The following is a 72089-nucleotide window of genomic DNA, read 5'->3' on the forward strand; positions in this document are numbered from 1 at the left end:
ATATTCATATCAAAATATGCAAGAAATATAACTATTACAGTTCTCATTTATGTAACTGGTCGCTTGGTCATAGCTTGTATTTATAACCACCTTCTTTCACCACTTGTTTCATATTCTCTTTGCCCTAGCAAAAAGCTAACACCTAACATAGTTCACTGTCTGATGGATGGGGTGAGGCAAACTTTTATTCCTGAAGGGTCTGGACTGTTAACGGCTCTGCCTCAATTGGGTTGTGGTAGTTTTCCATTTATTTTAATCACAGGACATAGAAAATCCTGCAGAGAATCTCCTGCATTCCAGACTTATTCCTCCTTATTTCCATTGTGTAGTAGCTACTCGATTTCCATTGATAGGATCAATTACTACAGCTGTTCACTGCCTTGCCTGTTGATTCACAAGCATGCAAGCTCAAACTGACTAGATGGCAGTCTCAGTTTCCTGTTCAATGGAGTCATTATTGTGTCCCCTGGTGGAAGCTGTCCTCTCTTTGAAAATAATTGGTCTCTATACCAGCAAAGCCCAAAACTGTAGAAACAGGAAGCCAAACTTTTGCTACAGGATCACTAGGGGCAATATCACTCTCATTTCCACCTCTTGATTCCTGAACTTGCAGATTTTGGCTATCACAGACACAGGACAATATATTAGACATTTCATCACATTGTAAAGGATGTTACCTCAGCTTCACAAGGTGTTGCCACCCAGCTGACACCATAACTGAGTCTTCAAAAGGCCATCACACCCTTCTATGAAGCCAGTAGCTTCAGGATAATGGGAATATGGTAAGACCATGAATAAATTCTGTGAGTATGACTGCATTGCTGCACATTTCATTTGCTGTGGTTACTTCCATGGGCAGAAGAGATGCTGTGTGGAATTGCATGATAGTAGATAAGGCCGTCTGGTAGTTTTACCTAAAAAATTGCAGTCAAGGTATGGAAGTCCATGTCTATTCTGTTAGGAACAAGTGCCACCAGCCCCATTATTGAAGTGGTTTAATGTGGCCAGGAAGTTGATTAATCCCTCCAGGAGGTGCCATATGAGGGTTTCTGTGTTGGTCTCTGCTATTGGTAGACTAGGCACCCAGGAATGGCTGTAGCTAAATCAGCCCTGGTGGGTGAAAGTCCATGTTGTTGAGCTTCTGCAAATCCTTTATCCTTGATGCTTTGTTCATGAACCCACTGGACATCGGCAGGAGTGACTGAAGAAGGAGGCTGATTGAAATCCACATTTTATGGTCAATGGTCATTTTATCTACCTGATTAATAAAATCTTATGGTACTGAGGCACCCTTTGGTGAACCTCCACATGGAATGTAAATATCTTTACACTCTGTTCCCATCTGGAAGGCTTTATTCATATATTTCTTCCATAGACATCATTCTCATCCATTTTCCAATCATGTTTCATCCAAGTCCCTGCTCATTCAGTCAAACCATTAGACAGAGCCCATGAGTTGGTGCATATCAATATCTCTGGGCATCTTTCTTTCTAGGAAAAATAAACAGCTAGGCACACTGCTCAGAGTTCTGTAAGTTAGAGTATTTCCCTTCACCACTGTCCTTCAGGATCATCCCCGAATGAAGCAGAGGCTGCAGTCGTTCACTTTTGGATGCTGTCTGAATATCATGCAGAATCACCTGTATATCAAGCTTAAGTATTTTCCTTCCTTGTAAACTAGTCAGGAGAACTCCACATGCACTCATTAGTGTGAGTTGAAGTACAGTCTAAGACAGAAGCTACAGTCTTTTATAACCTAATCTTGGAAGTGACACAACATCACTTCTGATATACTCACATGGACCAACCCTAGAATAATCTGGGAGAGGATTAATACATGGGTGTGAATACCAGTAGGCAGGAATTGTTAAAGGTTGTCTTGGAGGCTGACTGCTTAACAAGGAGAAAACAAAGTTAGGCAATATATGGCCTAGAGTCATTTGCCAGAATATCAGGTGTGACTAATGCCAAACTGTGGCTGAGTGCATTTAAAACAACAGAGACTGTAGGAATAATTTGATGAAACCATTTGAAATAAATGATTTTTTTGGCTTGGATTCAGGTACTATATAGTCCATACTGATTTTTAAATGTGAAGTCTGTTTATGTTCTCATCCCCTATGAAGGCCCAGGGCTCACTGTTGATCTCCATCGTTGTTTTTCCTTTGACAGTGATCACTAGTTCCTGATGAAGAGCTGTTTTAAAAGGTAAGCTCTAACTTGGAGTTAAAATATACTGTGTTGGTTTAAGTATAGCACACTTCCAAACACACTCACCTGCAAACTTAATTTTTGAATTGCTTAATGATATGAATTTTCAAATTCAAGTAAACTAATTTTGTTTTGGAAAGTTTTTGATCTCTTAAAATAGTTGAAAACACCCTATCACAAATTCAGTTTTGGAAACTAATGCACAATATCAGGGATTAGGTCTATTTTCAATTGACCCATCCATCCACCCATCCAACCATCCATCCTTTAACCTAAATACATAGTACTAATGCTTGAACCTTTTCTAATATTTCAGGGGATTTCATAGACTGATTTAGCTAAGTTTTGCTAAGAGACTGAACTAGAATGGTGGTAGTGGAGTGAAAAGAAAGAGACAGATGCTAGAGATATCTTAAAAGGTAAGCAGGAAAAAGACATTTAGCAGGCAACAAAGATAAAGAAGATGAAAAAGATAGGGTGACTCAACTGTATTGAGAAGTGGAGAGTAGTCTTACCAGTGACAGAAGTAAGGCGATTGAACAGCGGAACAAGGATGATATGGAGTCATATGTGGGATGTGGTAAGTTTGAGGTTATGGCAGGTTACCCACGTAGAAGTTAAAACACAGGCATGGAGCTGATGTGATAAATTGGAATTATGAAGATAATTTTTGTTCAATTTATTCTGCAAATATTTGCTATATATCTGTGGCAATAGCCCTATAAAACTATAAAGATAAATATGGAATAAAGGTAGAAAACTAACATTTATCAGGTACCTTGACACATGGCAGGCAACCTACTAGAGACATTATGTTTGGTTCTCCATTTTAAGAGTGCTTTAGATTTTTTAGAGTGTTTAAGTAAATTACTTTACCCATATCAAAGTTTGCACTCTTTCAACTGCACCAGTCTGTCTCACTCTGTTTTCAGCATGCTTGCATTCTAATAACGGAAAAGAATGCGTATGCTAAAATAACATTAATTTAAAGCTATATATTCACATACAGTGGCATAAAGCAAGGATCACCAGAATCCAGATGAAAAAGATAAACTCTACTGGCTCATTCAGGGTGTTCAGGGAAGCCTCAAAGGAAGTGGTGAGATTGGAGCTTAATCTACACTGATGGGAAATATTTTAATACAGAAATGGGAAGCTTTGTGACTGGTACAGTTTGGTTGAACATTGGAGTGTTTGGGAGAAATGGTTAGAGCTGCTAAAATATCCCTTGTTTATAATCTAGGGCCTTGAATGTCAACCAAAATCTGTAAGCTATTCAGAAAACCATGGGAAAACATTAACGGCTGCTGAGCAGGGAAATGATATGATTAATGCTGCTTTAGGAAGATTATTCTATCCACTGGCCACAACGGTTAGTTCAGGATGGTTGACTGAAGATGCTAGGAGCTCCTATTCATTCATTCATGCATTCATTCATTCATTCCATATTTATGAAGCATTTGCTCTGTGCCAGATACTTGTCTGAGTTCTGGAGACAAAGTAATGAACGAGATAGATATGGCTCTTACCTTTGTAGTGGTTATCTCCTAGTTGAAGAGAAAGATAATAAACTCAAAAGATAAAATGAAAATAAGTAAGATAATTTCAGATAATGAGTTCCACAAAGAAACTACAACAGGAAAGCAAAATAAAAAGTGAATGGGAATTTCTCAGGTTAATATTGGGAGGTTGGGTTGAGTACTATGTTAGAAAAAGGGTATCACTTGGTCACTTCGGGGAGGTAACAATTTAGTTAAAATTTAAATGATGAGAAGAAAGAAAAATTGTTATGAGCAGACAAAACAGCATGGGCAAGATTTCCAATATGGGTCAACACTTAGACTGTTTGAAGTGCAGAAAGCAGGTTAGTGGAACAGGAGCAGAATGAATGATGGCAAAAAATAAGAGAGGAGGTATTATCAATTCCTAGTTTTGTATTGGTTTTAAAATTTTATGACACTGTGATAGTTAATTTTATTTGTCAACTTGACTGGGCCAAGGGGTGCCCAAATATTTGGTCAAACATTATTCTGGGTGTGTCTCTAAGAGTTTTTGTATGAGATTAAGGTGTGAATTGGTAAATCGAGTAGAGCAGATGGCCCTCCCCAGTGTGGGTAGGCCTCACGCAATTAATTGAAGGAAGAAATACAATAGTCTCTCCTTATCTGGGGTGGATATCCTCAGTGGATGCCTCAAACCCTGGATCAGACCTAATCCCATAAACACTGTTTTTTTCCTATACAACAACAAGTGGGTTCCATATACAGCATGGTACACTGGACAAAGAGATGACTCACATCCCAGGTAAGACACAGAGAGTATATGTGAGATTTCATGTTGCTACTCAGAATGGTACACAATTTAAAATGTATAAATTGTTTATTTCTGGAATTTTTCATTTAATATTTTCAGATGATGGTTACTCCGAGTAACAGAAACTACCGATAAGGGGGGGACTACTACAGAACACAAAGACTAAGCAAGAGAGAATTCCCTCTCTCTGCCTGAGTGCCTTCAAGCTGGGATATTGGTCGTCCCCTGTCTTCTGTCTTGTACTTGCGCTGGAACTATACCATCAGCTCTCCTGGGCCTCCAAGCTTGCTGACAGCAGGTCTTGGCATTTCTCAGCCTCCAAAATTGTATGATCCAATTCCTAATAATAAATCATCCTATTGGTTTTGCTTCTCTGGAGAACCCTTACTAATACAGACCCTCATGAATTACTTCTGTACTTAGGAAAAAAATGTTATATTTTAAATGTAAGAAACAGACTTCATGCTAAAACTAAGGGGTACAGAAACTTTGAAAAGATATTGGGCATATTACCTGGGCAAGTAATTTGATTTCAGTTTCCTCGTTGCCAGATGACAGTAATAATAATCTCTACCTCATAGGATATTGTGAGGATTAAGCAAAAAAATTGTTTTCAGAACAATGATTAATATAACAGTGCTGGTTATCTATCGTGGTTGCCAAAGAAGAGAATTAATATTGAATCTTGCTTCCTGGGAGAAAGGAGAGCTGGCTAAAGAAACCAAGAAAGAGAGAAAGCACAAAATTTAGAAAATAATAGTATCTTGAAATCTAAAAAAGAGAGAATACCAAAGAGGGAGCAATTAGTCATTTTAAATGTTGCTGAGAAAGCCATACCCAGGTTCTTATTACAACTAACTTCTATGTACTCTCCTCCATTGGCATTCAAAAGTCCTTACTATACTGTCAGGCACTTAGGAGCTCATGTTACTGTGTTAGCTTCCACTTGTATGTGTTTTAAATTATCTTCATTTACATAACATCTGTGTGTCATTCTCTTCTATGTATGTTCTCTGCAACCAGACTGTAAACTCTTCCAAGCAATGCATTTTTTTCCAAAAATAAACTTTTAACTTTCTACTCTCCTACCTCTTTTTGAACATACACACATACACAAACACACATACATACACAAATGGACACAGGAGGCCACAAAGCTTTGACATTCAAATATTAATATAGACACAAGTGCAAATTTTTAAAAATTAATTTTAAACGTAATATGTTCTTTGAAAATTTTTTAAGAAAACATTCAAACTTAGATGCTTCTGTCAAGAACATTGTTTTCATAAATTTTAGATTATATATTTGTTGCTGAAAATAATAAAACAAACACCATCTCTTTTGGATACATTATGGGGTTTTCTCTTCATCTACCACTAGATATCTTGCTGGTACTACCTTAAAGGAAAATTTTGTTTAAATAATTTTCTTTGTTTCCTTCTATTAACTAATTTCGTATGTGAAATAAATTATTTTCCATTGTTTGTTTCTTATCTTTTCTGCTTCATTCAGTTGCTTGACAAATTTCTACCCAAATGAATAGAAATGAGTGAGGCTGTCTAATTTTGAAATAGATCACTTTTATGGTTGCAAAAATTATTAAAGTTTTATAAAAGTTTGGCTTATAGACCATCATATCTATAATGAGCATTTTCTTTTTTAAATCCCAAAAAGCACCATTTAAAGTTTATATAATAAAGTAAATCATCCCCATTACAATGTTTTTCTTATATCCTTAAGGAAACTCAGAAATACACTTTCATAGTGGAAAATTCCAGAGTCTTAAAAAATATTACAGTATAGACTTGTGTATGATGAGTATAGAAAACAAGTGATACATGATAAAGTAAGTCTTCATTATGCTATTATAAAGTGAGTAATTGTGCGTGCTGAAGTCTTCGTCTTGGCCTTAATTTGGAGGACTCCCTTTCAGTTAATGACACTGCTTCTTATGTCTTTGAAATAACGAACAATTCATATGCTTCCAGCAGCAAAACAGCAAATTTATGCACAACTCAATCCACATTGATATCCTTGCTTTCCTGTTGTTACTAGAAATAAACTGTAGATAGAAGTTATAGCTTCAAACTAAGGTCAGTGCCTCCCTAGATCCAGTTCCCTCATATTTACTAGACTGCATCTACAACTGCCTCCTCTGTCTCCTGTATCATTGTTTTTCCTTCTCTACTGGTCATCTAAAAAGTAACCCTTTGAATCCAACTTTCCCTCCAGCTTTTTTCTCTGCTTCCTTTCTTAGCAAATTTCACCCCATGAGATTCACCTGTGTGCAGTATGTCCAATTCTTCTCTATACATTCCCTTGTGAATCTACTGTAGTCAGGATTTTGTCCTACCACTCTTATCAACAGTTCTTGTCAAGATCACAAATGGCCTTCACATTGCCATATCCAATGGTTAATAGCATCCTCACTGTATTTGGTCTACCAGGATCTATTGTTCTTGAAAGACTTAAGACTCAGAATGATGCCTTTTTCTAAGTCACAGGCCAATATTTCTCAGTTTTCAATGCAAGTGCCTCTTTAGTTTTCCAATCTCCAAACTTTGATTCTACTAAAAGCCAAGTCACTAATTATTCTCAGTCTCTGTATGATCTTATACAGTCTCATGGCTTTTAATATAATTTGTCATTGATGACCCCCAAATTTATATTTCCTGTCTGAGCCACCCCTCTAGAGTCTATATTTGTATATCCAACTGCTTATTTGTCATCTCCATTTGTGTGTCCAACAGGCATCTTAAAATTGATCAAAACCTCAAATCTTAATTATTCCCTCAAAACTTTTACTTTTTAATTTTTACCACAGCAAATGGTGCCTTTATTGTTCCAGTGGCTTCGACAAAAAACTTGGAATAATCCTTGATAACATGTCATATCTATCCATGATTTCTGAAAAATGTATCTTAAAAAAAATATGCTCAATATCTCATCATGTCTCACGTTCCTTCAATACTACTGCAGTATCATCTCTATCCTCCTTGCTCTACTTTGTTTTCTTTGTAATATTTACCAATACCCAATGTTATAGATTAGGTTGTGTTCCGCCAAAAAAATACATGTTGAAATCCTAACCCTCAGGACTGGAGAATGTGACCTTATTTGGAGTCATTTAGTGTCATTCAGTGTCATTTCCAATGTAATTAGTTGAGATGAGGTCATACTGGAGTAGAGAGAGCTCCTAATCCAATATGACTGATGGCCTTCTAAGAAAATAGTCATGTGCAGGCACAGAGAGACACACAGAGGGAATGCCATAAGCAAATGGAAGCAGAGATTGGAATTAGGCTGCCACAAGCCAAGGAACACTTGGGGCTACCAGAAGCTAGAAGAGACCAGGAATGACCCTCCCCTAGAGGCTTCTGAGAAAGCATGGCCTGGCTGACACCTTGATTTCAGACTGTTAGCCTCTAGAACTGTGAAGGAATAAATTTCTGTTGTTGTTATCCACTCAATTTGCGGTTCTTTGTTGTGACAGCCCTGAGAAATGGATATGACTTACATGTTGCATATTCATTTTATATATTATTTAGGTACTTGTTCATTGTCTGTCTACTTTAACTAGAAAGTAAGCTCCAGCTCCCTGATTGACTGAGATTTTTCTGTTTTTTAAAAATTGCTATATTTTCTCACCTGAAAGTGTGAGTGATTTTTTGTAACTAGTAAAACATCAGAGAGTAGGTCTTAGATGATATTCTATCCAGTTAGGGACCAAACCTTTTACATTTTTTATATTTTTGAACTTTGTGTGTACTTTGAAAAAAAACAATATTCAAAATGAACATGTTAAGAAAAGTTTTAATGTAAAACCAGGACAGATTTCATTAGAATATGTTGAACAAAAAAATAAAAGGCACAGAAGTGGACTATCTACAAACAAAAAAATTAACAGATACAGAGCTGAGACTGTCATTGTAAAACGATCCTGCTAGCCTAGTAAAAATAAACCAAGCAAGGATAAATCAAATGTCAATTTAAAAAAATATTTATCTAGAAGAGAAGGGGGGAAATATGGTAGAGGAAACAGGAATGAAGGTAAGACTTTTCTGAATATTCCATGTTATGTAGGTTTGATTTTGGAAATACAAGTATTTTGCCTTCTCAAAATAAATAATTAAGAAATAAATTCTGGGCTGGGTGCAGTGGCTCATGCCTTTGATCCTAGCACTTTGAGAGGTTGAGGCCGGCAGATTGCTTGAGTCTCGGAGTTGGAGACCAGCCTGGGCAACATGGCGAAACTCTGTCTCTACAAAAAAAAAAAAAAAAATACAAGAATTAGCCTGGAGTGGTAGCATGCACCTGTAGGTCCAGCTACTCAGAAGGCTGAGGTGGGAGGATTGCTTGAGCCTGGGAGGCAGAGGCTGCAGTGAGCCAAGATCACGCTACCGCATTCTAGCCTGGGTGACAGAGGGAGATCTGTCTGGAAAAAAAAAAAACAAAAAAACCCTCAAAGAATAAACAAACAAAAGTGTTTAACCAAAGTACATACCAATTGATAACAAAACCACTCAGAGAAAATAGTTTATTTAAATTCACTTAAGAGAGACTGTATGCCCTTATTGAAATATATTCTAAGACAAATAGAGCTTCAAAGAAATGTTAATCTTATTTAGTAGTAGTAGTAATATTGGTATTATTATTTTGAAATTATTTTATGTATATGATAGAATGATGCAAATGAGTAATTGTTATAACTGTTAGGAACCAAGATTCTCAAAGTAAAGGAAAAAGAAACAAAAATAAAATCCAAAAAATTAGGTTAAAACCCTACCATTTTATTTACGTTTAAATTAGAAAAAACAACATGAATTTACATAACCAAGTTTTTTTCCCAAATAAATTCTTCTTAGCTTTGTCCACTAAAAAAGCCTAGAAGCAATAGCAATCTATAAAAAAATGAGTATTATGAATTAAATTGTGCCCCATTTTCCAAGTTCACATATAGAAGGCCTAACTCTCAATGTGACTACATTTAAATAGAGCTTTTAAGGAGGTAATTAAGTTTAATGAGGTCATAAGGGTGGGGCTCTAATTCAACAGGACTGTTGTCCTTATAGGAAGGCAAAATACGCCAGCGCTCTCTCTCTGTCAGTGTGCACGCAGAGGGAAAACCTTGTGAGGTCACAGCAGGAAGGTGGGCATCTGCAAGGCAGGAAGAGAGGCCTCATCAGAGACCTGCCTTGCTGGAACCTTAATCTTGGACTTCTAGCTTACAGAACTGTAAAAAAGTGAATTTCTGTTGTTTAAGCTATTCAGTCCAATATAAATGTTTCTACCTTTAAGGTAAATCAGTTACTTTTGTTTGATTTCTGTGAACCCGGAGCTTACTATTACTGTGAGTACATGCAGGGCCAGTTTGTAACATTTTAATGCCAATCCCCACTAAAAGGGATCAGGGTTTTGAAACCAGCCCAGTTGTCCCGTAGATGGTTTTTGGATAAACATAGAAACTGACCCTCTCAGTATTAATGCTTGAAACTCACATTTGTCTTATCTGAGTTCCTTCCTCAGGAAACTGACTGTCAGGATTCCCAGGTAGTAGTAAGCACAAAACTTGCCTTTCTTACCCCTTTCTAATTCCTGTTTCCCCAAACATAGCTACATTCTGTCCCTACTATATAATCCCCCAAATGTAGTCGATTGAGGAGATGGATTTGAGACTTATCTCCTATCTCCACAGCTGCTGCATCGAAATAAAGCCTTCTTCCGTGGCAATACTCGTTTTCTCAGTGATAGGCTTTTCGTGCAATGATCAACAGGACCTAGATCAACCCCCTGATATTTTGGTAACAGTTTCATGGAAAAAAATTCCACATCAGGGGGAAGAATTATACAATACGAGCCTGAAAAATCTTGATGGGTTGGAAGGCAAGGTCTCCATCAAAGGACTCAGTGGACAACATGGAAGACTTCCAAGTAGCCAAAGATGAAATAATTTCAGCATCAAAAATAATGATGCAATTGGTTAAAACCGTTAAGTACTGTCTTATGAATTCAAAACGATCCTTCACAACAGACAGAGGTGGAGAAAAATAGAGAATTCGAAAGTGAGAGGGTGGAGATGGTATCTCATTGGATACCATTTATATTAACTAAATACCAATGCCTTACTTTCAAGACTGTCAATTAAAAGGAAAGAGGTAAGCATTTATTCTGCCTTTCCTGTATAAACATTGCAGGCTAACCAAATAGCCCTATTGATGAAGAAGGAAAAGTACCTGTTTACAAATAAACTCCAGAAATTTGCAATGGATAATAGAATTAGAAATTCAGTTTTCAAACTCTAATGATGTAAAGTGATTTAGGCAAAACCCGACATGGATGAACCATTAGGTGAACAGTTGATGGAGAGATCAGGCTGTCAATACTTGCACCCATTGATCAATATTAGCAGCAGTAAAAATAGGACTTAAGACATTATGTGCCTGTTGATTTGATGTAGTCTGAAGCACATAGGATCACCTATAAATTATTTGCTATAAAATTCTAAGCTTGAATCTAAACAAGCATCTAGAGGTAACCTCTACATACAGCAAATACAACAGGAAAAGGAACAATCAAAATGATACCACAAGAAAGCAAACAGTCAAATCCAGACTGTGGGATATTCTTCAAATCAATTGACCCAGTTTCTTTAGCAAGTCAGAGGCAGAGAGAAGAAAAAGGAGGGAACAGAAGCTAGGGATAAATGCTTTTGATTATGACAGGCTTCAGAGACTTATCAAGAAATTGTCATGTGCGTACCTTGTTTAGATCCTGATTCAAACTAAGCAATTATAATTATTTTGAGACAATTAGGAGAAATTTGATTACAGTACTAGGTATCAGATTATATTAAGGAGTAATTGTTAATTTTATTATGGTTGATAATGACATTATAATTATAAAAGAAAATGTCCATATTTGTTTAGAAATAAAGTATCTAAATATGTAGCAGTGAAATGACATGATGTTTGGGGTTTGTTTTCTAGTAATTCAATAGAGGAAAGGAAAATGGAGCAAATGTGGCAAAGTCTTGGTAATTTTTGAATATAAATGATGGTAACACAAAGTTCATTATATTGCTATTTGCCTTTATATTTGAAATTTTTCACAGTAAAATTTTGTTTAGGCTACTCAATTTGAAAATTAGTAAATTATTCTTCAGCAAAATTTCAACTGTGTATGGGGGTTCGGGGCACAGAAGACAGACTGCAACGTGTTTAAGGAGCAAATTTGCAATGTTGAAGGGCAGGCCATGAATGTAGACTCATCTATACACAGAGCAGTTAAAGAAGGAGAGAAACAGAATGGCAAAAGAAGTGAAGAGCAAGGTTGAGAGAACATGTGTGTGTATGTATTATGTATTTGTGTATGTATCTGTGTGTGCATGTTTGTGTTTGTGTGTTTTAGGCTAACTGAGCCAAGCATTAAACATTTTGACAGGTTAAAAATATCTAGTAAAGAGTAAAAAGCCTATTATGTATTTTTATTTATATTATTATGCTTTTAAGATCTAGGGTACATGTGCACAACATATACATGGGTATACATGTGCCATGTTGGTTTGTTGCACCCATCAACTCGTCATTTACATTTAAAAACCTATTATTTTCTAACATATCTAGATTTTGAGTTTTTTGGTTTATTCAGAGTCTAATCATTTTCTCCTATGTTTACAGAAATCAAGCAAATATATTGACTTAAAGCTGGAAACATTTATGTTAGACCAGATTCAGATTTTTGGTCCAAATGCATATTCTCCAGAGCTAGTTCCTCTCCCTGCACTTCCATGTCCATGGCAGGGTTCTATAGGCTTGTAGGGTGATGGTCTCTGTGACTCCAGCTACTTCCAGCTCCCACCAGCCTGTTCAACTGTGCTTTCATCTTGTCATTTGCGCACAGAAAACCTCCCATGACTCCCCTTTGGAAGAGTAGGCAAATCACTGAGTCTTATTCCTTAAAGTTTTCTACTGCCTAACTCCAATTTTACTTTTAAATTTTTCCTCTATTTAATTTCTTATTATCTCCCAACACTTTGCTCTAGGTAGTTGTTCTACTCATTCTTTAGCTTATTTGTCCTACCTTTCTATACTTCACTCTTATTGCTGCAGACCCAGCTTAAAAACACCTCCTAAAAGAAGCATTCTAGGACAATGTCTAGTGATCTCTACACTTTTCCCTTTCTCTGAATTTCTATCAGACTTACTATGTAAAACACTCATGTAGCATTCCCTAACTTGTATTTTTATAATTCAAACAATTATTTGATGTAGCATATGATTATATATATAATAATATGAACAGAACAGTTAAAGATAAAAATCAAGTTAAAAATGATATAAAGAAATATATATTTGAGTCAAGAGCCAAGGGTGTCAGTAGCCCATAGTCATCTATTGCCTTGTATTATTTTTCAGTGGTTCACATGCCTATATGTTTGCCACTTTCACCAGGATATGTGATCCTTAAGGAGCAACGTGAATAAACATTATAATGGGATGTAAATTAAGCAGTTTAGTATTTCCTTAAGATCTTCAAAAAGAGAAAAGCCATCTGCCCTCATGATACATGTTCCTCTCCTGAAGGCAGGAAATCATGAAATGATCTTCAAGGTACCATCTAGTTATACTTTTTTAGTGATGGAACTACCTCTGCCAACAAAGTTCAATAGTGTACTGATCACTACTGAGCAAAGTGTGGTCTCTGGACCCGCAGCATTGGCATCACCCAGGAAGTTACTAGAAATGCAGAAGTTTAGGCCTCATCCAAGATCTACTGAATCAAAATCTTCATTTTATATGATTCTCCTGGATATATTATATTCTTGTGCACATTAAAGTTTGAGAAGCAGATAGTGTAGCTACCTCATATAAAATATATACTGCATAAAAATGTCAACATTTCAATATTGTTAACGAAAATATATTTTTGCTAAGAAAATTAAAGATTATAGTTTACCGCAGTATAAACTATTTAATTTCTGCTCTTCTAAAAATTAAGTGCATCCAAAATGTTCAGAATTTTCACTGGCAGTTGAAAAATGTAGCACCTAGGTATTTAATATATATCTTTCATCACCTTCATTGCCTTAAGAATATTTTAAGCATATATACTAGGTTTTTTTAATTAACAAAACCCCAACATTTTGCTCCATCTTTTTCTTAACAACTCTAATTTTACTCCTGGCAATCAAAAATGAAAGCAAGGTTTATTACTTGTTTTCTTGCCTTATTTACCTATTGATAGATCTAAATGCCAGCAGCTGTGCGCATTTCCTCACTTTGAGTTCATTAAGCTACAAAACAATAGCCATATTATTTTCTTAAAAAATTCCCTCTGGCATCAGAAAAAATAATTCTTGGTAATATCGTTTAAGATTTCCTTGAAATTTCAACCTCACTCTAAACATGTTTTAAATCAGCATTTTTAAAAACCCGGAGTAATAAGTTTTTATATAAAAAGTTGCTGATAGAAAAAGTATCACTGAAACATTAAAAAGATAGGAAATACTTTCTGAAACTTCAGTTCATCCATGGTCTAATCTGGTTTTAGAAATTCTACATAAGGTGGCCGGGCGCGGTGGCTCAAGCCTGTAATCCCAGCACTTTGGGAGGCCGAGACGGGCGGATCACGAGGTCAGGAGATCGAGACCATCCTGGCTAACACGATGAAACCCCGTCTCTACTAAAAAATACAAAAAACTAGCCGGGCGCGGTGGCGGGCGCCTGTAGTCCCAGCTACTCGGGAGGCTGAGGCAGGAGAATGGCGTAAACCCGGGAGGCGGAGCTTGCAGTGAGCTGAGATCCGGCCACTGCACTCCAGCCTGGGCGACAGAGCGAGACTCCGTCTCAAAAAAAAAAAAAAAAAAAAAAAAAAAAAAGAAATTCTACATAAGGTGAACCATCTAAAATTATACTCAGTATTCATTCTTTTTTTCTTTTTCTTTTTCTTTTTTTTTTTTTTTTTTTTTGAGATGGAGTTTTGCTCTTTTTGCCCACGCTAGGGTGCAATAGCGCGATCTCAGCTCACTGCAACCTCTGCCTCCTAGGTTCAAGCGATTCTCCTGCCTCAGCCTCCCAAGTAGCTGGGATTACAGGCATGCGCCACCACCCTGGGTAATTTTGTATTTTTTTAAAGTAGAGACCAGGTTTCTCCATGTTGATCAGGCTGGTCTTGAACTCCCGACCTCAGGTGATCCACCTGCCTCGGCCTCCCAAAGTGCTGGGATTACAGGCGTGAGCCACCATGCCCGGCTTTACTTCTGTGTACAAACTATTATTTACTAATGGTTGGCAGGCAAACTCTAGGCAGAAAATAGCCAGCGTAGGACAAAAATAGAACAAGATCTCTGACCACCTGAAGTTTAGATCCTGCTGAAAAAAACAAATAAAGATATAAATAAATATATAATTTAAACAGTACCTGCGGAGAAATCATGGTGACTAGTATTGGTGTTGTGGTAAGGAGGAAAAGTGAACACATGTATTTTGGAGACAGGTCTTGGAGCAGGATTGCATGTTGGAAGTGAGAGGCGGAGAGATAACAGAAATCACTCCTAGAAGTCTTGCTTAATCAATTAAGCTCATGGTAGAACCATTTACTGAGGTAGGGAAGATCAGGAAAGATATACATTTCTAGGGGGTGATCTAGAACTGGTTTTAAGATTACATTCACAAAATGTCTTTTAGGTGGCCAACTAGGTATGCCAATTATAGTCTTGTTTATAAAATTATTTTTATTTCTCAAAGTAGCCAAGTTCAGGGTTGTTCTCCCTAGAAAACTCTTGCCCTAAATTTTAGCTTGTTCCTTCTTATTACTCAGATCCAGGACTTAAATGTTCACATCCCTACAAAGACTAGCCCTATTTTGCATGCCCTTTAAACTCCTGATCCCATTCTAGTTTTACTGTCACACTACCCTGTTTCTTTTCCTCAGAGCATTTATCACTATCTCAAATTATCTTTTTTACTTTTTAACCGTTATATTTTACTGGCACATAAGAATTGAAATCATTTATTTTTGTTTACTGGGTTCCTGTTTGCTTTCCTTAACTAGAATGTAGTTCTGTAAGAAAGGATCCCGTATCAGTTTTGTTCAGTCTGTATCCATGGAAAGATTACCTGGTGCCACGGGCTAAATTGTATCGCCTCACCACTCACATGGTGAAACCCTACCTCCCACCATGATAGCATTTGAAGACGGAGTCTTTGGGAAGTAATTAAGTTTAAATGAGATCTGAGGGTGGGGTGCTCACGATGGATTAGTACCCTTGTAGGAAGAGAAACTAGAAAGCTTGCTTCCTCCATCTCTCTCCACCATGTGAAAACACATCAAGAAGGGCATCTGCCATCTGCAAGCCTGGAAGAGAGCCCTCACCAAGGAACTAAATCAGCTGGTATCTTGATCTGGGACTTCCCCAACTCCAGACTGTGAAAAATAAATTCCTGTTGTTTAAGCTACCCAGTCTGTGGTATTTTGTTATGACACCTGGAATAGAGAAGATGCACCATATATGTAAATATACATATATATGGAGTTATATGTATAAAAATAAATATGAAGTTATATATGTATAAATACATATATATAATATATAATAAATAATAATATAAATGAAGTTAGAGCTCGGAAGATTGAAGATTGGTCTGAGAAAGAAATATAATTTGGAGGGTTTTCAACATTTTGATACTATTTATTTTTTAAAAATACATTTAGTTGTATATATTTAAGGAATACAACATGATATTATAAAAGATAAATATATATGTATATATACTAAAATGTTGACTATGGTGTAACAAGTTAACATATTCATCATCTCACATAGTTACCCATTTTTGCCTTCCCAACTTCTCATGGCAAGAGCAGCTATAATCTACTCATTTAGCAAAAGTCCTGAATATAATACACCATTATTAACTATAGTTCTCGTTTCGTTAGATCTTTTGACTTGTTCATCCTACATATTTTCTACTTTGTATCTTTTACCCACATCTTCCATTTTCTACCCTCCCAAACCCTGTCATTTTATTCTCTATCTCTTTACATTAGGCCTTTAAAAAAAGGGTCCATATATAAGTGAGGCCATGCAAGATTTTTTTTTTTTTCTGTGTCAGGCTTATTTCACTTACTATAACATGCATGGCCCTAGAGGGCATTATCCTACATAGTATATAAAACTAAAGTAATGGATGAAATTAACTAAGAATGTTGAAATAGAAGAAAGACCAGAACAAATTGCTAAAGGAGTCTGAGAAGAAATAGCTAGAGGGTAGCAGAAAAATCAGGCAAGAGTACAGTTTATTTCAAGAAGGACATAGTGTCAATAGTGCCACAATCTATTAAGAGGGCAAGTAAACTGCTGTCAGCTGGGTCATTAATTCATTAGATACTTACTGAACAGAAAGCTGGATTCCTGATGTGTGGGGAGATGCACAAAGTATAACTACAGGTGTTTGATGGGTAAGTCACAGCAGTAAGGGTGAGCTCTAAAGAATACCTTAGATCCAGAGAGAAGGTAGAGAGAAGGACTTTCATTCATTCTCTCACTCATTTATTCACCCATTCATATAACAAACAGTGTTTGAGTACTATTTCAACAAAAAGAAACCATGTTAACACAGGTCCATGACTTTAGAATAGCCCAGGCTTTTCATTAGAACAAAGAGCAGCATACTGCCCCCAGAGTTTTTGATTGGCAAATCCTGTGCTTTAATTTCTACCATAATTTCTTTTCTATGCAGAAAACAATGTATTTTTCTGAGGATAAGGAAAGAAAATGATTTATTGACACTGAAGAACCCATTAATGCAGTGCCTTTGCAGAAAACCACAGAGGACTAAATTCATTCAGGTAGTTTTGGATTACCTAATACGTATTTTGCGTTAAACTTAACCTGATAGTGATATAAGTCATAGAAATTGTATGACAAGGTTGTAATTAGAGAACAGAGTGCTAAATAATGGCATATTGACCAGAAATATAATCCAATAAGTAATAATTAATTTAAACTCAAAATATAGTTTTCCTGAAAATGAAGATGTTATCCAACAATACATTGTGAATCATCAGAGCCTCTTCCATCCTTCACCTTACTTAACCTTTGCTAAAGATAGAGTGATTTCTGTTCCATTGTGTGGGATGAGAAAAATATGCCATGACTTTACTATATTTTTCACTACGGTTAGGAAAGAAAACATCTTGGAAAGGCTGTTATAGACTATCTGAGGCTGGAAGAGTTTTAACATTTACATAGAAAATGACTCCATTTTCCCTCGAAGGACAAAATCTGGCTATGAAAGGCCTCCTCTCTGAGCTTTGCCCAGGCCATGATCTTGGGACTATTGGCTATAATGAGCACTATGTGGCTAAGTCCCTATGCATTGTACTGAATACTTATCCTGACAAAGTGTCTGTAGACATAACGAATGTAACAGCCACATTAGAATTACAGGCTGTAAAAAACATTGCAGTATGAATTATTTGTCAAGAAATAAAAGATGCATTGTAATTTGCCAAGAAACAACTGTCTAATGTGTTTTCTTTTTTTTAAAAAAATGTGCTTGCTTGCAAAATATTTGGAAAGTAAATTATCTATTACTATTGCTTGCTTGCTAATTGTCAGTAATAATCCCTTTCAATTACTATGGTGAAGTAGGTCAGCCAATTTTTAGTGCTTATGAAACTTGCAATTTAGAACAAGGCGGCATATCAGCAAGTTAGGTTTTAAAATGATTGAGCAAATATGCTTTCTTTCAGTCCTCTTAACCCTAACCATGGATCCAGATCAGCTGTAATACCTAAAAGTAATTATGCTTACTTTTATTTATAATATTTTTTATAGCTATTTGTAACAATGACAGTTCATTCTCAATCATTTTTATTTTTTAATTAATAGATTTTATTTTATTTTTTGAGACGGAGTGTCACTCTGTCACCCAGGCTGGAGTGCAGTGACATGATCTTGCCTCACTGCAACCTCTACCTCCTGGGTTCAAGAAATTCTCATGCCTCAGCCTCCTGAGTAGCTGGGTTTACAGACACGCACCACCACACCTGGCTAATTTTTGTATTTTTAGTAAAGACAGGATTTCACCATGTTGGCCAGGCTGGACTTGAACTCCTGAACTCAAGTAATCCACCCACCTCGGCCTCCCATAATACTGGGATTACAGGTGTAAGCTAACATGCCCAGCCTAGATTTCATTTTTATAGAGCAGTTTTACATTAACAGAAAAACTGAGCAAGTCACTCAAAGTTGCCATATATACATTTTCTCCCTCTCACCAACCATTTTTATTTACCTGAACTCTTCTTTAAGTATGTAGTATTCTTGGGCAGCTTAGAAATTTGAGACCACCTTTGTATATTTTTAATAATACAACTACCCTTGTCAAATTTACTGCCGTAGTTCCCCCAATGTTTCCGGTATCTTGTCCATTAATACTTGGATTTCTTTTATAGTTCAGCTCTCACAGCACTGAAGAACTTTTTTTTTTTTTTTTTTTTTTTTTGAGACGGAGTCTCGCTGTGTCACCCAGGCTGGAGTGCAGTGGCGCGATCTCGGCTCACTGCAAGCTCCGCCTCCCGGGTTCACGCCATTCTCCTGCCTCAGCCTCCGAGTAGCTGGGACTACAGGCGCCCGCCACCACGCCCGGCTAGTTTTTTGTATTTTTAGTAGAGACGGGGTTTCACCATGTTAGCCAGGATGGTCTTGATCTCCTGACCTCGTGATCCACCCGCCTCGGCCTCCCAAAGTGCTGGGATTACAGGCTTGAGCCACCGTGCCCGGCCTAAGAACTTTAAATTGACCATTTTGAGAATGACCCTGGGGCAGTGTAGAGGATGAGTTGGAGCAAGGAAGGAACAGTGGGGAAGGAAAACCAACAGTTCAGGCGGGACTGATGAAGAACTGAGCAAAAGCAGCAGCAATTGGGATAGAAAGGAAGAGAGACATCTGAGAGAGTTTGGGGGTAAATGCAATGTGGTCTGGCAATGAGATAAATTCTTACATGGATGTAGGAGTGGTAAGAGGTCCCAGGCCATTAACAGAGATGGGGAAATTTGAGACAAGGAATGACTTTTGTGGGGGAGGACATACTGACTTACCATATTTAAAGAACCTCCAAGTGAAGATGTCCAATTTGCAGTTAAAATAGGACCACACAACTTAGGAAAGCTTTCAGGATGAGTTTAAAGTTTTGTGAATTGTCAGTTTTCTATGAAAAGCAGAGACATGGCTGGATATGGGATGGGCCTGGGAAGCTGTGGCACTTAGAGAAAGGAAAGACCCATTTGAAAGTCACCAAATCCCTGAGTCTTTCTGGAGCTGGGAGGCAGCACAGGTGCAAATGAATCTCAGGTGTTAGAATTAGGCATTCTCCTTCTCATCCAATCTTTACCACCCAGCTGAATGACGTTAGACAAGGCATTCCACATTTCTGGGTGTCTTTCTCTCTTGCCACTTACTGAAAAGAGATAATAAAGTTTGCCGAATTTACCTCATGGATCAGTGTATGATATGATAAATTAATGTGGAAAAATTCCCTTGGAAGTTTAATATAAAGACATTATCTGTATCCTGAGGTTGAAAGTGCTTTGGAAATTCTGACAGGGAAGGTGGAGGAGGGAAAAGAGAGGAGGGAAGAGCAGGGCATGCCAAGAGGAGTGTTAACACTCACTAAGTGGAGTGTCAAACAACCAGCAATTCCCTTAGTTTTAACCCTTTATCCTGCCAAGGACTGTTATTATTTGAATTTTGTCTCTCTCGAAAAGAGATGTTGATGTCCTAATTCCAATGACCTCAAATGTGCCTCTGTTTGGAAATAGGGTCGTGGCAGACATACTTAGTTAAGATGACGTCACACGGGATAACGGTGGGCCCCTAGTCCAACACAACTGGTATCCTTCCAGGAAGATGGGCATGCAAAGGCACAGAGACACAGGGAGAATGCCGTGTGAAGACAGGCACAGAGAGTAGGGTCATGCAGCTGCAAGCAAACGATGTCAAAGATTGCTGGAAAACTACCCGACGCTAGGAAAAGGCAAGCAAAGATATCTCCCCTGCAAGTTTTAGAGACAGCAAGTCCTTGATTTCAGACTTGCAGCCTCCAGAACTGCGAGACAATGAATGTGGTTGTTTTAAGCCTCCCTGTTTATGGTACTTTGTTATAGCAGCCCTAGGAAGCTAACACAGAACTAATCACTTTCTGTTCAGTAAAGTCTTTCATAGAGCCAGAGCCATGGTTGTTTTTGTTTGTTTGTTTTGTTTTTTTGTTTGTTTTTTTAAAAAGATGAATAAAACAAACATAGCAGTAGGGTGAGATATTTTAAAAATAATTATGTTTTTTTTTTTCCCTCAATTGTGTAGAGGGATTGCATACACAAATAAGTATGGTCACTCTTACCATCACAATGAGCCATTTATTTCAGGAATTAAGAAACAGAGTCAGCTGGTTGGGCATTCTGACCAGCTCCAATGTATTGGATCATTGGAGATTAAATGAGTGGCGCAAATACGTTTCTGAGACCCAGAGATAGGAGATGTATATCATTTTGGGCATCATTTCTATCTATTCAGGGCTTGGAGTTGGCATTGATTCATCATTGGGCAGACCAGCTTCCCACCACTATTAGAATGGGTCACAGAGAACATCACTAATTTATATAAGGTATATTAAAATGTACTGTCAAGGAAATAAATGTTTCAGTCCTGGCTCTGCCACTTTTGTAGGCTTTTAGGTAAACACTTGAGCAAGCATCTGTAAGTTTTTATCAATTCAGCATCTTTTCCTTTCAGGGATTCTCTCTCCTACTCCATGCTGAAATTAAATGGCCTCACTTCTCTTATCTCAAGGCTGTGCGTGTACAAGTTCTTGCAAGTTCTTGTCTCTAGCTCAGCCAGTTCAATAGTTTTTGCAAATATTGTATAAACAGCAAGGTAGAATGTTTGTCTTCTGTATTATTAGCCTTAAGGCCAGTACTACAGGCAGCTAAAGTCTGCTTCAGAACGAAACCAATGCAGAAGAAAGCAGAACCAAGAGATGGAGAGAGACAGAGACCCAAGAACATCATTTGAACGAATAAATTCAGCTGTGCCCTGAAGCCAGATCATCCATTTGGATTTTCCACCTACATAAACCAAGAACCATTCTCCTCTCCCCCTTTATTTTCTTCATTTACTTTGAAATCAGTGTTGTTATTATTTAACCTCTCTGGCTTTCAGTTTTCTCATCTATAAATTAAGAAGATTACCCTTAAACATCTACCATCACCATAAGAAGAACATGCCCTAGCTGAAATCTCTGGCATGAAAAGACAAGAAACATATGAATTAGGGTCACCCTAAAGTGCCCACAAACCAGTGGTTTAAAGTAGAGGTACCAGCCAAGCCCAGCCTAGATCAACCAAGTCTTAGCCAACCTGCCAACACAGGGGCAATAATAAAAATATTGTTAAGAGCAATAATGATGAATAAGGAGTAGAGGATGTTTAAAACAGTATCAACTTTACATATGCTCATGTCTAAGAATGGAACATTAATAGGAGGGTGCTTTCCCATTATATCCCTACGAACCCAACTTTCTCTTTAGCATCTCTGGTCTTAAGTCAAAAACTATTACTAATTTACTCCTAAGTCTCTCTCATTCTTTCAGATAAAACACAAACCTGCATTCATTAGGTACCAGTGGAAATTTAAAAGGTCTAAAAATATTAGGTTGAGCCCTTGAATTTTAGATCTGGAATATAACTCAGAGGTTATCTAGTTCAATTTCATCCTTTTACAGATGAGAATCCTGAGGTCCAGAAAGCTTTCATGACCTATCAAAGATCTCTTGGCCAGTTTATGTGAGATGAGACTGGAACCCTAAGTTTTTAATTCCTACTTCATCACGTCTTCTATTATGACAGATCTCTTCTGGTGTTTACCAAGTTTGGAAGGATTCAAAGCTAATACTCCCATCTGATCTCACTGTTTCTAATTTTTCTAAGTATATTCAGGGCTTTCGAAAGCTGTGAGTTTGAATATCAGTTTCTTCTCCAAAACAATGAAGAACAAATGGAAGCAGTCAGTAAGGCCTGATGCTTTTTGATTAGCCTGTTTTATGTTTCATGAATTTCCTATTCCATAAGATTAAGACGTTTCTGCCATTCAAAAAATATATATTTAAGTCACCACTTCATCTCTGTCTTTTATGACAGCAATTTTTTAAAGGTTGAGCGAAGTTACCCCCACACCTGTTTCTTTTAAACTGAAAGGGACCCAGTTGCACTCTGTAGGGAAATCACAAAGACAACTGGAGATCTTGTCAATTTACAGCCAAGCTTGGCTGGAGAAAAGTGGATAGCTGATTTGAGGAGATACGGAATAAGTACATTTACCTGAAGATGAGCATGGCCTAGCTGAAGAGACCGGAGATAATGAGGAAGGCTTCCTTTGGTTTGGTGGGGAAATCCATGATTCCGTAACATCAATCAAGGCAGTTTTATCTGATTGCTAAGTTTCAAGAAAACCAGTGAACATTTAAGATAGCTATATAGAAAAAGAAAAAAGAAGATAAAGGAAGGTACAATCATTCTCTGTTATGTAAAGTTGGAAACTAAAGCCCTAAGTGCTATAGAATTAATATTAAATTTTAATGCTATCACATTGAAGTCATGAATTTAGGTTAATTTTATAAGAACAAAGAATCTCCTTTTATATTTCCAAGCCTTGCCACAAGGGATTCTGACCCCAGTAAAGACACATAGAAGAGAAAGTGCATTGGCATGAGAGATCAGGGATAACAAAATGAATGTCTTTAAAATTGACTTTTAAAAAAGTCTCGTTGAGAATAATCACACATCATCTATTCTTTTAGATGTCTTATAAATGTGGATTAAAATCATTTATATCATATGTATTAGCTTGAGTCATTTTATCTTCTCATTTACCAGTAGATGATAGCTGTAAGCAGCTCATCAACGTATGCTGGGCAGCAGCCAGGGGACATAATCTGAGAATGTCGAGAGAATCTTTCCATTCTTTCCCCAAATACATACACACAGACACTTGCACATACACATATAATACTCACAAAAAGCCCAGATTAACTTGTCTTTAATAATTTGGCTCACTCATGGGGTGGTATTAATCTGCAGGTATGAATCTAATTTAATCATTTGACTCACTATGGGGAGGTATTAATCTAACTCATTCTTGTTGCATACTAGGAGGTAACGCAATCTTAGAGGTTGTGGGAGAAAGCGGAAACACAGAACCAGTTAGGATCAGGGTACAGGTAGCAAGATGCTTGGAACTGGGTCGGGGAAGGTCACAAAGAAAGGAGAGGAATGCCTGAATGTTAGGTTATATAAGTAACGAAGAGAAACCACCTCCTTCTCAGTTAATTTCACCTAAATATTTCTAAAATAGCAATTATCTATCAAGGATATGCTGAAGTATTAATCATCTCTATATTTAAGGTTCCTATTTTATGATTGAGAATATAAACCATGCACATCTAAAATATTAAAATATACAATGAGTGGCAATGACAAATGACGATCCTGGCACCAAGGACCATAAATGTTTGGAGATTAATGATATTATTTCAAGGTGGGTGTGGAGGGTGGAGTTCAAATAAGGATTCAGTAAGAGGTGAGGCTCCAGCCATAGCTTTAAGGATAATCAGATGCAGATAGGAAGGAGTGGAAAGTAATTTTAAGTGAGGGAAAGGTGTGAAGATGCAGAAATTCTGGAAGCATGTGTGAGGCAGAGAGGAGTTCACCACTGACACCAGGAGGAAGGTTCTTGAAAGGTTATATGGGAGAGAAAGGAGGGAAAAATAGGCATTTTTTTTTTCCATGAAGCATACAGGGAGCCTATTTTAAAGGAAAAATATCTGATTCATTTTAGTCATATTGGCAGGCTTCTAATGACCTAGCCAAGTCCTTTTGCTAAAGAAGGATATTTGGTGACATGTCTATACTTGGAGAATTACTCCAGTCGACGGTTGCATTTTCACGTGGATATTGAGAGGACCCCAGAGTGAGATGTGGAGTTGGGGGGACACATAAGCTCCTGCAAATAATACCACTTTATATGATTTCTTATAACCCATTTTCTTGTTTTAAATATATCCTGTGGCAATAGTTCACATTTCTAAACACAAAGAAAAGAAACTTGCCTATACCTTTCTGAGTCACCGGGCACTGAGTCCTTTACCTCCCATTTGCATCAGCAGGGAGACCTCCCTGCTCTTTTTGTTCTTGCCTGTTTTGTAATGTGATTAAAGAAGCAGTGGACCAATTCGAGATCCTCTCAGAAATGCTAGGGATTGTCCTCTTTAGGGGGCCTAATTCTGTAAGCACTTCCTATATTGGCGTTTATAGTACCTGTTTCTTTCTAATTTCATTCCTTATTGAATCTTCCAGGGAACAATAAGGTACTCTTCCTTAGCCCCTAACTTCCAGTTTTCCACTTACCCTCCTTCACATACACAAAAGGAAAAAAACAGTTCTTTTTTTTCTCTTCTAATCACTTCCTATGTGCTAAATTTTGTGGAATTTATATACTTTTGAGGGGTATGAGAATGTTCTAAATACTGAAGCTTCTTTTGAAAATGCTGAATGACCAGAAATTCTCACAGTGAATGCTTGGTGAAGGGATAGTGGCATCTTAAGCAAATAATCTGCTAAATTAATAAACCTCATAAATTACAAAATCCCTGAATACCAACTGCTGAAATACAATCACTCTCTGACCTGAACCTATTAAATGAAGAAGTCTGCTGTGCATAATTTACAACAGTGCTATGAATGAAAAATAGCTCCTTAAAAGGAAGATAAAATACAAAAATGGCCTAGCTGTGGAAACAAAATTACTAGTTATTTCAGTGCTTATTTATTTTAATATTGGTTTATGGGTCACCTAATAATTTTATCTTTATTGTTGTTTTGCTCTCAATTGCTCAATAATCCATGATCGAGACAATATTACATTTTGTTGGTTGGATGGCAAGAGTAATGTGAAAAAGGCAGTATTAATCATTTTTATATTGTACATATGTGTAGTGTTTCTTTAAAGGTAGAAAATATAATACTGCATATAGATAGCTAACTATTGGTAATATTGTTACAAATCTCATTAGTCACCTTGTCTAGAGAATCAAAGTATTTTAAACGTGTTAAATCAGTGGTTCTCAGGCAGCAGAAATGAGAAGTCATTTGGTGGGTGTAAAGCTTGTTATGCTAGATGAGTAAGTTCTAGAGATCCACTATATAACATAGTGCCTATAACTAACAATTGTGCACTTCAAACATTTTTTAGAGGGTAGATCTCATGTGAAGTGTATCTATCATAGAAAAAGGGAGGACACAGGAAACTTTGGGAGGTGTTGAATATGCCTATTACCTTGATTGTGGTCATAGTATCATGGGTGTTTATATGTATCCAAACTCATCAAATTGTACGCATTTAATATGTGCAGTTCTTGCAGTTCTTTGTATATCAATTATACCTTAATAAGGCTGTTAAAAATTAAAATAAATAAATGAATCAGTGGTTCTCAACTAAGAGCAGTTTTATCCCCAGGGGACATTTGACAATGACTGGAGAACTTTTGATTGTCACAACTGGCTAAGTGGGTGCTAGTGGTTTCTAGTGGGTAGAAGCCAGGAATACTGCTAAACACCCCATAATGCATACACATCTGAGAAAAGAGTTACTGAGTCCCAAATGTCAACAATGCTGCTGTTGAGAAACACTGTGTTAAAGCGATAAAAATCAACCCAGATTTCTAGGTATTTAGAAGGAAAGGGAACTTTCAAGAATAATCTCTTGCCAAATTCTTTTGCAGAATTTTGCTCTCAAATGTACTTTTCTGGTTCAGACACAATGAATTTGGAACTCACTTTCTAAACTCCCCTGTGGAATTTTGAGTAATAGGATTGGCAGCAGCCATTTGTTCAAAGATTGCACAAGGGATTTCAACAGCGGTAACCCTTCCAGGGAGACATAATTCAAACCATGAGAAAAAGCTGGGTAGAATGGTGGTTGCAGTTCACCTCATCTGAGGAGCATTTTGGACCAGATGGGCTGAAAGAAAAGTAGAGAAGGAAAAATCCCATGCCCTGCCTATCATGCTAATTCTATTAATGAAATTATATTCAAAACACCAGACTGTTGTTTTGGGACTTTGAGGGCAAACACTTGCTAAGATTGAGTGATTAAAAGGAAAAAAGAAAAAAGATGAAAAAGTGGCATGTAATTAGGGCACTCAGATATTTGTGTTGCTAGGTCAAATTGTGCAAATCTTGACTGAAATGTTCCGAACTTTCCTCAACTTTTTTTTTTTTTTTTTTTTTTTTTGAGGCGGAGTCTCGCTCTGTCGCCCAGGCTGGAGTGCAGTGGCCGGATCTCAGCTCACTGCAAGCTCCGCCTCCCGGGTTTACGCCATTCTCCTGCCTCAGCCTCCCGAGTAGCTGGGACTACAGGCGCCCGCCACTTCGCCCGGCTAGTTTTTTGTAATTTTTTTAGTAGAGACGGGGTTTCACCGTGTTAGCCAGGATGGTCTCGATCTCCTGACCTCGTGATCCGCCCGTCTCGGCCTTCCAAAGTGCTGGGATTACAGGCTTGAGCCACCGCGCCCGGCTCTCCTCAACATTTTTTTAAACAAAGTCAGTTTAGCTTTGGAGTTCCTCAAGCCCATGCGTGTCATTTCTATTGATGGTTAAAAAAAAAAAAAAAAAAAAAAAATTCTTAATCTTCCCTCTTTATTTTTATTGTGTTCCTAATTACAAAAATATGTATTCCCCTAGTCAAGATCAAGGTTCAAACTGGGTCCATTCAACGTTCTTCCGCTCTCCCTTCTTCTGTCCTCCTCCAGGGAAGAGGTACAGTCTTTAGGATCTGATATGTTTGCAGAGCAAAAGGTAGAAAAAACTGTAAATGTCTATTCCACTTCAGACCTAGGCCCCAGTCAGACTCTGGGACAAACGAGTCCCTGGGCAGAGGACATGTGAAGGTTCATGTCTTAGTGTCTCTTCACCAAGCCCATCTTGGGCTTCTGCTTCCCTGTTTTGACTTTGCTTCTAGTTGCAGTGGAAGCTGCTCCTTCTTGTAACCAATGCCCAGATTCATTACCACAATTTATACGTAAATTCTGAGTTGCTCTCTGATACCCCTGTTGTTAGTTATTCTCTGTCTCCAATATGTGGACACTTAAGAATGGATCCTTACTCTATATTTCTTTTGCCACAAATTACTGAAGGCTTGTATCTGAATTCTAGTCTGTGAATTGAAGCTCATTGTGTGCTAGTAAAATACCTGATGTACCTGAACAGGTAGTTGTTGGGGGGAGGCGGATTGTCAAGAAAAACCAATGAATTCTAACATCCACCTTTTCCCTGATGCTGAGATTTTCCATAATTTTCCATGTTTTCTCAATTTAAGCTCTTTTAGCTTTTTTGGCTCATCATTGCCAACCAAATCCTGGTCCTGGAAATAAATTTTCAGTTTTAAACTTAAAAAAATTAAAGATGAATTCATGCCAATAAACTCAGCCCTGATAAATGTATTGAAAGCCTGAAATGGAAATAGCTTAAATGACTCACTTGTTTATGAAACCAAGTGTTCTAAGTCACTAACTGTAAGATAACACAAGGTCCAAAAGTTGCTTTATTAATTATACACTAATCATTGTAGACCTCTCAGTAGTCACTTAATATATTATACAGTCTACTATAAAATTTAATGTATTAGATTATTTTAATCTCAATTAAATCTCAATATTTAATTCTCATAGTTTAAAAATAAAATTTCTTTAATGATTTTTTAAATTTTATTTTATCATTGGCCCACTCCCAATGAGTAATTGTTAATTCATTTTTAGTTAACTTATTTGTGTACGACAGTATGTGTCCAAATAGGAACTTTAACAAATGTTGCATCAGCAACAACATGTTTTTATTTTGTCATCTAGTTTGCAAAGATACTTGCCTGGTGAAAGTACAATCATGGCTATAGAGGGCTTACAAAAAAATCAATTTCACAGCTGTTGAAAGTTAGGAAAGGCTGCATACTAATCGGGGCTGAGCTCACCCTACTTCTTCCATCAAGAATGGGCTGGCCTGTGAATCAGAGATTCAGAAAAGGGAGCTCAGACCATTAACCTCCTGACTTAGCTAACACCAGCAAAGCACTTCCTCACTCATGCTTGTAAAAGATGATGTGTGTATGAAAGGCATTTTGAAAAGAGAAGTGAATGACTATTGGAAAGTAGCCTTCTTCTGATACCAGGATTGATGTTTTCAGCTCTTTTGCCTTTACTTCTGCTAGTCTCCTATTGTCAGTGGAAGAGTTTCTTTAACTACTTAATGATCTTGTCTCTGACTCTCTTTTATGACACTTTACTTTTTGTGTCCTCGGTGTCAATGAACCTTACTGATTTCCTTCTTTTCACACAAGTGCCAGTATATTCACCTTGAATGTTTTTAACCCTGTTGCTCTCTTCACCCTTGTATTGACCTCTGTAGAAATCTCCAGAGTTACTTCCGTGGGCTCAATGGGCCATGCTCTTCTCCGAGCTCAATTTCTAACTTATCAGTTTCTATTTAATTGAAGGATAAAATACAACCTCAAGGTAATTTTTAAAAAAGATATCTTATCCAAACAACAATCTCAACCCTGAGTTCCTGGCTCTCCTGACATCCAGGCCAATGTTCTTTTCATGGAGTTCTGCTGCTTCCCTGAAGAATAAAGGTGCAATCCCACATTCACTAGGTGAATATATAATAAAAGAAATGCATTCACATCATCATGACTACTGTGACACAATTATAGTAGCGACCTTCCAACTTGCTTTCTAGGCAAAAGGAATTGTATTTGGCAACTGATTGTAGACAAATATTAAAAATTACAAATATTAAATATAGCATTTATCAGGTTTCCTTTTAACTCAGTCCATTCCCGAGTCTATAACCTACACTTACTAAGGGAACAAAGATGGTGCACATATTTCCCTGCAGCTCCTAACAAGGGCCAAAGTAGACTTGGTTTAACTCCTTTTTCACTATGATCATAAAAGATAGAATGAAGAATAAACGAAATAAATGATCTGTATCCAGGCTCCATTATTGTCCACGCAGTAAGACTTGGTATTTATTACATGTAAGATAGGTGATTTGTTCTGTTGCTTAAAGGGTATGGGAGAAAGTGTTTCTGAAACTAGCATCACCATAGCACAATAAGCCATTAATATCTGAAATTATAACATAACACATTTATTCCCCTTCATTAGTAAGGACCTGCTCACTGACAAAGTACTATAGGGGTAGATCACATTTAGCATTTTTACGTTTTACTAATGTAAGTCATTTACCACATGGGCATATAATAGACACATATTAATTTTAAGGTGGTAATCAGAGGCTAGAACTAAAGTTATTATATAGATTTTTTTTCTGTATAATATACAGAATGCATGCCCATGCATTTTTAGATGAGGAAGCTGAGACTCAGAGAAGGTTGATCAAACACAGAACCAGGGCCAAAGACCAAGGTCTGTGAGTCCCAGAGCACTGTAGCCACTTCCCCATAGTGAAGTGGAGTAGTGGAGTTCTCCTTAGACATGCAACAGGAGCACAAATGCCTAAGAGATCCTACACGTGCCACTGAAAATATTTAATATTTTTCTTGTGCCCACTGAGGCATAGCATTCTACTCAGGGAGGAGAAACATACTTGAAATATACCTGAGGGATCAACTAGTTGAATATACCTGAGGGATCAATAGTTGAAAGGAACCTGAGGGATCAAATGTCCCAATCCCTCAATTTAAACATGAAGTAACTGATATCTAAGCAATTAGTGGCAGGTGTAGGACTAAACCCCATCACCAGACTCTCAATCTAGTTCTCTTTTCAGTGTATCATGCTTCTGTGAGCATCAGAAAATAAAAGTGGCTGTCTGACTTTCATGGGAAGGAAGACCAAAAGGCAAAATTAGGAGAGGTGGTTTACGTAAAGAGCAGACTCCAGGCAGGATCTCTCCTCTGGAAAGGGGTGAGAGAGAGTGTTATGTGAAAACAGGATGCGAGGAGCTGCCACTGCTAGAGTTATAGTTCTCAAAATATGGTCCCTGGCTATCAGCACTCAGCATTACCTGGAAATTTGTTAAAAATTTAAATTCTTGATCCTACCTAGACCTTCTGAATCAGAAATTTTGGGGTTTGAGCCCAACAATCTATGTTTTAACAAGTCTATGAGATAATGCTGATGCAGTTTAAATTGTGAAAACCAATGCAGTAGAGAAGTCTTTATGAAACTCATATGAACCCAGTTCTCAGGACACAAGAATCTACTGAATAGAAAAATATTTTCCTAGATAGGACACATCTCTGTTCTATTTGCTCTCTTCTAACTCTGAAGGTTTACCTGATTACTTTCATAAAATAGTCACACAATCTTAACATGGACAAAATGTTTAATTCTCTCTCATTCATTTCTTTCTAAGCTCTAAAATTCTTAATCTTTCTATAATTATTGCTTACCATGTCCTTTAGTGCTACTGATTTATTTAGGGTTTTTTTCCTCCATAGTTTTCATGTATCTATATAGTTTGGTATTGAAACATATTAATACACTAAAATTACTTCACTCAACATATCAAATAAAGGGCATATTAAACTGAAAAATATTTTTAAAAGATAAACCACAGTTGTATTCTTACTCTTTTAGGTCAGCTCCACATTTATAAACTTTATCTTTTCATTGAGTCTTAAAGTTGGTGCAGTGAGATTCTAGTATAGAGTATATTTAGCCAATATGCTAACATTCTGGGTTTCGAACATTTTTATTTACTAAACAAAAACAAATAAAGAAGGTTGGTTTATAAAATAGGTAAATACTGAGGATGAGGAAGTGAAAGCAGCTCAAGAAAAATAGATGCAAGTGAACAATGAGGAAATAGCATTGTTCTCTGGGTTAAATACACTTGGTTTTGACTCCCTGCTCTGTTGCCTAACAAAGATAGACACCTGGGGCATATCACTTATACTCTACATCTCAGCTTTCTTTCTTTCTTTTTCTTTTCTTTTCTTTTCTTTTCTTTTCTTTTCTTTTCTTTTTTTTTTTTTTTTTTTTTTGAGACAGAGTCTCTCTCTGTTGCCCAGGCTGGAGTGCAGTGGCACTGTATCGGCTCACTGCAACCTCCATCTCCTGGGTTCAAGCAATTCTCCTACCTCAGCCTCCCAAGTAGCTGGGATTATAGGTGCCCACTACCATGCCCAGCTAATTTTTTTATATTTTTAGTAGCGACAGGATTTCGCCATGTTGGCCAGACTGGTCTTGAACTCCTGACCTCGGGTGATCCGCCCACCTCGGCCTCCCTATAGTGTTGGGATTACAGGAGTGAGTGGTATTAACGATGGGAGATCATTTCTCCCTCTCTTCTTCGTTTTCTGTTCTATTAATTTTGCCTTTACATTATGCTGTTTTGTATTGTTAAGTGGCTCTCAAGTATCCTATAAATTCATTGAGGGCAGTTAAGGTGTCTAAGACTTACTTATAATTTGTTCAGCCTGTTGTACAAAGCTCTAAACATCTAAATGCAGTAGGCCCCCCAATTACTGAGAGATATCCAGTATGCGATGGCAATGGAAGAGAAAAATGCCACCAACATTTGTCCATGGGCAACTTGCTGTCATTTCTGTTATAAAGGCTCATACTTTATCTGTGGTCCCTACTCTGTGGCTTTCTGAAACAGTCAGCAGTCGTAAGGTTTAGCCACATCAAAAGACCAAGAAAGGTTTTTTCTCTAAATAGAAACTGTAACTTGGTTTGATGCTCTCATTATACTTTACAGTGGTTCTCAAAGTGAAATCTCTGGATGAGCAGGATCAGCATGACCTGCAGAACAGTTAGAAATACAAATTTTCAGGCACCACCCTGACCTATTAAATCAAAAATCTCTTACCACAAGCCTTCCATGTGATTCTGATGCACTCTCAATTTTGAGACCACTGGCCTAAAACAATGTCCCTGTTTCTCCTTCCTGGTTATCAGGGTCCTGACTAATATCATTGATGTTCTTAAGGGGATATCTTAACCGAGGTAGATAATGGGATAGCAGTGTCTATAATGTATCAATCCAACCAGTAATAGTTACATAATGAACACAGAGTATGGAATTTTTCAAAGCATGTTTAATGGGTTAGAATTCAAAATTAGTAAGTACTGTTTAAAAAAAAAAAGTATTACTTACGCAAATAAATTTAGACTAACTAGATTTTAAAAATTTCTAACCTGAGAAATTTTCAATTTTTTAATATATTCAAAAACATTCCAAATCTTCACAATTTCCTCAAACTTATTTGAAACCACCTTTTCAAATAAAAATGTATTTTTTGCTGATTCAAAGGCCTCTTTTTGTGGTTTTATTTCCTACACCTGGATTTTGTTATAGCTTGTTACCAAAAGGTGTTTGATGTTACATCATTTTTACTCGGAACCTTTCAAAATTATTATTCCAGTGGTTCCCAATGGAGCAATTTTGTCCCCAGGAATATTTGGCAATGTCTGGAGATATTTTTGCTTGTCACAACTTCGTGGGGGAAGTTGCTACTCGTACATAGTGATTAGAGATTAGAGATGCTGCTAACCATCCTACAACGCACAGAACGGCCCCCACAACAAAGAATTATCCAGCTCAAAATGTCGATAATGTTGAGGGTTGAGAAATCCTTCATGAGTTCTTCAAGTAGTAGTGAGCATAGTGGGCACTTTCTGTGTACCTACTTGCACATTGAATACAGATGGTCATACAGAATTGTCTTTTTTATAGTGATAATTCCAATACCTACGACATCATTTGATAAAAAAGGAGGCATCCGGTAAGAGCATATTGAATGAGTGAATTAATAAAGTAATTAATCATTGAGAGAAACAACTATCAGGAATGAAATTAACAGCAAACCTTGGAAGTCAATGTAAAAACCACGTCATTTAACACAGCAAGTGAAATCCATATCGAGGAAGGCTTTGAGGAGGGAAAATTGCAACTGATCTTGACTGATCAGAGCAGATGGGGGAGAGCAGAGAGCAGTCCAGCCAGGGGGATATGACAGACCATGCAGAGAACGGGCACATCAGGGGCTGTCACATGTCTTGTAAGTCAATGCCTCACAGCGTCACTCATGTGAATCTACCTGCAGGTTCTACTCCCCTTCTTTGATCCTGTCCCTGTCCTACAACAGACAGGTAGCAAGTGGTAGAAATCATTAACTGATGGCCTAAAAGCCACAAGGTTTGGTTTGCATCCCAAGATTTTGTTTGTCTGTTTGATTATTTTTAGGAACTTTGTTTTCTTAACTATTTTTATGATGTAAATAACCATGCATTATTTTTTAAAAAAATTTTGAAACACAATGGTTGTACATATTTATGAGGTTTCTGTGATATTTTGTAATATGCATATAATGTGTAATGATCAAGTCAGTGTATTTAGGGTATTTATCACCTTGAGCATTTACCATTTTTATGTGTTGGTAACATTTCAAGTCCTCTCTTCTAGCTATTTTGAAACATACAGTATATTGTTATTAACCAGCCACTTTGCTCTGCTATTGAACATTAGAACTTATTTCTTCTATCTAAGTATATGTTTGTATACATTAGCCAAACACTCTTTATCCTTCCTCCTCCCCACACACCCTTTCCAGCCTATGGTAATTATCATTCTACTCTCTACCTCCATGATATCAACTTTTTTTTAGCTTCCACATGTGAGTGAGAACATGCAGTATTTGTCTTTCTGTGCCTGGCTTATTTCATTGAACACAATGACCTCCACTTCCATCCATGTTTCTCCAAACAACAAGATTTTATTATTTTTTTTTATAGCTGAATGGTATTCTATTGTGTACCACATTCCATACCACATTTTCTTTATCCATTTATCTGTTAATGAACACTTAGGTTGATTCCATAACTCTGCTATTGTGAATAATGCTATAATAAACATGGGGATGCATGTATTCTTTTGTTATATTGATTTCTTTTCCTTTGGATAAATACCCAGGTGAGGTATTGTTGGATCATCTGGTAGATCTATTTTTCGTTTTCTGAAAATCTTCATACTGTTTTCCATAATGACTATGCTAATTTACATTCCCACCAATAGTGAATGAGTTCCCCTTGCTCTGTATTCTTGCCAGCATCTGTTTTTTTGGCATTCTCACTAACAGCCATTCTAACTGGGGTAAGAAAATATCTCATTGTAAGTTTGATTTGCATTTTCCTGATGACTGGTGATGTTGAACATTTTAAAAATATACCTGTTGACTATTTGTATGTCAACATTTTGAGAAATGTCTATTCATATCCTTCACATTTTTTTTTTTAACAGGACTGTTTTTCTGTTGTTGAGTTTGAGTTCCTTGTATATTCTGGATATTAGTCTCCTGTCAAATGAATAGTTTACAAATATTTTCTCCCATTCAATAGATTGTCTCTTAACCCTGTTGATTGTTTCCTTTGCTGTGCAGAAGCATTTTAACGTAGTCCTATTTGTCTATTTTTGTTTTTGTTGGCTGTGCTTCTGAGATCTTAGCCATAAATTCTTTGCCTAGTCCAATGTCCTATAGTGTTTCCTTTATGTTTTCTTCTAGTAGTTTTATAGTTTTCAGTCTTATGTTTAACTGTCTGATCCACTTTGAGTTGATTTTTTTATATGGTGAGAGAGAGAGGCCTAGTTTTATTCTGCATATGGTTATTCAGTTTTCCCAGCACCACTTATTGAAGAGGGTATTTTTCTTCAATATATATTCTTAGTGCCTTTGTAGAAAAGCAGTTGGCTGTGAATATGTGGATTTATTTCTGTGTTCTTTATTCTGTTCCATTAGTCTATGTATCTGTTTTTATACTAATACCATGCTGTTTTGGTTACTGTAGGCTTGTAATATATTTGGAAGTCAGAGAGTGTGGTAGCTTCAGCTTTGTTCTCTTTGCTCAAAATTGCTTTGGCTATTCAGGCTAATTTTGGGTTCTATACATATTTAAAAATTGTTTTTTCTATTTATCTAAAAAATGGCATTGGTATTTTGATAAGGATTGCATTGAATCTGTAAATGGCTTTGGGAAGTATGTTCATTTTAATAAGATTAATGCTTCTGATTTATGAGCGTGGGATGCCTTTACATTTGTCTGTGTCCTCTGCAATTTATTTCATTAGTATTTTGTAGTTTTCTTTGAAAAGGTCTTTTACCTCCTTGGTAAAATTTATTCATAGGTATTTTATTATTTTTTGTGGCTGTCATAAATAGGATTGCCTTCTTGATTTCTTTTCAACTATTTCATTATTTGTGTATAGAAATGCTACTGATTGTGTTATTTGCATCATGCAACTTTAAGGAATTTGTTGATCATATTATAAGAGTGTTTTAGTGGGGTCTTTGGTACTTCTAAATATAAGATCATACCATCAGAAAAATGGGAAAGTTTGAATTCCTCTTTTCCAATTTCAATGTCTTTTATTTTTTTCTCTTGCCTCGTTACTCTGGCTAGGACTTTCAGTACTATATTGAGTAGGAGTGAAGAAAGTAGGCATCCCTGTCTTGTTCCAGTTCATAGAAGAAAGGCTTTCAGCTTTCCCCCATTCAGTATGATGTTAGCTGTGAGTTTGTCATAGATGGGCTTTAATATATTGAGATATTTTCTTTATAGTTCTAGTTTGTTGACAGTTTTTATCATGAAAAAGTGTTGAATTTAGTAAAATAATTTTGCTGCAGCTATTGAGATAATCATACGATTTTTGTCCTTCATGCTGTTAATGTAATGTATTATGCTCATTGATTTGCATATGTTGAACCATCTTTGCATCCCTGGGATAAATTCCACTTGCTCGTGATATATTATCTTTCTGGTGTCCTGTTAGACTCAAATTGCTAGTATTTTGTTAAAGGTTTTTGTATGTATATTCACCAGGGATATTGGCCTGTAGTTTTTTTGTCATGTCCTCATCTGATTTTGGTATCAAGGTGTTATGGGCCTCATAAAACAAGTCAGGGAGAATTTGTTCCTCTTCAATTGTATTGGAATAGTTTGAGAAGAATTGGTGTTTTTTTAAATTATGAGTATTCACTTTATTTTTGATCCTGCCACACTAAGCAACCTGCCCCAATGCATTGTTCTTAAACTTTTGATAACTGTTACTGCCTTTCTTCTATTTCACAAGAAACTTGTAGTAGATAATAACACGAATGGATGAGCAGAAATAAGCAGTAGTGGAAAAATGTCAAAGCAGTATATTATCTAATGATAATAGTAACAAATATTTAATCATGCTTATGATGTGGTACTTGGATATTCTAAACACTTTTCATGGATTAATTTATGCTTACCTTATAGCAGCATCCTGAAGGGGAAAGACAACGTCTTTATCCTCAGCTGATAAGTCCATATGTTTGACAGTATGCATGCATGTGCTATTTTGTAGAGGTAACCTGTGGATGTGATTTTATTTTATATACACATACAATTATTCTTTCTAACTTTAAAAATCATTCCTAGTTAATATGCTAGAACAGCACTACTAGTATGGCAGCCACCAGCCACATGTGGTTATTGAACATTTAAGGCCAAGTCTGCTCACACTTGTAATCCCAGCACTTTGGGAAGCCAAGGTGGGAGGATCATCTAAGCCCAGGAGTTTGAGTCCAGCCTGGGCAACATAGTAAAGCCTCCAGTCTTCCCAAATAAAAAACTAATTTTTTCTTTTTTTGTAAATTGAAATATGACCAGTGTGAAATGAGATGGACTGTAAGTGCATAGTGCACGTAAGATTTTGAAGACAATATTTTTAAAAGAATGTAAAATACTTCTTCTTTTTTTTTTTTTTTGATACAGGGTCTCATTTTGTTACCCAGACTGGAGTATAGTGGTACAATCATGGCTCACTGCAGCCTCCACATCCTGTGCTCAAATGATCCTCCAGGCTCAGCCTCCTGAGTAGCTGGGACTACATGTATGCACCAGCATGCCTGGCTAATTTCTGTATTTTTAATAGAGACAGGGTTTCACCATGTTGTCCGAGCCCATCTCAAACTCCTAGGCTCAAGCAATTTGTCCACCTTGGCCTTCCAAAGTGCTAGGATTACAGATGTGAACCACTGTACCTGGCCATACAATACCTCTTTGATATTTGTGATTGATTAGATGTTGTGTTTTGCTTTCTCTTTCTTTTCTTTCTTTCTTTCTTTCTTTCTTTCTTTCTTTCTTTCTTTCTTTCTTTCTTTCTTTCTTTCCTTTCTTTCTTTCCTTCTTTCTTTCCTCTTCTTCTTTCTTTCCCTCTTTCTCTCTCTCTTTCTCTCTCTTTCTCTCTTTCTCTTTCTCTCCTTCTCTCTCTCTTTCTCTCTCTTTCTTTCTTTCTTTCTTTCTTTCTTTCTTTCTTTCTTTCTTTCTTTCTTTCTTTCTTCTTTCCTTCTTTCTTTCCTTCCTTCCTTCCTCCCTCCCTCCTTTCCTTCCTCCCTCCCTCCTTTCCTTTCCTTCCTTCCTTCCTTCCTTCCTTCCTTCCTTCCTTCCTTCCTTCCTTCCTTCCTTCCTTTCTTTCTTTCTTTCTTTCTTTCTTTCTTTCTTTCTTTCTTTCTTTCTTTCTTTCTTTCTTTCTCTCTTTTCTTTTCTTTTTTCTTTTCTTTTCTTTCCTTTCCTTTCCTTTCCTTTTCTTTTCTTTTCTTTCCTTTCCTTTCCTTTCCTTTTCTTTTCTTTTCTTTCCTTTCCTTTCCTTTCCTTTTCTTTTCTTTTCTTTTTCAGGGTCTGGCTCTGTCACCCAGACTACATGCAGCTCATTGTAGCCTCTACCTCCTGGGCTCAAACCAACCTCCCACCTCAGCCTCTCAAGTACCTGGGACTACAGGCACATATCACCACATCCAGCTAATTTTTGTATATTTTGCAGAGATAGCGTTTTGCCACGTTGCCCAGGCTGGTCTCAAACTCCTGAGCTTAAGCGATCCACCTGCCTTGGCCTCCCAAAGTACTGGGATTACATGGGTAATCCACTATGCCTGGCTTGATTAGATGATTTTTAATTTGCAGTTTTTTTGAGAACTGGTGTTAATTCTTAAGTTTCGTAAAATTTGGCAATGAAGCCATCTGGTTTTTGACTGACTTTGCTTTGTTGGGAAAGATTTTGTTACTGAGTCAATCTCATTCCTCGTTATTGGTCTGTTCAGCTTTTCTGTTTCTTCCTGGTTCAATCTTGGTAGGTTTTATGTATCCAGGAATTTATCCATTTCCTCCGGATTTTCCAGTTTGTAATTGTCTCAAATAATCTTTGTGTTTTTGTGTATCATTCTTAATGTCTCCATTTTTATTCCTGATTTTGTTTCTTTGGTCCTTCTCTCTTTTTTTCTTGATGAGTCAGCTAGTGATTTATCGATTTTTACCTTTTCAGAAAAGCAACTTTACATTTCATTGATTTTGTGTGTGGGTATGTATTTTTAGTCTCCATTTCATTTAGTTCTACTCTGATCGTTATTATTTATTTCCTCCTACTAATTTGGGCTTGGTTTGTTCTTGCTTTTCTGATTCCTTGAGATGCATTGTTAGATTGTTTACTTAACATCTTTATACTTTAAAAAATTTGTATTTATTTATTTATTTTGTAGAGATAGGTCTCCTGTGTTACCCAGGGTGGCCTCAAACTCTTGGCCCTAGGCAGTTCTTCTGCCTAAGTCTCCCAAACTATCAGGATTACAGGTGTTAGCCACTGCCTCCAGCCAAAATCTTTCTACTTTTTTGGTGTAGGCATTTATTGCTATAAACTTCCCGTTAGCATTGCTTTTGCTATGTCCCATATCTTTTAGTAGATTGTGCTTCCATTTTCATTTGTTTCAATTTTCTTTAATTTTTTTCTTAATTTTTTCATTTACCCAGTGGTCATCCAGGAGCATGTGGTTTAATTTCCATGTTTGTGTACAGTTTCCAAAGTTCCTTTTGTTATTGATTTCCAATTTTATTCCATTGTGGTCTGAGATGATACTTGGTATGATTTTGATTTTCTAAATATTTTTGGGACATTTTGTTGCCTTCCATATGATCTATCCTAGAGAATATTCTATAAGCTAATGAGAAAAATGTGTATTCTGTAGCTATTGGATAAAATGTTCTGTAGATGTTTCTTAGGTCCATTTGGTCTAAAGTGTAGTTTAAATCCCATGTTTCTTTGTTAATTCTTTGTATAGATGATGTGTCTAATGCTGAGATTGTGGTGTTGAAGTCCCCAACTATTATTGTATTGGAGTCTGTCTCTCTCTTTAGATGTAATATTTGCTTTATGTGTCTGGGTACTCCATTGTTAGGTGCATATATATTTAGAATTGTTATATCCTCTTGATGAATCGATTCCTTTATCATTATATAAGGATCTTCTTTGTATATTTTTTCTGTTTTTGACTTAAAGTCTGTTTTATATAACTACTCCTGCTTACTTTTGGTTTCCATTTCCATGGAATATCTTTTTTGTCCCTTTACTTTCTGTCTATATGTGTCTTTACAGGTAAAATGAGTTTCTTGTAGGCAATATATAGTGGCCATATTTTTCTTTACCCATTCCTCTAATTTATATCTTTTATGATGATGATGATGATGATGATGATTATTGAAACAGGGTCTCACTTTGTTGCCCAGGCTAGACTGCAGTGGAGCAATTATAACTCACTATAGCCTTGAACTCCATGTCTCAACTGTTCCTCCCTCCTTGGCCTCCCAAGGTGCATGCCACTATGCCTGGGTAATTCAGCCAGTCTATATCTTCTAAGTGTAAAATTTAATCTGCTTACATTCAAGTTTTTTTATTGACTTAGGGGGACTTATTCTTGTGATTTTGTTCATTGTTTTCTGATTGTTTTACTCGCCCTTCTTTTCTTTCTCTCTTGTTGTTTATCATTATGGTTTGGTTGTTTTCCGTGGTGTAACATTTGAGTTTTTTCTCTTCCTCATTTGTGTTTTTGCTCTACCAGTGAATTTTACATTTTCATGGGTTTTCATGATGGTAGATATCCTTTTGCTTTCAGGTGTGAGACTTATTTAAGCATTTCTTGTAGGACTGGTCTAATGGTGATGATTTCCCTCAGTTTTTGTTTGGCTGGGAAAGACTTTATTTTTCCTTCATTTATGAATGATAACTTGAGTATAGAATTCTTGGCTTGCAGCAGTTTTCTTTTATCACTTAGAATAAATCACTCTGTTTTCTCCTGGCCTATACCATTTCTGCTGAGAAATCTGCAGTTAATCTGATGTGGAGGTGGCTGCTTTTCTCTTTGCTGTTTTGAGAATTCTCTTTTTGTCCTTGACTTTTGACAGTTTGACTATAATGTGCCATGGATAAGACATGTTGAGTTGCATCTATTTGGGATTCTCTGAGTTTCTGTATCTGGATGTCTAAATATCTTGCTACACTTGGGAAGTTTTCAGCTATTATTTTGTTAAATCGGTATTCTATGTATTTGGCCTTTTTACCTTCCCAAATACCCAGAATTTAAATAGTTACCTTATGGTGTCCCATCTGTAATGTAGGCTTTCTTCCTTCTTTTAATTCTTTTTTTTTTTTTTTTTCTGACTGGGTTATTTAAAAGACCTCACTTCAAGTTCTTAAATTTTTTCTTTTGCTTGATCTAATCTATTGTTGAAGCTTTCAAATATGTTTTTAATTTTATTCATTGAATTCTTCAGTTCTATGATTTCTGTTGGGTTCTTTTTTATAGTATTTATCTCTTTGGTGAATTTCTCATTCATATCCTGAACTGCTTTCCTGATTTCTTTGTATTGCTTAACTATCTTCTCTCACTGAGCTTCTTTAATTGATATCATTATTTTGAATTCCTTTTCTAGGATCTCATAAATTTCTTTTTCATTGAAATCTGTTGCTGGAGAATTATTATGATCCCTTGGAGGTGTCATATTTCATTGCTTTTTCATTTTCTTGTGTCCTGATGTTTATATCTGTGTATGTGGTATAACAGTTGCTTCTTCCAACTTGTTGGATTGGCTCTCATCGGGGGAGACTTTTTGTTGAAGTTCTATCTGTGGTGTTAGTTCGGTAGGGTACTTTAGCTTTGATTCTGGGTGCATGCAGCAGTATAGTCTCCGTGTTATTTTTTCACTGTAAATAGCTTCAGTGCTGTCTGTGACTTCCTCAGTGGCTTAGGGTGTGGTTATTAGTGGAGGCTGTGGTAAGGATTTTCTAGGGATGTGAATGTCAGGCCCCAGTGGTGAAAGCAGCAAGCCAACTATGCCTGTTTTGGGGTTCCCAGGTAGTATACATAGGCACTGTTGTAAGCAGTCTCTAGCAGGCCAATTCTTGGGCTTCCAAGCAGCTTGCTTGGGTGCTGACAGAGGGTCAAGTGGACGGAGGGGTCCTTGAGCCCCTGGGCAGCGAGTGTGGCATGGATTATAGTAGTAGTAGTGATGGCTCCCAAGCAGCACATACTGCTTTTAGCATTGGCTGCAATCTGCTAGGCAGCCAGTCCCCAGGTTCCCACGTGGTGCATGTAGGTGGGTGCTGGCTATCATAGTGGCAGGCTAGGTGGGTCTATCCTCAGGTCTCTGGGAGGAGTACTCAGATATCAGTGGTGGTCGATGGGTTGCAGTGATCCCCAGACTCCCAGGTAGCGTGCTTGGGCACTAGGATTGGATGGTGTCCAGCCAGCTGGGCTTGTCCTCAGGCACTCTGGTGGTGTGCACAGGCGCAGGCTGCTGTGGGCAGGCCAGAGTGATCCCAGGTCCCCAGCAGAGTGCTTGGGGGATGGCAGCACTCATGGCAGAGGGTGGGATAGCCAGCCCTTTGGTATGTGCAGGTATGCAAGGCCCTGCTGCTGGTGGTGGGGCAGGGGTGTCACTACTAGTGGCATGTGCTTCCGTCCCTAGTAACAGCAGTGGGGGTGGCTGTGAGCAAGGAGACTCTGTTCTCAGGGAGTGTGCAAGAATGCAGCAGCCCTGCTGCTGGTGGAAGAAGATTGCTATCAGTGGCAGTGGCCTCAGGCAGGCAGGTTTCAGTCTCTGAAGAACACATGCTTTGGCTCCCTTTGTCCCAGACACAGCCTCTCAGTGCATGGCACCACCCCTTCATTGGGGTGCACAACATTGTCTGTGCTAGCTGGGGATCCTGCTGCTCTGCTGGATGCAGCTAGTATTGTGCCACTATAGCCTTCCATGAAGACAAGAGGGAATATCAGTGGAGCTCCAGGGATATGGAGATGCAGGGACTATTGGGTCTCATGGCAGGTTGCAGTGTGGTGGGGACTGGGCTCTCCAAATGGCACCATGCTGCAGCTGCTTAGGACTTGCGGGGTCTGTGGAACCCTGTGTGAGCTCCCTTTCCGGAGAAATGCTCTTCATCGCCCCCTGGCAGCTCCTTATGCTAATCTCAGGGCCCACAAAGATCACGAAGCTCTCCCATGGCTTGGGTTGCAGGAATCTATGATAGGAATATGGACTTCTGGGTTCTCCCTTACCCTTTCCCCACACTGGGGATTATCTTTGGCGTCTCAGATGATCCTGACTGAGTTGCTTGCTCACTTACCCCTCCTTCCATGCTTCAGTTCTTTCCTGTCATTTCTCTATTGAATTCTAGTGTTCTCTCTTAGATGCTGTAGTTGAAGTACGATTATCTACTTGCTATTTTGGTTCTTTGTGGAGGAGATGAGTGCTGGATGCTTTCAGTCAGCGATCTTGAAGCCCCTTCCATCTGTGAATTTTTAACAAACAATTTAAGTTTGTTAAATAAACCCCATCCTGCTTTTCAGTGCTTGAAACTTCTTTATTGAATCTACATGCATTTAGGAGGATATTGTGCAGTTCTCTGTGACTCCACCTACTGTTTCACCCCCAGCCCTACTGCAATCCACTGTATCACCTACCTGGCCCTGAGTTCATTTGCCATTAGAGTAAAAGCGCTGTACTTGGAGTCATTAGATAACTCTTATCTGAATGAACCTTGATTAGCCACTAAGAGATTGAGCTTTACTTTGTTCATCTTTAAACCCTATGCTTCTTACACAGAGATCGTCATGAGAATCAAAGCCAATTATATCAGTGAAACCACCTGACTAGCCATGCTTTCTGAGCAAAAGGTATCCCAAGAAGGAGAAAATATAATTTATAGCAACCTATAAAATCTTTTAGGCCCATTATTTGTCTGTGAAAATAAAAGTTTCAATTTCATTATAAGTGACAGATTCCATGACAAGCAATAACATACATGTGTAGCACTTAGTCATTGCCAAGACAAAAGTGATTCACAATTTTAGTCACCATTATTGATGGTTTATATAATAAATAATAGTAATAGTCAATCCCTGTTTATTTTTACATGTTTTAAAATATTCTAAGTAAAATTGATACTACAGAAAGATAAGTCATGTTTGTCCTACAGCTTCAAATACTTTCCAACACCTTACAAAACATTAAAAAAACATGAAATGTTATTATTACCAGTCTTTCAAGACCCAGCTAAAGAATTCCTTTATAAAAAATTATTTCACAACCCCAACCTAAAACTTTCCCTCTGAATTCTAGCAGTTGCTGTTTCTCTTTGGTTTTCTTGGCCATTATGTGTACACATGGCCTTGTATTGCTTCTATTGTTGTCACACTGTTATTTAAATATTTGTGGAATTGAGATTCTAGCATTTAATTGTTCATGTGTTTATCTCATCTCTCCTCAATTCAATTATAGGCTTCCTTATGTCACAGGCCATGTTCTCTGCCATACTTTGCAACACATCACATACATAGTAGGGACCCAGTAAGTGTCTTTGATTTCATTTGAAGAGAGTGTTATATCCTAGAAGTGCCGTAAGAATGTGTCTCTTAAAACTCCTCATCTATAACCTTGTCCCTTCTGGAATGTAACCAGAGAGTAGCTTTGAAGTGAGGTTATGGTGTGTTTCTTTCTTCCTTGTTTCTGGGAATGAAAGACCTTGTTTTCTACCCTGGCAAAGTAAGATGATTTGAATTTCTCTAATACACAATCCAGTATATGTTGTTTTTTCTATTGAAGGTCATGTGTTGAAATGTAAAAGTATCTGTTGGCAGTAATTATTTAAGTAGACTATTTCCAATCTTAAAAACATAGCCTTGTGTTTAAGGCTTATTTATTTGTCTATGGTTGCAACTTAAAACACTTTTCCTTATATACACTATAAAATGTTAATAGCTACATATAGAGTGACTTTACGACTGTAGTGTCATTTTTCTCAGCTTGATCAGCTCTTTTGAATGGCATCATTATGATCAAAGTTGTTTACAGTAATAAAATATGAATAGTTTCGATAAAAAAGTAGGCACCATTACAATTAAAAAGTATCTGGCATTTTAGAATGTGATAACCACTCATAATGCTGTCGTAGGATAAGCAAGTCTACAATATAAACATAATTAGAAGAATGACCTAAACAAGTCTTTGAAGCACAAAAAGAAATACAAATTGAGGGAGGTGGTGCTGCATAGTTGGGGATATGCAGAATATTCAACACACCGGCATTATTTCAAAGAAATTGTGAGCAGTTTAACATTTTATTCATACTTGTATCCTTCATCTAGTTCCACCTGCAAAGAACAAGCAAATTTTAAAATTAGGACAACATGCCAAACGTTTCAATAAAAATTCGGGCTTAGTAGTTTGTTTGAAAAGGTATACTCCAAAAATCAGCAAATTCACATTTGTGGGGGTATTTATTCAACTATATTACATTGCTATTGGAAAACATAACAAGGAGGATGTATAAAATAACTCTGCAAATCTTCACACCGTGAACTAACACCTCTCTAAATGATAATGTTTTCTTCATCCAGACACTGATTTTTACGTTTCTGTTTCTTTCCCTTCATCTGAAGATTGATTTACTTCTGGTTCATGCATATGCTCATGGCCACTACCATCAGAGGGGTGGCAGGTAAGAGAAATTGAATAAAAGTCTAGGTCAGTTAATAAAAGTCTAGGTCAATTAATGTTGCTGTTGCTGGTTTCTGAAACCAGGTTTGGAGAAGGTAAATGATGGTAGGCTATTTCTTTGGGGAATAAAAGGAACTGGTTTCAGCAATTTTATAACGGTGATTGTCTTTGTAATGTTTATAGTGAATAAAGTTGCGAGGGCTAACACAGAGGCAGCTGAATACAATGACTGTTTTGACTCCCTTATTGAAGAATGGAAATAAGCAATTTTTAACATAATTCCTGATGCACACAGTAATTAGGAACCTGTGTACAAATAAATAAAAGAATTGTCAAACAATTTACTTAAACATGTTGCATGTGTAATAGTAATACTAAAACATAACTCAAGATATGTAATCCCTTTACTAATTCATTATTTTTGGTGAATAATGAAGGTGTGTTCTCATGCCAGACTATTTTAATCCTGACATATATCTCCACCTCCGTTTTGGAAAACATACGCCTTTTTCATAAGAGTGAATGTTATCCTTTTCTCCATGAGACTGTCTATAGAATACCGCTTTCCTCTGGCAGTGCATTGGCTCCAGAGTGAATTAATCAATAAAGAAAATAAATTATGTAATATTAAGTATGTATGTATCTTCTTTAACTGCATAAAAACCTAGACTAAATTTTAAAATTGCTCTTGTAGGTGCTTGATTATGTTTTTAAACAAACTAAAAGTCTATCAAAGGGAGAGTAGCTAAAGAAATTATGGATGCATATAATGGAATATGTTGCTGTTAAAAAAATCAGGTAATTCTGTATGAATTGACAATAAAATGTTATTGTGAAGTGAAATATTTTAGTTAAAAAAGAAAGTTACATAACATACACAGGTATTGTGTCATTTTTTCATAAAAATACGTATATTTATATATTCTAGAAAAGAGTCTCAATAAATACATATCTTTCTTGAGGGAGGAAAAGATTCACTGTTTATTTGTATGATTTTAATTATCACAATGAGCATTTTAAAAACAGTTTTTATGGTACAAAGATCAGGGAGGGTCTCAGAAAATTTCTATAGACTTCAAGGAAAACAGCATTCCTTTATTGTTGGCTTGTTTTTAAACAGAGCAGCCATGGAAAAATCCTTGGTTTGTTATGAGGAAATTTTTTTCTTTTGGTATTTGCTATCTATTTTTATTTCCTCATTTGGAAATTATGTATTCATATTTTTTTGATCATCTATTGGAACATTAAAAATTGATGAAACAGAAACCTATACTGGCTTAGATATTCCAACCTGAGTCTTTGATCAGTGTATGGCATTGTGTGGCCTCTGGAATCGGCTCAGGATGGATGAGCAATTGCAGCCTCCTGTTTAACAGTTGTTTGGCTCTCCCATTGGACAAAGTTGAGAAATCACACAGCTGTGATTGCTGCTGGCAGCTACTCCATAACCCCAGGGGAACTAGCCTTCAGAGAAAGCTTACTCTGAGGTTGCAGGGGAGAGAGACAGAGAGAAATTAGGCATTTGGTGACATCATTGAGCTGATGGATAGACCAACCCTGAAACCTTTCCTATTCTGTATTTTCAGGTATAGTATCCAATAAATTTCCTTTATTCTTTAATCCACTTTGAGTCAGTTTTTGTGTTAGTTGCAACTGAAGACATCCCACTAATATATTCTCTTAAGTAAATAGGAATGTAGACAAGGATTTGTGTACAATAATTATTATCACAAATATTTAATGAGTAAAAAAATAAATGATTTAAATGTTAAAATATTAGGAAAACAAGTACATAGATTATGGTTGACTGATATGACAGACTATTATGTAGCTACTAAAACTAATGTTTTCAAGTAGTTTTTAATTAGCAAGGCCCTTCACAATCCAGCTCCTGTCACCTCCCTGACCTTGTATCTCTGGGCTCCCTGGTTCTCTGTCCACGTTGCACTGTCTTACTTACCTGCTTTGCCTAGTGTGGTTTTCTCTGCATAGGAAAGCTCAGAATTCTCCCAACTTGTAGCTTCATCCTACTCACCCTTTAAAGTTAAGCTCAGGCATAGCTCCTCCAGGAAGCCTTCCCATAATTTTTTTTGTTGCTCCCCAAGTTCGTGCCAGCCCCCTCCTCTATGTACCTGCAATAACAGTAGTCATTTCTGTAACTGACGGTGTTTTAACTATCTCTTTACGTGCCTTTCTTTCCCACGATACTGTGAGCTCTTTGAAGACAAAGACTAACTGCTTCTTATTAGTCTGTGTATTCTTAATGCCTAGTCAAAGTTCTGGCAGAGAATAGCTGCTCTATAAATATGTGTAGACTGTGTGCATACATAGTTAGATGAATAAATGGATGAATTTTCCCCATGGATATATCAAGAATGTAGGATGGGAAGCTTTGAGAATTTTTCACTTTTTGTGTGTTTTGCATGGAAATGGGGAAATTTTGTGATAAATAAGTCCTGGAGATTTACACTCGAAACAGCATAGCACCTATAGCTAAGAATACTGAATTGTATTGTTAAAATTTGCTAAGAGGGTAGACTTTGTCTTAAATGTTTTTATCAAAACAAAACGGCGATAATAATAAAGGTGGGGGAGAAGACTCTGGAAGGTGATAGATATGTCTGTGGCCTTGATGGTAGTGATGGTTTCATGGGTAGATACTTATCCCTAAACTCATCAAGATGTATATATTAAATATGCACAGCTTTTCATATTCCAATCATACCTCAATGAAGTGGCTTATAAAATAAAGGAAGGAGTAATAAAGAAAAATATTGCTTCTCCTATTTAGTTTCTAAATTTATAAGACATTATCAATGAGCTTGTAATGGCTGGCTAAATGATAAGACTATTTTGGGGGGCTTCCTGGAAGATTACAGCTTTATTTCTTATTTTTCTTTCATTTATACTACAATGACTAATCGAGACAACTCTTCTGCCTAGCTCCCTTACTCTTATACACAAATATTTATTTATTTGCCAAATAAGTATTGAGTACCTAGAATGTGCTAGACACTGGGCTATAAAGAGAGCTGTGCCCATTCCCACAAGGTTAACAGTTTAAGTAAGCAGACTGTCTTTTAATAAATACACAAATAAGTTTTCTATGCTAGTGAAGACACAGTCTCCACTGAAGGGAGGTGCAATTCCCTTTACCCTCAGGTGGAAGAAGAAAAGCAGCTGGCTATTTATGTAAAAAAACAAGGCTAGACTTCAAAAAATTCCATCTTTTAAACTCCTTTTGTGAGAATTTATTCAACAACATTTATTAATAAATATTTATAATTGAGACAGGTGAAGACAAGCCCCATACTGTTATTCTCTCATGAAAAATTAAATTGAGTTATTCTTTTGATTAATTCTAAAAGCTTCAGTTTAAGGTTACTGAAGTCTGACAGGAAAATTGAAACCATGATTGATTTACATGACATACTTTTAGTGGAAAATACTGTAAAATATTGCAGAGCACTTTGACATCTTAAAAGATGAACCCAGATGAGACGTGCCAGGCTTGTGGGGCAGGGCAAAGGTATTCACGAGTAACCTTCACCTCAGACCACCCGCTTCCTGAGGAGCCCTGGTTGGGTAACGTGCTTTCACTTTCTGAATGGGTATCTCTTGGAAACGCAGAAAGGCCAGGAAGAAGCGCTCTCCTATCATACAAACAATGTTAATACTAAGCTTTCTAAAAAAGACTTAAAAGAGCATGGAGAATATAAGATGAATTCTGAATCTGTACATTACATAAGGCTGGTAAAATCCCTTTTCTCTGCCCTCCTTTCAGGACTGATAGTATGTGTTAGTCATTTCTGTATTTATACTGCCAGCAGAGTAGACTGTATACAATAGGCATTCCTAGGAATTCCTGAATGAAATATTAATGGTGATTCTGTGTATATAGTGTGATTTTCTATGAGTGTTGTTTTCTCCTTTGCATTCTTTAGTCTTCACATTTTCTACAATGGTGATGTACTGGTGTTGTTATTTTCATAAATTCACTGTCAATGGAAAAGAAAAGAGAAGGGTGGAAGATATTGAGATATTGGTGCTGTAATTCAGCATGCCCCTAATAATTGGTGTATTTGCTATTTGTGGCTAAGAAAGATAAACAGGTCTCCCCACACTAGCCTTTCAGATGTGCAGCATACCTGATTTTCTTTTTCTTCCAAGTATCAGAATTTTTATTCTAATATTAACCTATGTAAAATACAAACTCACAGGAAGATTACAATGAAGAAAGCTAATAGTGTCTAGTGAGTTTGATGCATAGGTTAGCCAAAAATTCTTCTGGCTAAGCCCACATCTCAAGGTAGTGCCAATGAGTAACTTGAGTATGGGGTGATTTTTAACTTCCCTATAATTTCCACCACTTCAAATATATTTAAGTAAAAACCATTTATTCTTCAAATGCTGTTTCAAGTCGAATCTCTTAATCCCTTACCAGCAAGATTGCTATCCTCATGCCACTCCTATAATATTACCATAGGTAAGATTATCTGCAATTTTATTTTATTTTAGTAATATTTATCTTATCTTATTTTTAGAGAAAAGGTCTCTTTCTGTCACTGTGACTGGAGTGCACTGGCACAATCATGGTTCACTACAGCGTGACCTCCTAGGCTCAAGTGATCCTCCTGCCTCAGCCTCCTGAGTGTCTGGGACTACAAGCATGCACCACCATGCCTGGCTAATTTTGTATTTTTTGTAAAGATGGGATCTCGCTATGTTGCTAGGGCTGGTCTCAAACTCCTGGTCTCCAGCAATCCTTCAGAATTGGCCTTCCAAAATGCTGGGATTACAGGTGTGAGCCACCATGCCTGGCTTATTATCTTTATTTTTAGATGAGGAACAAATAAGTAAACCACTCAGGGGCATGGCCAGTGAGAGGCAGAGCTCAGAAGAGAGCACTTGTCTTCCTTACCCCCAAGTCTGTCCTTTTCTTACTATGTACCATGTTGCCAGAATTTCATAAAACCACAAAATGAGATATAGAATCACAAGTTTAGAATTTATAGTATGGAGACACTATAAGCTTTATTACTTAGACAACTTAAGTAAAATGATAACAATTCAGGTATTAATTACTAAATTCCTTACTAGAGGATTTAGTGAGCCATCTGTAGCTAAAATAAATTTTTCTGTTTTCCCTGGTTTCAGATTGTTCATTCTGTTCTGTTCGTTTGTTTGCTTGCTTTTCACATTAACTGATCTTCCATGACCCATGCTATTCACATATTAATGATCTCTATGTTACAATGACTATTTTCTTATTTTATGGCTTAAATGTTAATTGCAAAAAGATTTATTCATTTATTATCCTTCTGGACATGACTAAAGGCCCTCATTTTTGCTTTAATATTAATCAGCCATATTTCTCTCTCTCTAACTAGCTCTGCTATTACTAGCTAATACATAGATCCATGTAATTCCAAGACATAGAAAGATATATGTGACTTCAATTTGCTTACTTCAAATGACTTATCTTGAAAATTAAATATCTATATTTAAGCCATTTCTGATCTTCTTTTCTCTGTGTCTGGAAGGAAAAATGTGTATAATCCCTGACTTTTTGAAAGAGTGAGAATAGTCACAATCTGATAAAGGAGTCTCACCTTGGAGTTGAGTTCATTTACCATTATCCCCAGTACAGCAACCTTATAATCCTACCCTGACCACAACACCTGAGTGTGTACCGTCTCTGGCTCATGAAATAAACAGGATTGTTACATGGAAAATTGTTTTTGATACTCGTGCCACTGTTCTCTGTTCCCCTTTTCACACATTGCCACCGTTAATTTCTTCTTTAGAGCCATCTTCTTACAGAAGCAATGAATAAATTGTATAAGCCTCAATAGATTTTGGTCAGGAAAAACAATCCCGGGGATTTCATCTTGGAGACTCCTTCTTCGTTCTATACATATACTTGTGTTTGTATCAGTGATCACAGTGCAGTGAGGCACATGTGGGCTCCAGATACAAATCTGGGTTTGAAACCTGGCTCTAAAATCTATTAAGTATATTTTTAAAGTTTAACCAAGTAGTATTTATATGTACGCATTTGTAACTATAGGAAGAAAGATAAAAGATGAAATATTGGCCCCTAAATCTGATTTAAACTGTTAGGAAACAAAGTTTGTGGGTTTTTGTTGTTGCTGCTGTTCTGTTCATTTTGGATTTTACCCTTTCTCCTCGTTCGTGAAAGAAGTGATTTTTCCCGTTACATAGAGAATTAAAATTTTAAATAAAAGAAATGTGAGGCTACCTTTTTCTTTGATGAAAGCAGATTTTGAAGATCAAATGTTTGCTTTTCTTTGGTCCTTCATGGTATCTTCTAGAAGGAAGACTCTATACCAGGTGGAAAAAAGATGCCTGTAAATATACCTGAAGCAGTGACCACTTAATATTGAATATTTATTAAAATAGGTTGTGTCCTCCTGTTCAGTTTCAATTATGTTCTTACTAAAGTATTACAGAAAATATTTTTTAAAGTATGCTATGAATCTCACTTATTAGCAGATATTTAATCCATATAAGCACCAAAAAAGCAAATTTTTTGGCTTTGTGTGGGGGCCATTTTATTATTTTATTTAGGCACATGTATGTGTAATAGCTTTAATTAAGTGTAATTTACACACCATAAAATTTACCCACTTTAAGTGTAAAATTCAATAATTTTTAGTAAATTTACAGAATTGTGCAACCATCACCACAATCCAGTTTTAAAACATTTTCATCGCCCAAAAAGATCTTTCATGCCCATTTGCAGTTGCCCTCTTTTCCCATTCACAGCTCCAGTAGCAATTTTAACAAAAAAAGAAAATCTTCTCTTAAAAGTGATCCAACTCTCCCCCATTATCTATCTATCCTAGGTCAGCAGACAAAGGGACTAAAATTAATAATTCAAAACCAAAATTCACCTCAAAGCAAGCTAGGTTACAGAGTTCAGTGCTTCCCCCAAATTTAATTATTTGTTTCTTTTATTTATTTATTTACTTATTTTGCATGAAAATGGCACTCTTTAGGCCTAAAATATGAAAATATGTTGGATAAAAGATCTAAGAAGTGGAACCAGCAGTTATTGAGGCTGTTTCTGCTTACCCCTAATTTAAATGCAATAAAAATACACTTTGAGAGGCCGACACAGGCAGATCACAAGGTCAGGAGATCAAGACCATCCTGGCCAACATAGTGAAACTCCATCTCTACTAAAATACAAAAATTAGCTGAGCGTGGTGGTGCGTGCCTATAATCCCAGCTCTGTAATCCCAGCTACTCAGGAGGCTGAGGCAGGAGAATCCCTTGAACCAGGGAGTTGGAGGTTGCAGTGAGCCAAGATTGCACCACAGCACTCCAACCTGGTGACAGAGTGAGACTCCATCTCAAAAAAAAACAAAAAACAAAAATTATATATATGTATATATATACACACACACACACACACATATTTATTTCAATATAATTGAAATGTATTGGGCTATCAAAAGACATAAATTCTGTTTTAAAGATTTTTTCAAACTCATTAATTTTTATTTAAAAATTTCTTTTTTGAATAGACCTTTTCCCCATGCCTTTCCAATTTTCACAAATGATATACATTTATTTCAGCTAAAATGTTCAATTTTGAAGCAAAAGTATCCTAACCTAAACATCAAGGACAAGTGCCATTTCCCCTCCAAGTTACACTCAATCTGAACACTGTAGATAGTTAAAACATAACCATTTGAGTGGTAGACTGTTGATCTATTCAGTAAAGTCATCTGCCTTATGAACTTTGTAGGCCAGGCAGAAGGGGTTGCTTCTCCTTAGTGGTCACATAGACTTAATTATTACCTGGAAAAAAGTAATGAAAACATACATATAGGCCTTGTGTTATGATCCATCTCATATTGCTCCCTCCTGCTCATAGGTGCTCTAAGTGATTTCACTGGGAGTAATACCTTTCTTTCATAAAGAAAAGTATTATCATATCATAATGAATATATACACATATATACTTATGTCTATGTAGGTATATATATTCATCATGATACATACACACATTTATGTATGTGCGTATATATTCATTGACCAATACATAATACACAATAAAAGAGTCCATATTTCAGAAACAACCTTGTGATAACAGAAAAAGAATTTTATAGGTGGGAGTAGAAATTTGAATTTTGTTCCACACTAGGTAGAAAGAGCAAAAGTATTTAATCCTTCTGTAATTAATCAGGTTTCAGGAAGACAAATTTCAGAAGTTTGTTATAAGTACATGATGGACTCAGATATAAATTTGGATCCTAAAATGACAACAAACAGAGTTTTAGTAATATCTAAGGAATGGAATCTTGTTACCAATTCAATTTTAGAAGACTTATTAAAAAATGAGTATTTTCAATTCAATTCCTTTCCAATCAAGTCTACAAGTATTTATTATGTGAAAAACACTGTGCCAGAGCCACAGGCAATATATTAGGCCATATAAGCAAGTGCAATAGGAGAATTTCAGCTCAGTTAGTGATCAGCAAAATCGAGTTCTGACCTAAAGCATACTGGTAACAATACTGTGACCCGCATATCTTTTGGACCCAAACTTAAAATTGTACAAAGTAAAACTGCACCTAATTTTTTCCTAGGCTGAACAATCATGTCTCCAGATGTAGAGCCTCCTCCAGGTGGTACTAAAAGTAACACAAGTAGCTCTGAATTTCCCTTCCCAATCTTGAAGCTCTGCAAGGTAACATTTTCCCATCTTTTCAAACTGTGTCAAATATGATAAACTGAGCCATCAAATCCAAATGCAATTTTGAAATGATCCATTAGGGGAATTCCATGGATAACTGGTGATTCCTCTATCATATGCATGAAAGTTGCACAGTAGCATTGGTGCTGTTCAGGAGCTTTGAGTTCAGAAATGGAAGAAGGGAAGAAACTGGTAAGAAGGAACAATTTAGGTTTCTGACTCTGAAGGTAGGTTCCAGAGGCAACTGAAAAATGTGTTTTCACCAGATTCCTTGGTAATTTCTTCCACAGTTCAAACATTTTTTAGGTTACTTTGCTTTATACAGGAAAATCCATTTGTTACTGAATTATTGGCTTATAAGCATCTCCTTTTTTAAATATGAATAACTTTTAAGAGACTAAGAGGGCTAATAGTTACTCACAAATTAATGTGAATTAATTTGAGAATATTTAATAAGATTGTTTTTCTCCTAATAACCAAAAACAACTACACTTTCAGAATGGTAACTGTTCGTTTTGAGACAAGGTCTGGCTCTAACACCTAGGCTGGAGTGCAGTGGCACAACCTCTGCTCAATGCAACCTCTGCCTCCCAGGCTGAAGCCATCCTCCCACCTCAGCCTCCCGAGTAGCTGGGACTACAGGCATGAACCAGCACACCCAGCTAATTTTTGTATTTTTTGTAGAGATGGGGTTTTGCCATGTTGCCCAGGCTGATCTCGAACTTGTGAGCTCAAGTTATCTGCCCACCTTGGCCTCCCAAAGTGCTGGGATTACAGGCGTGAGCCACCACACCTGGCAGAATAGTAGATTTTATTTATGAGTAGTTATGAAACACCAAATATGCATACCTGTTCATATCCTTAAAATTTAAGATTTGTCACATACATTATCTAGTTTGCTGCCCATAAATGCCATGTGATATGAAAGACACTGTTGGTTGCCTAAAAAGCATTCCCTTGTTCTGTCTTGTATGTAAAACTCTGAGCTGGGGTACACCCCACACCTCCATTTGACTCAAGTTCAAAATAAGATAAATCTAATCCAATCATAGTTTATCATTTGCCCTATCAATAAGTGATTTGGGGCGAGCATGTCACTCATTTCTGGTCAATAAGATATGGGAGAGGCCTATTGAAGTACTTCTGGAAAAGATTACTTTTTGCTCTAAGGAAAAAGAAGAAAAAGAATGAATAGGAAGAAATAAGTCCTCTTTCTTCCATTAGGTATAGTTATATTTGTAAGTGAAGCTATACTTCAGAAAGGGATAAAACCAGAATGGCAGAAAGTCATCTTTCAACCAGGAGCTTGCTAAGTAATCATTCTGAAATGCCTTATAGAAAGGTCAAAAGTACTAGGGTCCTTTGCTATGTAATTTAGTAACTAATTTAAATATTCCAGTACCTGTACACTCTTAGAATTTTGTGTTATATTGATGAATAGTGAATACATCTGCATTTCTGTTTTAAAAAACTGAGTCAGAATTTTGGGTGACTGTTAACTGAAATCCCAATGATACATGAGAAATGGTTAGATCCCTAAGTTAGAGATACAGAGACTGTGGATGGAGGTTCAGAAATGTGACCAAGACCACATGGTAAATTAGAGGTAGTTTACATAATTAACCATTCTAATGACATAATTAACCATTCTAAGCAGACATCTCTACTTTTGCTCCATCAACCATTGTCATAGAGTAATGGTCACATTGAAACATCATGGTCACTTCTATGGTAAAGGAACATTCTCGGCCGGGCGCGGTGGCTCAAGCCTGTAATCCCAGCACTTTGGGAGGCCGAGACGGGTGGATCACGAGGTCAGGAGATCGAGACCATCCTGGCTAACATGGTGAAACCCCGTCTCTACTAAAAAATACAAAAAACTAGCCGGGCGAGGTGGTGGGTGCCTGTAGTCCCAGCTACTCGGGAGGCTGAGGCAGGAGAATGGCGTAAACCCGGGAGGCGGAGCTTGCAGTGAGCTGAGATCTGGCCACTGCATTCCAGCCTGGGCAACAGAGCAAGACTCCGTCTCAAAAAAAAAAAAAAAAAAAAAAAAAGGAACATTCTCAGAGAAGGAATTGGGGCTGAGAAAGTACCCTCAATGGAGTCCAATCAGTATTTACAACTTTGTTTTATTTTGTTTCTTAAGAAATTTAAAGTCTCTAATAGCCAACTTGTCAATAAAATTTTAGACATAGTTTGATCATAAGTAATAAACTTATTTCTAGTACTGAAGGAGAAAAAAATAACCAATCATCCCTGATGATGACGATTACTTAGTGTGAATAACAATAAGTAAGTGAAAAAAACCTTAGAAGTCATAATTGCTAGTGTATGTCACCATTTTTCAAAGTGCAATTATCTATAATTATGTGTAATTTATAATTATTTATTGCATTTAATATATATGTTACTAATACAAAATACCTAGGTGTTTTACAATTCTATATATGTATTCCATATGATATATGGAAAGTACATTAAAAACTAAATTCTTACATAATTTGATTGCATTCAAGTAACTCAGCAATATGCCGTAAGGATTATAGAGATAATATTAAAATTTTTCAGAAACAAGTTATATATATAATACTGTAATGACATCAGAAAATATTATATATATTTTAAAAAGGTGAAAATGAGTAATGCAAAAGCTATATCACATTATAGATGTCACTATACATAAAAAATACATAATTTAAGTCAAATTAAAAATGTTCATATGTAAAATAAATTGAAATTAAGTGTAATGAAGGTTAGGAAAGTACAGGTATAAAAACTGTTAAGAACTGTACAGATTATAAATTTTAATCATTAGGTTTTTGCAAGCTGAAATTTATGTTCTATATATGTCAACACTAGTATGAATTTTGTTTATCAAAAATGTTTTTCAAGCATCACAAATTTTAGGGACACAATAACTGAAATCATAAATTCTGACATGATATGTGAATCTATGAAAAATATATATTTAGTTATAGATGTGAAAATATATTAGGAAAAACCTAGCTAACATGAAATTCATTTTGTAAATTGAAGTAGGCAATAATATAGTTCTTTATGAGAACTTCGAGAGAACTTAAAAAGAAATGCTATGTTGAGTTCATCTTTTTAACAAGTAATGACTTAAGATTTCAGAATGCGATGACAAGAAATGTCAGAATTAAATCCTATGGATTCATCTGTTGTATGTAGAAGGATTTTCTAGGATGTGAGCTGTTTCTGCATAAAAATGAAAGCAAAGGCTGGGTGTGGTGGCTCATGCCTGTAATCCCAGCAATTTGGGAGACCAGGGCGGGCAGATCATGAGGTCAAAAGATCGAGACCATCCTGGCCAATAAGGTGAAACCCCATCTCTACTAAAAATACAGAAATTAGCTGGGCGTGGTGAGGCATGCCTGTAATCCCAGCTACTCGGGAGGCTGAGACAGAAGAATCTCTTGAACCTGGGAGGCAGAGGCTGCGGTGAGTCTAAATTGTGCCACTGCACTCCAGCCTGGCGACCAAGCAAGAGTCCATCTCAAAAAAAAAAAAAAAAAAAGAAAAGAAAAATCACACCACCCATTTAGAAAAGTCAGAACCTCGCAAACATTTACCAATACTACAAAAACAAATACCTACTATTTTCCAGAGGATAGTGCAGTTCTATTATTTTATTAGTTTCCATTTTCACTAATCTCTGTTCTACCTGGGTTGAGTGAATATGCCAAAATACTATGCAAATAGCTGCTCCTGTTTCAGCTGAATTGGGAACCAGAAATAGAGAACATCTCAAGGGATCTCTAACTGAGCATTTCAGGAGTGAATTGTTTGGAGTGTGATGATTAGGTTTTGGATAAGATTGTGAATTATGTTTATTCAAATACCCCTAAATCTCCAAAATCAGGCAGAGCCTGCCATGACTCTGACTGAGCAATGATATTTTACACCTTACATAAGGCTGAGTCAACTGTGGCTGCACCAGAGCACTTCCTCTGCAAGCCTGAGCCTTCTCAATACCTCAATCCAGGAGCCAGTCATGGTCATTCCTGGGCCACGACATCCTAGATGATGAACAATATACAAATTCCTCTAGCCATCTTACTTCTTCAATACATGGTTTGTGCTTCCTTTTTTTATTTTTTGGTCTTGTTTTTCTATTCTAATTTGCCTGCTTTTTCTCTTGTTAATTCCTCGTATTTGTTTTCAGAAACTTTGAATTGAGTCGCAAATCACTCTCCTGCATTATTTATTAACTTTTTCACATTTACTCTGTGAAAAGGGATAATAATTGGGTCATTCTTGTCATACTCAACTAAAACAGAGTGGAGAATCCAGGTGGGGCAAAAGCCCTCAGGGTACATGATGCTGCTCCAATAATTTAATTATCTGCAAGACTGGCTGCTGAAACTGCTTGCTGTAACCTGAAACCAGTTTTATTCACTGGTTTCTGAAATAAACTGTTGCAACTCTAAGCCTCCTTTTACCCACCACCATCACTTGCCAGCTCTCAAAAACTTTACTAGTGCCATTGAACTTTTGAAACAATATCTAACATTTCTTCTTTTTCTGGAATTTCCAACCTTCTCGTTGTTCTTCTGACATACTGAAGACCACCTCATTTATATGGATGCCCTGAATTGCAATTCTTGTATCCCAAATAAATCATTAAAGATTTATCTTGTGATATTGTTTGGATCTGTGTCCTCATCCAAATCTCATGTTAAAATGTAATCCCCAATGCTCGAGGTGGGGCCCAGTGGGAGGTGATTGGATCATGGGGGCAGTTTCTAGTGGTGTAGCACCATCCCCCTAGTGCTGTTCTCATGATAAAGTTCTCATGAGACCTGGTTGTTTAAAAGTGTGTAGCACCTCTCCCTGCTCTCTCTTCCTCCTGGCTCCAGCCATGTGAGACATCTCACTCCCCTTTTGCCTTCTGCTATGATTGTAAGTTTCCTGAGAGCTCCCCCAAAGCAGAGCAGATGATGCCATGCTTCCTGTACAACCTGCAGAACTGTGAGCCAATTAAACCTCTTTTTTTTAAAGAATAAATTTTGCTCTATCACCCAGGCTGGAGTGCAGTGGTACAGTCTCGGCTCTCTGCAACCTCTGCCTCCTGGGTTTAAGTGATTCTCGTGCCTCAGCCTCCCAAGTAGTTGGGATTACAAGCACCCGCTACCACACCTGGCTAGTTTTTGTATTTTTAGTAGAGACGGGTTTCACCATGTTGGCCAGGTGGGTCTCAAACTCCTGACCTCAGTGAGTTTGAGGCCATCTTGGCCTCCCAAAGTGCTGAGATTACAGGTGCAAGCCACCACCCCTGGCCTAAACCTCTTCTCGTTATAAATTATCCAGTCTCAGGTATTTCTTTATAGCAGTGTGAGAATGGCCTAACCCATCTTGTAACCAAAAATCAAATTCTAAGTCCCACAACCAACTGAATAGACCCCTCCCCTCAGCCAAGGGGATTCCAAAGTAAACCTGAAAATCTAGTTCAGGCCATGATGGGATGTAGGGGTTGGACATGCTTCATTATACTCTCCTCCAGTTGGAATTCAGGCACAGCTGACCAGCATTAGCATTAAAACAGAGATCTTAAGACCGACAAAACAGGCTTTGTAGCAATAAGATACCAAATTTCAACCAGACTCTAGTATAGCATCCCCCAACAGATTGCAAGCCCTGAAAGAAGTTATTTTACCCCAATATATATTTATTTGACATATTTTGAAATGGCCCTGCAAAGCTTTCTCTTGTGGGGGAAATTTGCATTCTGTAGAGAACCCCCTTCCCTTTCCAGGTCTTTTTCTGATCCTGAAGAAATTAGCTGAGAATCTAACACATTTGAAAGGTTTAAATACGAACCATTTGCCACCTATTGCCTCTAAGCCACCTGGGAGACTTCATCTACTGAATAAGAACCTTGTTGTCCACAACACCTTATCATATCCCAGGCATTCCTTCTATTGATTCCAAGTCTTTAGATAATAACACAATGCTTTCAACTAACTGTCAATCAGAAAGTCTTTGAATGCACCTATGACCTGAAAACCCTGCTTCGAGTTATCCCTCCTTTCCAGACTGAACCAATGTACACCCTACATGTATTGGCCGAGGTTTGCCTATAACTTCTGTCCCCCTTAAAATGTGTAAAATCAAGTTTTAACCCAACCACCTTGGGTGCATGTTCTCAGGCCCTCTTGAGACTGTGATTCTGGCTCAGAATAAATCTGTTCACATATTTTAGAGAGTTTGGTTCTTTTCATCATCAATCTACATATTTATTTTGACCTTGATAGCTCTATGGTGGTATCGCTTTCTCTCATGTATGTTTGTTTGTAGTAATATTTTGAGGTAAAACTTACATTTTACAGAAGGCTCAGATTTTAAATATAGTTTTATGAGCTGTGAATATCTTGATTACCTCTCTAATCAAGATCTAGAACACTTCTATCATCCCAGGAAGTTTCCATACGGACTTTCTAGTCAACTGCTTCCCCTTCCCATAAGCAAAAAATTAAAAATTTTCTGTTATCATAGATTAGTTTTGGCCTGAACTTGTACTTCATGTAAATGCAGCTATATAGAATAAATTTTTTTTCTGACTTTTTAGTTTAGCATAATATTTTGAAATTGTTGAGAATGTTCATGTTACTTGTATCAGTAGATCATTCTTTGTATTATTGAATACTATTCTGTTGTATGAATATTCCACCTAATATTGTTTTTGAGTTTTTTTGCTCCCAGGAATAAATCCATTATCAACATTTATGTACAATTATTTTTTGTAGACATATGTTTTTATTTTTCTTAGGTCTTAGGATTAGATTGAAAAGTCAAAGAGTAGCTGGTTCTAATAATAAATTTACCATGACATTCAGGTTTAATAAATTAGTGTGAAGAGTTTAGTTAAGGTTAAGTTCACCAATGAGAAGTGGCTCCCTTCTAAGCTTGATGATAAACAGGATGTTCAATACTGATGGCAATCCTGAATTGTGATGAATTAATCATGGAAAGCCTCCCTGAGGAGCCATTTCCATATATAAGCTGGCCTTCCCCCCATGTTTTTCTTCTGCTGTGCTGTGGATCAGGAGTCTTTTTATCTGAAGCTCTCTACTGTGCAACTGCTCTCTCTGCCTGTCCTATGCCACACTCCCATCTGCAGTTGGTCATTCACTGTGTCCCTGTTGGGAGAAAAAAAAAAAATTCCAACTTAGATCTAGTGATTGGGGGCCTGCAAATTAACTGACAATAGCAAAGAATGACTTGTGAATGGGTAGCCCCCAAACCAGAAAAGGATTAGAGATGCTCCAGCACAGCCTCGTAGTCAAAGGACATTTATGAACAAAGAAAGGAAAGTGACATACAGAAAAAATGGAAGTCAGATACAGAAATATTAGATTGGTTACAGCTTAGCCTTTGCCTTATTTGAATACAGTTTGTTGGCCACCTTTGATTGGCCAAAACTCAATCAAAAGAGTAGGTTATAGTCTGTTTACATAGTCTCTTAGGTTACAGTTCACTATGGATGGAGAAACTTTTAGGTTGTATTTAAAATATGTAAGGAAGAGTGCTTTTTCTCATGGCCAATGTTGGGGTACAGAAGCCAATATTTCAAAGTAAGGTGTGGTTTGACATTCTGAGTACTTCTTTTTGTAGAAACGAGGTCCCACTGTTGCTCATGCTGGTCTTCAACTACTGGCTTCAGGCCATCCTTCCTGCCTCAGCCTCCCAAAGTGCTAGGATTACAGCAGTGGGCCACAGCACCCAGCTTTGAGCAATTTTAAATAAAAGGAAATTGGAAGACCTTTGAAACTGCCTCAAACCAACAACTTTCTTTCTCTTATTGCCCCTCCATTTCCCCAAGTGCAGGAAGGGGAACTGTCTGACAGTTTCCTTATCTGACTGAGGAAAACTTCTTCCAAAAGAAATGAAATTCTCTTAAATTCCCCTCCTTAGGAATCTCATTAAATAATCTCATAGAACAAGACAGATAAAAGTCATCACCACACCCAGACATTTAATTTATTCTTCCTAGAGCAGCTCCAAGAGATTACTTGAGGCTTTATCTTCGTAATAAGATAACCTTTGTTCACAGTGCAGTTCTGTCCCTTACCTTCCCATAACTTATTGGTCCCATTCAACTTTCAAACGGAATCATTTACAAAGTATTGTCTGCTCTTTGGGCTTGTTCATTTTCCCTAAAAATCATTTACAACTCCTCAAAGTGCCTACATTTTCCCCATCTCCCTTTCCCCTATGAAGCCAGTATATAAGCTTCAACCATCAGACCTTTCTTTGATTTTCATATCTCATATGGATCTCATGCTTATGCACATTCATAAATTTGTGTACTTTTTCTCCTGTTAATCTGAGTATTGTCAGTTTGTTTGAATCTTCAAAGTTTGAACTTCACTACACTCCCATTGCACCTATGCTCACCTTCCTTCTAGTAACTGCCACATATCATTTGGTCAGTTTTCATAGTTTGCCTCTTCATGATATAAATTTCTTGAGGACAGGAATTTTGTTTTGTCTGCAAAGTATTCTCATCATCTTTTGCCTTGCAAAAAGTAGATGCCCAAGAAGCAGTCAATGAATGAATGAATGAATGAATGAATGAATGAAGTTCTTGAGCACGTTGGAGAAAAAAGTTCCAGAAATAGATGTCATGCTAAATGAAAATAGCATGTGCAGTAAGTGGAGAGCTTTTGCTTGAATGGAAATCCTGGTGGTCTATCTATGACAGTGCACTATTATATAATCACTTATCATATAAGCTACCCTGTCATTCCTGCCTTCAGTGTCTGAGGAGTCTGGGAGGCAAGTATAAGCCACACTTCAACCAATCTCTGATACTCATCTCCAGTTGACCTATTTCAGAGGAGGGACAATGGGAACCACCTTCTCACCCTTAGAAAGGTTAAGGGTCATAGATCTGGCTAGTAACAGATGGAGCTCCAACTCTTTGCCTAGAAATAATAATACATATTTCACTTTTTTCTGATTTTTAATAAGCTCCTCTTTTTAAACCTCATATTATTTTCCTTACCACACATAGATAAACATGCAATAAATTAAGTCATTAACACTATATGAAACAGAGCTAGAAAGAATCTTATAAATCATGTTATCTGCCCCCTTATACTAAAAGTGATTATTTTTCTACTATAAGAAAAACATCATCTACATCAACTCATTTACTCTGAGCAATTGCTCTCCTTGTAATTGGTGTGACTTCTCCAAAGCTATAAGGAGGTACCCTTTGGTCTCACAAAATCCTTAGGAGCAAGTAAATGCACTCCTCAAGGCTATACATTCCTGGCAATGCAGCACCTTCCTCCCTGGATTGGGATTTAAAAGAAGGAAACCTCTCTCCCTACGCTCCCCAAGCAACAAATGGCAGGAGCCAAAAAAACAAAAGCCATGTTTGACAGATTTTTATGGGCTCACCCTGGCCTTGCACCCACTGAATGAGCTATTTGGGGCAGCCATTTAACTTGAGGAGTACACACCAAATGTTATCCTGTTATTCCTGCCTTCAATGTCTCAGAAGCCTGGGAGGCAAGTGTAAGTCACCACTTCAACCAGCCTCTGAAACTCATTTCCAGTTGACCTATTTCAGGGGAGGAACAATGGGAACCACCTTTTCACCCTTAGCCACATCACCTCCTGGAGTCAAATGCAGTCAAGCACCTCTCGCAGAATAGACATGTTGGCAGAATAGACATGTGGCCGTAATGGCCAGTTTGTATTGTTACCGTTGTTTTGTTTTGTTTTTGATTTTGCTTGTTGTCTCATGTTCCTTTCCCCACTGTTACTACAATTCCAACCCAGTCATAGATTGTGGTGGCCAGAGTAAAGTGTTTTAACCCAGCATAAATCAAACAAAGTGAGCATGGGTGGATACGAGTAATCTCCGGAAAGAAACAAATACCTAAAATTAAGCCTTGAAGGGTAAACATATATTACTGAAAAAGACAACTCGGGAAGGCAATATTATGCTCAAAACCCAGTAGCAAATTTCATTACTACTCATGACTAGATTACGATAATTGTAAATAAATGTTACCTCTTAATCAGCAAAAACATGCATTTTCTTTGTGTGTTTTATTTCTGCCCTTCAAGTTCCTCTGTTTTTTGCATTTAACATACAATGTCTACTAATACCAAACAGATTGTTATAACTATATAACGTTTGCCTATATTCACTGGTTTTTATGGGCACCTGGGCTTTCTCAACACAGTGGTGAGGAGAATTTATAGCAGAATTTGAAAATGAAACAGATATACTTGTTATACTTTCAAAAGTATAGTATACATGATTGTACTTTTCTGCAGGTGGAAAAATGATTAAAATATAAGAAGTTTTTTTCTGATAAACTACCTCTGTATTATGGAAACAACAGAAAAACAATTTTTTAAATTGGTTGAATAAAATTTAAAAGTACTATTTTTATTTGAAAATCTAGGTGTGATTATTCGTGATTTTCAGGAAAAAACAAAAGCTTTCTGTACTTTTTATATAAGAAAATTACTATTCTATATTCTCTAAAATATAAACATCCAAACTGGTAAGAGTTTTGAAAAAAAGAATTAAAAAATGAACCCAAGTAGTAGACAATTTTAGTATCTGAAGGCAGCCTAATTATTTATTATAGACTACAGTCATATTAATTTTAATTCAAGTCTCCCTATATCATTTTTAATGTAAGTTTAATGCAAAGAACAACGTTAATACAATATAACTTATTAAAGTTAATAAAACCAATAAAAGCTGAATTTGTATTTTAGACTTTAAAAACCCAAATTTATATAGAGAAAGTGATACAAAGCAATGACACAGTTATACCCCTGTTATCAGAAAACAACACAATTGAATTGCACTGGACCCACTCAAGTTGTCATATCATGTTGCTATTGTTTCTTTTGAAATAAATAGCTCTGTTTTTCATGGGCCAATGTTACATGCCAGTGCAAAAATTATATTCTCTGCCATGGCAGCAGTGAAGAGAATAGATGTCACCACTCAACTAAACCTGAATATCCTTTGGAATTCATAATTATTGAACCCACATACTCTACACCTTGTTCACGGGTCACTCTGCATCTTCTGCAGTCAAATTTATAAATATCTTCACTGATAAACCAATAGAAATGCCCATCCAGAAAAATAAAGGTCTTTCTTAAGAAATACTGGAATACAAATCAATTTCACCAGGAGCAACACAACTGCACTGGGTCATAAACATTTACTTATAATCAATTAACCTGCACTTTTGCCACCGTTAAAATGCAGCATTTAAAAACAGATCCCCTCCTTTATATATAAAAGTACAGTACAGAAATCTTACAATGCACCATTCATAATAATAATTTCATTTACCTGTTTCTCTATTAATACCTCCTCTTGATTTTTCTCATTTTCTCCCCAGCATTTTATGGCTTTTCTTTTGTAAATTGCATTATAGAACCTTACAGTGAGGGCGTGATAATAAAGAAAAAGAAAACTAATGGGAAAAAATTATAATTAAGCAATCCATGCCACATTTCTGCATGAAGCATTGGAGGCAATTTACAATATTGGTCATACCTGTAGGAAAAGCTTTTGTTGTTCTAAGTTAAATTTTTATGCTGATGAACTATTGAACATAGAGTGCACTCACAATGATTTCCTTATAATATAACTATACCCTGTGTCCTGAAGTGAAGATAAAAATTAAAAAAAAAAATCAAGGTAAATTGATCATGGGAATACTTTTTTCTCACTAAAAACGGAAAAATGCATTTACTTTTTTGTGGCCTCTAAATAAATTGTTATTTTCCTTCTTTATTTTGTATGTAGTTTTCTGTGTACATATTTGTATATATAGTACATACATATATTGTGTATATATTATATATATACACACTTGTGTGTAAGTATGTAAGTGTGTGGAGGTGTATGTGTATATGTATGGGGGTGTGTGTGTGTGTGTGTATATATATATATATACACGTCCATTTTCATACTGCTATGAAGAAACACCTGAGACTGAGTAATTTATAAAGAAAATGAGGTTTAATGGACTCACAGTTCCACACAGCTGGGGAGGCCTCACAACCATGGTGGAAGGCAAAGGAAGAGGAAAGTCATATCTTTCATGGAAGCAGGCAAGAGAGCAGGTGTAGGAGAATTGTACTTTATAAAACTGTCAGATTTCATGAGACTTATTCACTATTACAAGAACACCGTGGGAAAAACTCACCTCCATGATTCAATTACCTCCCAACCCCTCCTTCCCATGACATGTGGGGATTATGGGAGCTACAGTTCAAGATGAGATTTGGGTGGGGACACAGCCAAACCATATCATTCCACCCCAGGCCCTTCCAAATCTTATGTTCTCATATTTCAAAACCAAACATGCCTTCCCAACAGTCCCCAGTTCTTAACTCATTTCAACATTAACTCAAAAGTCCACAGTCCAAAGTCTTATCTGAGACAAGCAATACCCTTCTGCTTATGAGCCTATATAATCAAAAGCAAGTTAGTTACTTCTTAGATACAATGGAGGCACAGGCATTGGGTAAATACATCCATTTCAAATGGGAGAAATTGGCCAAAACGAAGGGGCTACAGGCCCTATGCAAGTCCAAAACTCAGTGGAGCAGTCAAATCTTAAAGTTCCCAAATGATCTCTTTGACTCCCTAAATTTTAAGGATATGAACATCCAGGTCACTGATGCAAAGAGTGGGCTCCCATGGCCTTGGACAGCTCCACGCCTGTGGCTTTGCAGGATACAGTCCCCCTTTCAGCTGCTTTCACAGGTAGCCTTGAGTGTCTGCAACGTTTTCAGGTGCACGCTGCAAACTGTTGGTGGACCAACCATTCTGGAGTCTGGAAGATGGTGAACCTCTTCTCGCAGCTCCACTAGGCAGTGCCTCAGTGGGGAATCTGTAATGGAGCTCCCACTCCATATTTTCCTACTGCACTGCTCTAGCAAAAGTTCTCCAATGAGGGCTCTGCTCCTGCAGCACATCTGTGCCTGGACATCCAGGTGTTTCCATACATCCTCTGAAATCTAGGCAGAGGTTCCCAAACCTCAATTCTTGACTTCTGTGCACCCGCAGGACCAACACCATGTGGAAGCTGCCGAGGCTTGGTTGGGTCTTGCACCCTCTGAAGACATGGCATGAGCTCTGTGTTGGCCCCGTTTAGCCACAGCCATGGCTGGAATGGCCGGGATGCAGGGCACCAACTCCTAAGGCTGCACACAGCAGGGGACACCGGACTCAGCCCAGGAAACCATGTCTCCCTCTTAGGCCTCTGAGCCTGTGATGAGAGGGGCTGATGTGAAGTTCTCTGACATGCCCTGGAGACATTTTCCCCATTGTCTTGGTGATTAACATTTGGCTCCTCATTACTTATGCAAATTCCTGCAGTTGGCTTGAATTTCTCCCCAGAAAATGGGGTTTTCTTTTCTATGGTATAGTCTGGCTGCAAAGCTTCCAAACTTTTATGCTCTGCTGCCTCTTGAATGTTTTGTTGCTTAGAAATTTCTTCCTCCAGATACCCTAAATCATCTCTCTCAAGTTCAAAGTTCCACAGATCTCTAGGGCAGGGGCAATATGGGAGCTGCCAGTCTCTTTGCATAGCAAGAGTGACCTTTAATCCAGTTCCCAGCAAGTTTCTCATCTTCATCTGAAACCACCTCAGCCTGGACCTTATTGTTTGTATCACTATCAACATTTTGGTCAAAGCCATTCAACAAGTCTCTAAGAAGTTCCAAACTTTCTCACATTTTCCTGTCTTCTTCTGAGCCCTCCAATCTGTTCCAACCTCTGCCTGTTACCCAGTTCCAAAGTTGCTTCCACATTTTCGGGTAACTTAATAACAGTATTCCACTCTACTAGTACCAATTTACCAAATTAGTCCATTTTCATACTGCTATAAAGAAATACCTGAGACTGGGTAACTTACAGAGAAAAAGAGGTTTAATGGACTCACAGTTCCATATGGCTGGGGAGGCCTCACAATCATGGTGGAAGGAAAAGGAGGAGCAAAGGCGTGTCTTACATGGCAGCAGGCAATGTGTAGGGGAACAGCATGTGTAGGGGAACTGCCCTTTATAAAACTATCGAATCTTATGATACTTTTTCACCATCATGAGAACAGCACAGGAAAAACTCACCTCCATGATTCAGTTACATCCCACCAGGTCCCTCCCACAATATGTGGGGATTACAGGATCTGCAATTCAAGATGGGGTTGGAGTGCAGACAAAGCCAAACCATATCTATCTATCTATCTATCTATCTATCTATCTATCTATCTATCTATCTATCCATCCATCTATCTATCTATACATATGTGCGTAGTATCTTGGGGAGGGAGGACTATAAGAGAAAATGTATTAAGTATTGGGTTCATATTCATAGTAAACTTTCTCTGCATAAATTTCTAGGGAACTTTTAAAAGGTTAATGTTGAAAGTATGATCACTTTTTATTTCCCGATTGTAGAGATTAGAGCTAGGCTGGCACAGTATCCACTTCTTGACAGTAGCATCCCAATTCTTTGCTGTCTCCCATACCTCATTTAACTTATTATTTGTGGTACTCAGAAACCAACATGTGGGCCTATAGACCATGTCAGGTCAATCAAAATCAAATTCTTCATGAAATTGTAATCTCAAGCAGAGTGTCATCAGAATGGAAAATAGTTAGAATTGACTTCTCCTAATCACAAGACCCTGGAAAAATTGCTTACTAGTTCCTGTATACCAGATTCCCATATTTACCATGGGATCTGACTTTGCAAGGCTTGATAGTTATGCCTTTCCTCCAGTTCCATGAGCTGCCTTATACACTTCCAATAAGTTTCTAATGTTTTATTTTGGCTTAAACTAGCCAGAATACCTTTCTGTTTCGTGTTCCCAAAGAACCCTAACAGAAATTGCAATATTTTCTACCCCGTGTACAAGTCACTGGGCTGCTCTAGAAAATTATTCTTTTCCAGTATGTAGAAAAGGCTTTCAGAAGTACAGATATGATCTAATAAATAAAGCCTCAGTAAAAAGTTATGAATCCCTATTCTGATTTTGTCTTGTTAATTCTGAACCTTTTTCAAATCATTTTATATCTCTGAGCATCAGTGTTGTTATGGGTAAAATAGAGGTATGTGTTCTATTTAGTGATGTTGAGGATTAACTGAAAAATTAATTACAGTATTTGAAGATTCTTCAGAAATTGTGAAATTCATCCAAATGTCAGCTGTTATTAGTAACTCCTTCATTACAGCTCTGCCACTTATGGGCTCTGAAACCACTTACATTTCTATGCCTCAGCACCTTCATCTATCAAATGAAACAACAACCTCATAGAATTGTTGTGTTATTAAATAATTTAATAAATGTAAAATGCTTGGTACAAAGTAAGTGTTATAAAACAGTTACCTGTTATTAACTGGAATATTATTGTTCCAGTGTAAATTCACAAAAACCTACATATGCATGTTTCAACATAGTATCTGCCTTTTTACCCTTTCCTTCTCTTTTTTCTCTCAATTATAGAATATTTTTTAATAAGCCACAGTAGAGGCATTCAGATTGGGAAGGAAGAAATAAAACTATTTTTATTTCTTAATGAGACAAAATTAATGAGAATTAATGAGACAAAATCAGATGACACGGTATTGTGTGTAGAAAATCTTAAGAAACCTACTAAAAATTATTAGAGCTAATAAAAGAATGCCATAGGTTGCCAGATATAAGATCAATATACAAAAATCAGTTGTATTTCTAAAAACTTGTAATGAACTATCTGAAAATGGAATTTAAAAAAAATTCATTTAAGATAGCATCAAAAAGAATGAAATACTTGCAAATACATTTAACGAAAAGTGTGCAAACCTTATACTCCAAAAACTATAAAACAGTGTTGAAAAAAACTAAAGAAGATCTAAGCAAATGGAAACAGACCTCATATATATAAACTGGAAGGTTTAATACTGCTAAGATCGTAATACTCCCAACACAAATCTACACATTCAGCAAAATCCCTGTCAAAATCTCAGTGGATTTCCTTGTACAACTTAGCAAGCTGATTCTAAAATTTCCATGGAACTGCAAGACACCCAAATTGGCCAAAACAATCTTGAAAAAGAAGAACCAAGTTAGAGGTTATAAAACTCATTACAAAGCCACAGTTATCTAGAGAGTGTAGTACTGGCACAGTGATAAACATATAGAGAAATGGAATGGAATTGAGAGTCCAGAAATAAATCCATGTGCCAATGGTCAATCGATTTTTAACAAGGGTCCCAAGACCATTTAATAGGGAAATAATTGCCTTTTTGACAAATGTTGCTGGGGCAAATGATGACCACATGCAAAAGAATAAAGTTGGAACCTTACCTCACATTGTATACAAACATTAATGCAAATGGGTCAAAGACCTAAATGTAAGAGCTAAAACCACAAAACTACTAAAAGAAAACATAGATGTAAATCTTAATGACTTCGGATTTGGCAGTGGTTTCTTTGATATAATAAAAATTTTGATGAAGTCCAATCTATTTTTTCTATTATGGTACAAATTATTTTAGATTTCATTAAAATTAAAAACTTTAGTTCTTCAAAGGACACTACAAAAAGGTGAAAAGACCAACCATAGAATGGAGGAACATATTTACAAATCATGTATCTGATAAGCTTGTAACTAGAATATACAAAGAAGTCTTACAACCCAGTAATAAAAAGATAAACAACCTAATTAAAAATGGACAAGCAATCTGAATTTCAGTTTCTGTAAAGGAGTTGTACAAATAGTCAAAAAGCACATAAAAAGTTGTCATTATGAGTCACTGGGGAAGTGCAAATCAAAACCACAATGAGATACCACATCACCCTTAACAGGATGACTAGAATCAAAACGTTATAGAAAAATTGCTGGTGGGATGTTAAATTGTAGATCCACTTTGGAAAACAGTCTAGCAGTTTCTCAAACAGTTAAACATTCAGTTACCATAAAATACAGGAATTCCACTCCGAGGTAAATACCCAAGATAAATAAAACATATATCCATACTAAAGCTTGTACACAAGTGTTTATAGCAGCATTATTTATAATAGTCTAAAGGTTTCCACCAATTGATGAATAAACAAATGTAGTATGTACATACAGTGAAATATTATTTGGCCATAAAAAGTAATGATGCACTGATACATGCTACAACACAGATGGACCTTGAAAACAATGGTTGCTTGGAGATGAGGGAACTAAGAGGGAGTGGGGGACATATCTAGAGGGATGCAGTTCGAGGTGATAAGAATGTTCTAAAATTAGCTGTGGTAATTATTGTACTTATCTGTGTGTATATGAAAAACAATCATGTACATTAAGTGGGTGAATTGTATGGTGAATTAAATTTTTAAATGCTGGGTTTTTTTAAGCCATTATGGAGAAAGGAAATTATGCATCTTCAGGTAGAGATCTTCAATAAAAATAAATAAAATACTTTTGGTGAAAACCCACAGTGGTGTTAGGATATATTCAATTTTATTTATATATTTATAAAGGATTTTATGCCTAAAATGTGTATATAAGTCTATAGCTTATGTATAGGGCGGTATAGCAAAGCCTACGCTCCATAACTCTGTCCTCCATTTTGAGTATAGGACTCAATTCAGGACAGATACAGCACTCCACTTTTCTAATATTACATAAATATTTCTCATAGTGAATGGAAGTAACCAGGGAGAGGTAATGTAATGTGCTCTTTGCTTCGGGTTACTGACCTTTCTTACTTTTTATTCATCCTCCAAAAAGAAACAAAAAACAGGAAGAATTAACTCCTGGCTTCTCTATTAAGTTTGTCTGCTTCTCCTTTATTACCACCTCCTTCAGAATTGAATACTATCATGTCTTCTCAGAGATCTTTCCATCTAACT

The sequence above is a fragment of the Macaca mulatta genome, chromosome 13 (assembly GCF_049350105.2).
Source record: "Macaca mulatta isolate MMU2019108-1 chromosome 13, T2T-MMU8v2.0, whole genome shotgun sequence".
Lineage (NCBI taxonomy): Eukaryota > Metazoa > Chordata > Mammalia > Primates > Cercopithecidae > Macaca > Macaca mulatta.